Below are 72,089 nucleotides of genomic sequence, written 5' to 3'. Positions count from 1 at the left end.
AAGAGACCGATAGAAGCTGACTCACAGAGCATAGCCTGGTTGAATTGGAATAAATATTTATTAATTCCCGAGGCTCTGTTATCTGCAACTGTCTTGAATTCTAAAGAACATTTTGGGTCCAATCTCCATTAAAAAGATATGGCCTAGTTGTTCAGATTCTTGAAATTATGTGTGTATATGTGTGTGTATTTTATATAGAGATAGATAAAAAATACATGTATGCACACATATATTCCATAATAAACCCTCATTACATCAGGTGGCATGCAGACTCATTCTCTGCAACCAAATGAGCCTAACAAAATGATCACACTATAATTTGCCTTGAATTTTCCACATGTGTTTTTCCAACTTTTTAGTTCCAAATTGTGCTTTGCCTACACTGTGCTATGCTCTGGTGATAAATGAAACATGAAAGTTGCTCATGCAGAAGTAAAAAAATAAAAGTCGAGTCATAGTTGCTTTTCCTTCTAACTAATTTGAATAAGATCTTCATTGAAAAAACACATTTTAAAGTGCCAAATTGATTCAATTTATTAAACGGCTGTTTTAGAGAATTTCCGAACTACCGATATTTTATAGTGCTTTGTATTCTTTGAATACTGGTAATGATGATGGTATAATACTTTCAAAAAGTAGAATTCTCTATAGTGTGCCCTTTTTGGAGATACTTTTAAAAATTACACATCGGTGTGTCACTCTAAAGGTAAAAATAGATCCTAGAACTAAAATGGATATGAGAAAATTATTTAGTTTTTTAGCCTGGCTCTACTGGGAAATTAAAATACCTACAGTGGTGATTCTGTTTTGAAAATAATTATTATTAATAATTAATAATAATAATTTCTAAGCCTGGAAATCTTAGAAGCCAGGTTGGGCTCTGAGAGATTCCAACACCAGGGACTGGCTGTAGGCAAGGGCTCAATGTCATGAATAAACTATAATAAGGTCCAGAATGGACATGACTCTTGACATAAAATCTTCATCTTTAGCCTCAAGATCACAGTATTCCCAGGAGATTAATCAATATTTTTCTTCACTTAATCTCTGAGGTTCTTATCTTTTCTTTGGGAGAAATACCTTCTGAGGCTTCTGGTCATTGTCATTACCACAACTACCAAATTTTTCAAAGACTTTGAGAACTTAGATAGTCCATACCACATCAATCTCTTTCCAATCTTCTGTGGCACTGGAGATTGCTATTGAAGATGAAGGTTTCACTTCAGGGCCAGACTAGGGTGAGGCAAGTGAGCTACGTAGGGCACAAAATACTCGCAGGCTGTGGTCTCAGCTTTGTGCAAGTGCTGGCTCAGCATTAGACCTTATAATTTTAATTTTGTTATTTTACTCTTTGATCTTTATCATTTTATTTATATTTTATAATTTTCAACAATTTTCTGCTTTTAAAGAGAATGGACTATTTTTAGAGCAGTTTTACCTTCACGGAAAAATTGTGTGAAAACTACAGAATTTCCAAACACTCCCTGTTCCACACAGAGACAACCTCTCCTACCATCAGTATCCCTCAACAGAATGCTACAATTTTTCCAGTAGGTAAATCTACATTGACACATCATTATCACTTACAGTCCATAGTTTACATCAACGTTCATTCTTGATGTTTATTCAATGGATTTTGGCATAGGTATAATGACATATCCATCATTATATTACCATACAGAATAGTTTCACTGACCTAACAATTTTCTGTACCTAACAGTTCATACCTTTATCTTCTTTAACTCTTGGCAACCACTGATCTTTTTACTGTCTCCATAGTTTTGTCTTTTTCACAATATCATACAGCTGGAATCATATACCGTATAGCCTTTTCAAATTGGCTAAGTAATGTGTATTTAAGTTTCCTCTGTCTTTTCATAGCATGATAACTAATTGTTAGTGCCAAATAATATTACATTGTCTGCATGTGCCACAGTTTATCCATTCACCTACTGAGAGATATCTGTGTTGCTTCCAAGTTTTGGACATTATAGATAAAGCTGCTATGAATATCCATGTAGAGGTTTTCATGTGGACCTAAGTTTTCAACTCCTTTGGATAACTGTCAAGGAGCATGACTGCTTGATCATATGGTTCATATGGTAAGATTATGTTTAGTTTTGTAAGAAACTGCCAAACTCCCTTCCAAAGTAGCTGAACTGTTTTACATTCCCACCAGCAATAAATGAGAGTTCTTGTTACTTCCCGTCTTAGTGTGGGCTGCTATAACAGAATACCATAGACCAGGTGGCTTAAACAACAGTCATTCATTTCTTACAGTTTTGGAAGCTAGAAGTCTGAGATCAATGTGACAGCATGGTCAGGTTCTCGTCGCAAACCCTCTTCTTTGTTTACAGACAGCTGTCTTCTTTTTGTATCCTTACATAGTGAAGAGAGAAAGAGAAAGCAAGCTCTCTTTTGTTTCTTCTTTTAATGGCATTAATCCCAGCATTAGGGCACCATGCTCATCAGCTAATTATCTCCCAAAGACCCCATTTCCCAATACAATCAGTCCAGAGATTAGGATTACAACATAAGAATTTGGGAAGGAACACAAACATTCAGTCCATAGCAATCCACATCTTGCCAGCATTTGGTGTCAGTGTTTGGAATTTTGGCCTTCCTAAAAGGTATGTAGTGGTATCTCAATTGTTTTAATTTGCAGTTTCCTAATGATAAATGATGTTTGGCATCTTTTCATATGCTGCTTTCCCATTTTTGTGTCTTCTTTGATGAGGTGTTTTCGTTTTAGTTCAGGTTTAGTAGTGATTTAATGCAGGTCTTTTGCTCATTTTTAATTGGATTTTTTATTATTGAGTTTGAGGGGTTTTGTGTATATTTTGATCCCCCTGTTTTATGAAATATGCCTTTTAAAACTATTTTCTCCCAGTCTGTGGCTTCTTTTCTCATTTGGTTGATGGTATCTTCACAGATAAGTTTGTAATTTTAACAAAATCTATCATATTAATATTTTTTTCCATGAATTGTGTCTTTGGTAGTGTATCCAAAAAGTCATTGCCATACCCAAGGTTATCTAGATTTTCTATTTTAATATCTTCTAGGAAACTTACAGTTTTTCATTTGATTTGCTTTTTTAAAAGATTGTTCTAGGCTCTATGTAAAGTACGGATATTTAAAAAGCAAAAATGGAAGAAAGGTGACTAGTAAGAGGTTATTACATTAGTCTGCAACAGGAATGACAACTTTCACAAGGAAAGTGCAAGTAGAAATAGAGAAAAGTAGATGAACTCAAAATCTCAGTCTATCTTGGAGGTATAATATTGATAGATACTTTATTGGAGAGGTGAGGAGGGAATGTAAAATCCAAATAACTCCTAACTGATTCCCATCTGGTTTTCATGTCAGGCTGCTTCAGAGTCAATGGCCACTTAATTCTTAGGAATCTTTGAATTGTTTCAGTCAATCAGGACCTTAATAGGAATATTTCTGCTCCATCTAGGAACAAAAAGGGGCTTAAATTTGAAGACCTGAAAGGAGGCCAATTTATTTTGAAAGCTTCAAAAATACAAATGATTCCTTGCAGGACCAGTTAACTGTGCACATCACGCAGAGGATATTTCTAGTACCCAATATAACTCATATGTTTTAGGAGCAATGTAATATATTTCACTAGGAATAAAGTTGGTTTTCTCAAACCCATGTGTTGCCAAAAGTCAAATGCTTATCTATAAAATATAGTAGTTGTACTCTCTTTTTGGATGTATGGGAGCAGATGTATTTTACCTTAGATACTTTGCCTTGGGTGTGTTAAAGTTTTTCCTATAGAGTTTTGTAAAATTGGGAGTCTAATTGACATAGTTTTATTTCCATACAGATTGTTGTACCTTCACATAGAAGACTTACATTATAGATTATTATTGAAAATGTCTAAACCTGAGTATTAAAATTAAAACAGTAAAACTGATAATAACTATTAATATGCAAAAACAAACATTTCTTAGTCTCCTTGATTTTAATAGAGAATTCACCAAAATGTGAATATTCTGCTTTTTCATTTTTCCCTTTACCCAATAGTAATTTTTTTGGTGATTTTTTTTTCCTTTGGTTTGGTTTTAGTTCACGTATGTGTGGTAGATGGAATGATTGCCCCCCAAAATATCTATGATATCCATGTTCTAATCCTCAGAGCCTGTAAAGATGTAACTAACATGACAAAAGGAACTTTGCAGATGTAACTAAATTAAGGATCTGGAGATGGAAAGGCTATACTCTGTTATTTGGGTGGGACTAATGTAATCACAAAAGCTTTTATAAAAGGGAGAAGATAATGTGACAACCAAAGCAGAATCAGTGATTTGAAGATGCCTCACTTCTGGCTTTGATAGAGGAGAAAAGAGCCATAAATCAAGGAATGCAAGCAGCCCATAGAAGCTGGAAAATGTGAAAGAACAGATTATCTCCTGGAGCCTCCAGAAAGAACGCAGCTCTGTGATTACCTTGATTTTAGACCACTAAGACCCATTATCACCTTCTGACCTCAAACATGTAAGATACTAAAATTGTGTTGTTTTAAGCCCCCAGATTTGTGATAATTTGTTATAGTTGCAATAGGAAGCTAATGCAACCTGCTATTCTGAAAATAGGACTTTCCTTGAGAGCTTATGATAATAGAATATTGATATTGCTACTCTCTTTTCGAGCTAGATGGATTATCAATCTTTTATTTTTTAATGTCTCAGAGAAGCATGTTGGTTCTTCCACTTAATAAAGAAAGGGAAAGAATAATGCTTATAATTTTTGTGTTAATTTTCAACTGGGTATACAGTGATACTATTTACACAATAGGAAAGATGAGCATTAGAGTTACTGTGGTTCAGTAAATCAAGACTTCCTTTCTTTGCAGTATTGAGCTTGAGATGTGTATTACATCAGTACTACAAAACTGACCCATAAAAGCAAGAAAAGGCCAAGAGGGAGGGTTTTCATGCTTAAATGCCTCATAACAAAAACTGTCACAAAGGATTCAGCACAAAAACCACACTCTTGCACAAAGGTCAACACAACCTTACACAAACAATCCTTGTCTGAGGACATCTGCCCAGCAATTGCCTGTCCAAAACTGGACTGGTGCCACTAGAGATAATTATCTTGAGATAATTATATAATTCTCCTCTTTAAAAACCTTTGTCTTCTTTTACCTTCCTGACTAAACACAAAGTATACTATGGCATGAATATTCCCATTGCAATTCCCTATTTCTGAATAAATATCATTTCTTTAAGACATCCTCTTTATGTTTGTTATTTAGGCTAACGAAATGGTGTCAGAAGTAGGATCTTACATAAGGGCACTTTCAGAAGAAATTGACAATTCTTGGAACCAGTGTACAGTACTCCCTGGAGCCCTTTGAACTCTGTTTCCAGCTTGCCTTTCTGTCCTGGTGAATCTTCTGTCAGGCTCAACCTTCCATTTTTTGGTTGAAGCTCTTCCTTTATCCAGAATCTAATTTGTATAAGGCTGCCTTAATAAAGAATCTTACATCCCTCCTGGGGCGATAAAGGACTTCTTGCCTTTTCTGGCTTTTATACAAGTCTATTCTTGTATAAAGTTGAGTGTCCTTGTTTGAGAACCCTGGTTTCTACAGAAATTGTGTTATGTCTTTGAGGCATGTCTTTTCTGTCAAATTCACTTTTAATTCTGTGTGTCTAATTTAATATTTTGTTTGATCTGCATGCCTGGCTGAAAAATCTTTGTGAACAGTCATCTTGGTATCACTTTCATATTCGTGTTTCTGAAGGATTCAGCTCTTTTCTCTTGCTTATTTCTAAAAATCTCTCAAGAGCAAAAATAAACTTTCTAAATGGTAGATATAGGATGACTAATTAAAAGCCACTAGGGCAGTCACCACAATCTGCAACACCAGTCAAAACTCCTGATATACTCTGATAAGACTTACAGAATTTTCTTTGCCTTCAGGAGGTTAAGAAGAAATGGAATGAGATTCTCAAATATTAAGACATTTCAGGTTATTTGAGACTTCAGCTGGCTACATATTGTGACTATTTTCATTCTTTTTATAATTAATTGATTTATTTTTTCCATAAGTTATTGTGGTACAGTTGGCATTTGGTTACATGAGTAAGTTCTTTAGTGATTTGTGAGATTTTGGTGCACCCATCACCCGAGCAGTACACACTGTACCATATTTGTAGTCTCTTACCCCTCACCCCCTCCCACTCTTTCCCACGAGTCCCCGAAGTCCATTGTATCATTCTTATTCATTTGCATCCTCATAAGTTAGCTCCCACATATCAGTGAGAACATACGATGTTTGGTTTTCAATTCCTGAGTTACTTTACTTAGAATAATAGTCTCCAAACTCATCCAGGTCACTGCACATGCTGTTAATTCATTCCATCATATATATATATATGATATATATATATATATATATCACAGTTTCATTATCCACTCATTGATTGATGGGCATATGGGTTAGTTCTATGACTTTGCTATTGTGAATTATGCCACTATGCACATGTGTGTGCAAGTATCTTTTTCAAATAATGACTTCTTTTTTTCTGGGTAGATACCCAGTAGTGGAATTACTGAATCAAACGGTAATTCTACTTTTAGTTCTTTAAGGAAACTTTGCTTTCCATATTTCCACATTGTTTTCCATAGTGTCTGTACTAATTTACATTCCTAACAGCAGTGTAGAAGTGTTCCCTGTTCGCTGCATCCACACCAACATCTACAGTACAGTATTTTTATTTTTTGATTGTGGCCATTCTTGCAGGAGTAAGGTGGTATTGCGTTGTGGTTTTGATTTGCATTTCCTTAATCATTAGCGATGTTGAGCATTTTTTTCATGTGTTTGTTGGTTATTTGTACATCTTTTGAGAATTGTCTTTTCATGTCCTTAGCCCACTTTTTGATGGGATTGTTTATTCTTTTCTTACTGATTTGAGTTCTCTGTAGATTCTGGATATTAGTCCATTGTCAGATATACAGATTGTGAAGATTTTCTCCCGCTCTGTGGGTTGTCTGCTTACTCTGCTGACTGTTCCTTTTGCCATGCAAAAGCTCTTTAGTTTAATTAGGTCCCAGGTATTTATCTTTGTTTTTATTGCATTTGCTTTTGGGTTCTTGGTCATGAAATCCTTGCCTAAGCCAATGTGTAGAAGGGTTTTTCCATGTTATCTTCTAGAATTTTTATAGTTTAAGGTCTTAGGTTTAAGTACTTAATCCATCTTGGGTTGATTTTTGTATAAGTTGATAGATGAGGATCCAGTTTCATTCTCCTACATGTAGCTAGCCAATTATCCCAGCACCATTTGTTGAAAAGGGTATCCTTTCCCCACTTTATGTTTTTGTTTGCTTTGTCAAAGGTCAGTTGACTGTAGGTATTTGGGTTTATTTCTGTGTTCTCTATTCTGTTCCATTGGTCTATGTGCCTATTTCTATACCAGTACCATGTTGTTTTGGTGACTATGGCCTTATAGTATAGTTTGAAATCAAGTAGTGTGATGCCTCCAGATATGTTCTTTTGGCTTAGTCTTGCTTTGGCTATGTGGGCTCTTTTTTGGTTCCATATGAATTTTAGAATTGTTTTTTCTAATTCTGTGAAGAATGATGGAAGTATTTTGTTGGAGATTGCGTTGAATTTGTAGATTGCTTTTGGTAATAAGGTCATTTTCACAATATTGCTTCTAACTCATCCATGAGCATGCGATGTGTTTCCATTTGTTTGTGTCATCTATGAATTCCTTCAGCAGTGTTTTGTAGTTTTCCTTGTAGAGGTCTTTTGATTCCTTTGTTAGGTATGTTCCTAAGTATTTTATTTATTTATTTATTTATTTATTTATTTATTTATTTTGCAGCTATCGTAAAAGGATTGAGTTATTGATTTGATTGTCCACTTGGTAATAGTGTATAGAGGAGCTACTGATTTATGTACATTAATCTTGTATACGGAAACTTTGCTGAATTCTTTTATCAGTTCTAGGAGCTTTCTAGAGGAGTCCTTAGGGTTTTCAAGGTAAACAATCATATCATCAACAAACAGTGACAGTTTGACTTCCTCTTTACTGATTTGGATGCCTTTTATTTCTTTCTGTTGTCTGGTTGCTATGGCTAGGACTTCTAGTGCTGAGTTGAAGAGGAGTGGTGATAGTGGACATCCTTGGCTTGTTCCAGTTCTCAGAAAGAAGGCTTTCAACTTTTCCCCATTCAGTATTATGTTGGCTGTGAGTTTGTCATAGATGGCTTTTATGACATTAAGGTATATCCCTTGTATGCCGATTTTGCTAGGAGTTTTAATTGTAAAGCGACGCTGGATTTTGTTGAATGATTTTTCTGCATCTATTGAGATGATCATGTGGTTTTTGTTTTTAATTCTGTTTATGCAGTGTATCACATTTATTGACTTGCTTATGTGAAACCATTCCTCTGCATCCCTGGTATGAAATGCATTTGATCATGGTGGATTATCTTTTTGATATGTTGTTAGATTTGGTTACGTAGTATTTTGTTAAGGATTTTAGCATCAATGTTCATCAAGGATATCGGTCTGTAGTTTTATTTTTTGGTTATTTTCTTTCCTCGTTTTGATATTAGAGTGATGCTGGTTTCATAAAATGAATTGGGGAGGGTTCCTTCTTTCTTTATCATGTGGAATAGTGTCAAAAAGATTGGTACCAATGCTTCTTTGAATGTCTGGTAGAATTCTGCTGTGAATCCGTCTGTGGTCATAAACATTTTTATGTTGGTAATTTTTTAATTACCATTTCAATCTCGTTGCTTGTTATTGGTCTGTTCAGGATATCTAATCTTCCTGATATAAGCTAAGAAGGTTGCATTTTTCCAGGAATGTATCCATCTCTTCTAGGTTTTCTAGTATATGTACATAAAGGTATTCATAGTAACTGTGAATGATCTGTTGTATTTCACTGGTGTCAGTTGTAATATTTCCTGTTTTGTTTCTTAGTGAGATTATTTGGATTTTCTCTCTTCTTTTCTTGGTTAATCTTGCTAATGGTCTTTCAATGTTATTTATCTTTTCAAAGAACCAGCTTTTTGTTTCATTTCTCTTTTGTATTATTTTCTGTTTGTTTGTTTGTTTCCATTTCATTTAGCTCTGCTCTGATCTTGGTAATTTCCTTTCTTCTGTTGGGTTTGAGTTTGGTTTGTTCTTGTTTCTCTAGTTCCTTGAGGTGTGACCTTAGGATGTCAGTTTGTGCACTTTCAGACTTTTTGATGTAGGTGTTTAGGGCTATGAACTTTCCTCTTAGCACCACCTTTGCTGTATCCCAGAGGTCTTTATAGGTTGTGTCATTATTGTCATTCAGTTTGAATAATTATTAAATTTCTATCTTGATTTTGTTTTTGACCCATTGCTCATTCAGGAGCAGCTTATTTAATTTCCATGTTTTTGTATGCTTTTGAGGGTTTCTTTTGGAGTTGATTTCCAGTTTTATTCCACTATGGTCTGAGAGAGTGCTTGACATAATTTCAATTTTCTTAAATTTATTGATGCTCATTTTATGGCCTATCACATGGTCTATCTTGGAAAAAGTTCCACGTGCTGTTGAATAGAATGTGTATTCTGTGGTTATTGGATGAAATGTTCTGTGTATATCTGTTAAGTCCATTTGTTCCAAGGTATAGTTTAAATCCATTGTTTCTTTGTTGACTTTCTATCTTGATGGCCTGTCTTGTGCTGTCAGTGGAGTATTGAAACCCCCCACTATTATTGTGTTGCTGTCTATCTCATTTTTTAGGTCTATTAATAATTGCTTTATAAATTTGGGAGCTCCAGTGTTAGATGCACATATGTTTAGGATTGTGATATTTGCTTGTTGGACAATGCCTTTTACCACTATATAATGTGCCTCTTTGTCTCTTTTAACTGCTGTTGCTTTAAAATTTCTTTTGTCTGATAAAATAATAGCTACCCCTGCTTACTTTTGGTGTCTGTTTGCGTGAAATGCCCTTTTCCATCCCTTTATCTTAAGTTTATGTGAGTCCTTATGTGTAGGTAAGTCTCCTGAAGGCAGCAGATGGTTGGTGAGTTCTTATCCATTCTGCAGTTCTGTCTTTTAAGTGGAGCATTTTAGCCATTTACATTCAATGTTAGTATTGAAGTGTGAGGTACCGTTGCATTGATCATACTTTTTGTTGCCTGTGTCTTTTTTGTTTGTATATTTTTTGTTTTTGCTTTTGAACATGTATTTTAATTTTATAGGTCCTATGTGATTTATACTTTAAAGAGGTTTTGTTTTGATGCGTTTCCAGGATTTGTTTCAAGATATAGAGCTCCTTTTGGCAGTTCTTGTAGTGGTACTTGGTAATGGCAAATTCTCTCAGCATTTGTTTGTGTGAAAATGACTGTATATTTCCTTCATATATCATGCTAAGTTTCGCTGGATACAAAATTCTTGGCTGTTAATTGTTTTGTTTATGGAGGCTACAGATGGGGTTCCAATCCCTTCTAGCCTGTAGGGTTTCAGCTGAGAAATCTGCTGTTAATCTGATAGGTTTTCTTCTATAGGTTACCTGGTGCTTCTGTCTCACAGCTCTTAAGATTCTTTCCTTCATTTTAATTTTGGATAGCCTGATGGCAGTGTGCCTAGGCAACGATCTTTTTATGATGAATTTCCCAGGTGTTCTTTGTGCTTCTTGTATTTGGATGTTTAGGTATCTAGCAAGGCCATGGAAATTTTCCTCAACTGTTCCCCTGAATATGTTTTCCGAGCTTTTAGAATTCTCTTCTTCCTAGAAACACTAATTATTCTTAAGTTTGATCATTTAACACAATCCCAGACTTCTTGGGGACTTTGTTCATATTTTCTTATTCTTTTTTCTTTGTCTTTGTTGGATTGGGTTAATTTAAAGAAGTTGTCTTCGAGCTCTGAATTTGCTTTTTCTACTTATTCAATTCTGTTACTGAGACTTTCCAGAGCATTTCACATTTCTAAAAGTGTCCAAAGTTTCCTGAATTTTTGACCGTTTTTTCTTTAAGCTATCTATTTCTTTGAATATTTCTCCCCTCACTTCTTGTATCATTTTTTTGGATTTCCTTGCATTGGGCTTTGCCTTTCTCTCATCCCTCCCTAATTAGCTTAATAACTAACCTCCTGAATTCTTTTTTTCAGGTAAATCAGGGATTTCTTCTTGGTTTCGATCCATTTCTGGTAAACTAGTGTGATTTTTGGGTGGTGTTGAAGAGCCTTGTTTTGTCATATTACCAGAGTTGGTTTTCTGGTCCCTTCTCATTTGAGTAGGCTCTGTCAGAGAGAAGGTCTAGGGCTGAAGGCTGTTGTTCAGATTCTTTTGTCCCATGGGGTGTTTGCTTGATGTAGTACTCCTCCCCTTTTCCTATGGATGTGGTTCCCTGTAAGTCAAACTGTAGTGACCGTTGTCTCTTTTCTGGGTCTAGCCACCCAGCAAGTCTACCTGGCTCCAGGCTGGTACTGGGGGTTGTCTGCACAGAGTCCTGTGATGTCAACGGTCTATGGGTCTGTCAGCCATGGATACTAGTGCCTGATTCAGTGGAGGTGGCAGGGGATTGCAATGGACTTTGTGAAGGTTCTTAGCTTTCATGTTTTAATGCTCTGTTTTTGTGTTGGTTGACCTCCTCCCAGGAGACAATTTCCAGAAAGCATCAGCTATAGTAGTATAGAGAGGCACCAGCGGCAGCCATGGTCCTAGAACTCTCAAGATTATATGCCCTTTGTTTTCTGCTACCAGGGTGGATAGGGAAGGACCATCAGGTGGGGGTGGGACTAGACGTGTTTGAGCTCAGACTCTCCTTGGGCAGGTCTTGCTACAGCTGCTGTGGGGTATGGGGGTGAAATTCTAAGTCACTGGAGCTGTGTACCTCATAGGATTATGGCTGCCTCTGCTGAGTCATGCAGGTTGTCTTGGAAGTGGGGGAAAGGCAGCTGTCACAGACCGCACCCAGCTCCCATGCAAAACGAAGGGCTGGTCTCACTCCAACCATGCTCTGCCCAATAGCCCTGAGTCTATTCCCAGATGGAGGGCGTGATGAGACTGAAAACTTGCCATGGGTTACCCACCTCCCTTGCCATGGGTTACCCCTCCCAGGGAAAGGGCTTGGTCCTTCCCCTGCCTGTGGAGTCTGCACACCAGATTTTACACCCTCCCCTGAGTTCTAGCTAAGAGGCTTCTTGCCTTGTTCAAATTGTTACAAAATTCAGCTAGAGATTTCCTTCTCCCTGTGGAGTTATACCCTCTGAATCTCTGATCACCCCCCTGATGGATCCCTGTGGTGCCAGGCAGGAATGGCCTGCCAGGGGATGCAGCGAGCTCCCAGGGCCTTTCTGCTGCTTCCTCTACCTCTGTATTTCACTTGGCTCTCTAAACTGGCTCAGCTCGAAGTCAGGTCAGAAACTTCTCCCACAAACAGACCTTCAGCTTCTCCAGTGGAGGTGTGTGTGCGCAGGAGAGGAGAGTCTCCCTTTTCCACTTCTGCAGTTGGGGCACTCACGTATTTGGAGTGTCTCCCAGTCCTGCAGGAGCAGTTCGCTTCCTTCAGAGGGTCATTAGGTCCTCTTGGGATTGCTGATTTGTTCTTGCAGTCGATCTGGAGCTAAAATTCACAATGCAAGTTTCCGCAAGCTGCTCTGTCTGGTGCCGCAATCTAGTGATGCCTCCTGTTAGCCATCTGATTCTCTTCCTCATGCACGTGAGGAAGAGATTTTAACGGATAAGGAAATTATGTCAAGAAAAATTGAGAGCTCAAATTGTCATTATTTGAACTCTCTTAAAAAAAAAAAAAAAAAAAATCCCTGCAACTATAGAGTTAACATGTAAAGCTTTCCAAGTTTTCTGTCTAGCTATCTCTATGTTTTTATACCTACTTTGAACCAGCTGACTCTTCTGCAGGTGTTGAGAAAACTCACTGCTTATGGCGTTCCAGCCAAGATTTTCTTTTAAATTCTTAAAGGACTTTGAAATTAATTGCTTTGCAAATTACAACAGCTCCATGGCAACCAACAACCTAAATACTTTTTGGAAATGTAAATTTAGGTTTGCCTGACTAATAATTGCTTAGAGTGATGGAACAGTTAATTAAAGGTTTAATAGTCTATAAGAAAAAGACCTAGTTAAATTTCATAAAAGTTAGGTTCTTAGATGAAATAGCTCAAAATCTTGAGCTCAATGCTGTAATATAAGATATCTTGATGGGTATAAAAAGTGCTTTGTCTTCTATGCAAGGGCCAGAAAAAGAAATGAAACAAAACAAAACAGCAAAAATAAAAACTGCTAATTTTTTTTCATCCACATTGACTAGTCAAATAAACCAGAGCAGCAAACAAAAGATAGGTTCATTACTAATTCAAGGCCATTTGAAGAATTTGTTTTTATTATACAATTCATTCAGTTCTAGCTAAAATGTAAACATTAAAATCTAAAACTCATTTGAAACTAGAAACAGGAAAAAATATGGCAGAAAAAAATTAAACCAAACTACTTTATCCAAAATGTTGGTCAACAGTCTTCATTAGATCACCTAAAAGGCAAGTAAGATTTAGCCCTATTAACATGCCCCGTTTTGTCAGAAGTACAATTTGAATTCAACCATCTTTTGTAAACCAGTGAGTCTGCATTACTCTCTCATGACTAAACTTCTAAAATGAAAGATATAAAATATTTATTTGTGTGTGTATATGTATGTGTTGAAGCATGTTTATGCATAAGTACATATATTAACTTATATGTTGTGTCTACATGATAAAATCTGACATAGTCAGCCAGAGGTCTCTTAAGGAATTTTATTCAGACTGGCTTAAATGGGCATGAATATAAAATATATGGTAACTAACCTAAATGCCTTTTAGTTTAAGTGATCTAAGTAATAATAAAGATAAGAATCACCAATAAATAAAGTTGAAATAAAAAAATACAAAAGATCAACAAAACAAAAAGTTGTTTTTTCAATTAGTTAAACAAAATTGACAAATCTTTAGCCAGACTAACTAGGAAAAAAAGAGAGAAGACCCAAATAAAATCAGAGATGAAGAAGGAGACATTGCAACTAAACCACAGAAGTTCAAAGGATCATTAGAGAATACAATGAGTAACTATATACCAATAAACTGGAAAAAATAGAAGAAATGGATAAATTCCTAGATATATAGAGCCTACCAAGTTGCATCCATGAATAAATTCAAAACCAGAATAGACAAATAACCAATAATACGATCAAAGCCATAACAACAATAACAACAAAAAACACACTAGCAAAGAAAAGTACAGAACCCAATGACTTTGCTGCTGAATTTCACCAATTTAAAGAAAACTATTACAATCTTACTCAAACTGTTCCAAAAAAATAAAGGAAGAAGAAACACTTCCAAACTCATTTTACAAGGTCAGTATAATTACCCTGAGACATTAACTGGAGTGGCTAATGGAATGCTTGCAACACCCCTCCCACAAACACAGGTAGCACAGCTAGCAGTTCCAAAAGTGACCCCTTCCTTTCCTATGAGGAGAGGAGAGGGAAGAGTAAAGAGGATTTTTGTCTTGCATCTTGGATACCAGCTCAGTCTCAATAGGATAGGGCACTGAGCAGAGAGATGAGCGCCCCCATTCCATGACCTAGCTCTGAATGACACTCTCTGGGACAGAAAGAAACCTGCTGTATTTAAGGGAAGGACCCAGTCATAGCAGAATTCATTACCTGCTGACAAAAGTGCCTTTGGGCCTTGAATAAAGAGCAAGAATAGCCAGGTGTATGGCATGGGACTTCGGTGAGACTCTGAGATGTACTGGCTTCAGGTGAGATCCAGCACATTCCCAGCTGTGGGAGCTAGAAAGAGAAACTCCTTATTCAGCTTGAGAGGAAAAAGTCAAGACTTTGTCTTGCACTTTAGATAACAGCTCAGATGCAGAAGGGAGGGGAGCGGGGGAAGGTTGAAGGTAAAGCACCAAGGAAAGTCTTGGAATTATGGATTCCTTGGTTCTTGGACAGCATTTCTTGACCTGCCCTGGACCAGAGAAGAGTCCACTATCCTGCCCACTTTCATCACTGTTATTCAATATAATACTGTAAGTTCTAGCTGGAGCAATCAGGCAATGGAAGAAAATAAAGGACATTCAAATTGGAAAGTAGGAGGTCAAAATATCCTTGTTTGGACATAATATAATCTTGTATTTGGAAAAGTCTAAAGATTCCACAAAAATCTATTAGAGCTGATACAAAAATTCAGGAAAGTTGCAGGAAATAAAATCAACAAACACAATTCAGTAGCATTTTTATATGCCAATAAGAAACAATATGAAGAAGAAATCAAGAAATAATGCCATTGGTATTAGCCACAAATAAAATAAAATACCTAAGAATAAACTTAAAGAAGTGAAAGAGCAATGAAAATGATAAAATATTGATGCAATAAATTGAAGAGGATACAAAAAAAATTGAAATATATTCCACATTTGATAAGAAGAATCAGGATTGTTAAAACATCTATACTACCCAAAGCAATCTACATATTCAATGCAATCCCTGTCAAAGTACCCATAATACCCTTCACAAAATTTTTAAAACATCAAAAATTTATATGGAACCACAGAAGGCCCAGAATAGCCACAGTAATCCTAAGCAAAAAGAATTAAACTGGAGGAATCACATTACCTGACTTCAAAGTATACTACAGTGCTATAGTAACCAAAAGAGCATGTACTGGCATAAAAAACAGAAACATAGAACAACGGATCAAAATAGAGAACCCAGAAATAAAATTATACATCTACAGTGAACTCATTTTTGACACAGGTGCCAAGAACATACAACAGGGAGAGAACAGTCTCTTCAATAAATAGTGTTGGAAAAACTGGATATTCACATGCAGAAGAAAGAAAGAACTCTATCTCTCACCATATGTGCAAATCAAATCAAAATGACTTAAAGACTTAAATTTAAGACCTTAAATTATGAAACTACTAGAAGAAAACTTTGGGGAAGCTCTGCAGAATGTTGGACTGGGCAAAGATTTTTTGAGTAATACCTTGGAAGCACAGGCAACCAAAGTAAAAATGAACTAATGGAAATGTATCAAGTTAAAAAGCTTGTGCACAGCAAAGAAAATATTCAATAAACTGAAGATACAACCTACATAATGCGAGAGAATATTTACTATCCATCTGACAAGGGATAAATAACCAGGATATAAAAGGAGCTCAAAAAACTCTATAGGGAAACTATTACAATACAATTAAAAAAATGAATAGACATTTCTCAAAAGAAGACATACAGATGGTAAATAGGTATATTAAAAATGCTCAACATCATTGATCATCAGAGAAATGCGAATCAAAACTACAATGAGCTATCATCTTACCACAGTTAAAATGGCTTTTATCCAAAAGACAGGTAATTACAAATGCTGGTAAGAATGTGGAGAAAGGGGAACTCTCGTTCACTGCTGGTGGGAATGTAAATTGGTACAGACACTGCAGAGAATAGTATGGAGATTTTTCAGAAACCTAAAAATAGAACTACCACATGATTCAACAATCTCACTGCTAGATGTATACCCAAAAGAAAAGAAATCAGTGTAGCAAAGACATGTCTGTGTTCCCATGTTTATTACAGCATAATTCGAACCAGCCCAGATTTAGAAGCAACCTAAGTGTCTATCAACAAACAAATGGATAAAAAAATGTGGTACATATACACAATAGAATACTATCCCATCATAAAAAAGAATAAGATATTGTCATTTTCAATAACATGGATGGAACTGGAGGACATTATATTTAGTAAAATAAACCAGACACAGAAATAAAAACTTCACATATTCTAACTTGTTTTGGGGAGCTAAATATTAAAATAATTGAACTCATGGAGATAGACAGTAGAATGATGGTTATCAAAGGCTAGGAAGGGTAGATGAGGGTGAAAGTGTGGATGATTAATGAGTATGAAATATAATTAGAATGAATAAGCTTTCATATCTGATAGCATAACATAGCAATTACAGTTAGCAGTAATTTATTGTACATTTAAAAATAAGTACAGAGTATAATTTAATTTCAATTGTTTGTAACACCAGGAAATGGTAAGTGCTTGAGGTGATGGACACCATATTTTCCCTGATGTGATTATTATGTATTGTTTGCCTGTATCAAAAGATCTCATGTAGCCCTTAAATATACATATCCACCATGTAGCCATAACAATTTAAAATAAAAAATAAATTAGTTAAGTCTTTATGACCTATAAATAACTTCAGGTTTTTTCATTTAGGCCCATTGGGAACCTCAAAAGATGTATGTCTTACTTTGTAGATATATTAAATAATTAGGTTTATTTGGTAAATTCTATAGATATCATTGTCAAATGATAAGTGATATTAGATCTTTCAATTACATTTATGCATATGTTATTAATATGAATGTTCCAAAATTATTTAGAAGTCTTAGAAATCTAATATGTCATCACTCACAGTTCTGGATATTATGCTGTATAACACAATAATAACTAAATTCCCTTGTAAATTTCTAATTATAATGAACCTCCATCAGATTTTTAACTATGACTTTTCTAAGTCTTTGTCATCCACAGTTACTGTTTTGAATTCTTCTATGAAAGTATCTGCAATCAGATTCATGGAAAGGCTCTAACTAAAATACTCTTAAGAACAGGTTTCTAATTTAAATGGGCTAAATCAAAAATTTCCAAAATTTTAATAAACAAACTGATGAGTTCATGAAATTCCTAATCAAGATCAAGCAAAAATAAAATTATTTACATTAGGCCAGGTGCAGTGGCTCACGCCTGTAATCCCAGTACTTTGGGAGGCCAAGGCAGGTGGATCACAGTTCGAGACCAGCCTGGCCAACATGGTGAAACCACGCCTCTACTAAAAATACAAAAATTATCCAGGCGTGGTGGCTGGCACCTGTAATCTCAGCCACTGGGGAGGCTGAGGCAAGATAATTGCTTGAACCCAGGAGGTGGAGGTGGCAGTGGGCCGAGACCGTGCCATTGCACTCTAGCCTGGGTGACAGAGCAAGACTGTGTCTCAAAAAAAAAAAAAAAAAATTATTTACATTATCTTAAATAACTGATGACCCAGTGCTTTGGGAGGTTAAGTAGGAGGATAACTTGAGGCCAGGAGTTTTATACCAACATGGGCAACATAGCAAGACCCCATCTCTACAAAAAATAAAAAAAGTTAGTGAGGTATGGTGTTGTATACCTCTGGTCCTACCTGCTCAAGAGGCTGAGGTGGGAGGAACCCTGGAGCCCAGGAGTTCAAAGCTGCTGCAGTAAGCTGTGACTGTGTCACTGCACTCCAGCCTAGGCAACAGGTGAGACCCTGTCTCAAAAATAACTGATGATAATGTTTTTATGTCTTTTATTTGAATAAGTATTGGTTCCTTTCTTAATTTTTTTTTCCAGGTTTAAGGAAACTTTTTCTCTTAAGCTATCCATAGTTTGCAGCAATTTAATAAAGTGTGTTTTTTGTGAACAAAGTTGAGGACAGTTGTACTTTCTATCTACTTCTTTTAAAATTCACAAATAATTCATGAATATTATTGTGGCATTATGGTTATTTACATTAGTTCAACTAAAAAAATTGCTCTCTTTACAACAGGACACAATTTAAACCATTGGTTATATTACCAAGGCTCTTACTGAAATATCATATTTGAGAATATGCATAGAATGCTTGGTTTTAACAATTCCCAGATTTACAGTGAATGAGTAAAAATTGTCACTTCCTGGCAGGTCCAGGAACCTTAAGAATGTAGGTAAAATCTAAAGTCAGCGTTGGTCCAGCTTCTTAGCCTTAAGAGGTGATATGGTTTGGCTCTGTGTCCCCACTCAGATCTCATCTCAAATTGTAATCCCCATGTGTAGAGGGAGGAACCTGGTGGGAGGTGACTGGATCATGGGGGTGCTTTCCCCATGCTGTTCTCATGATAGTGAGTTCTCATGAGATCTGATGGTTTGAAAGTGTTTCTCAGTTCCCCCCTTCTCACTCTGTTTCGTGCCACCATGTGAAATGTGCCTTATTTCCCCTTTGCCTTCTGCCATGACTGTAATTTTCCTGAGGTCTCCCCAGCCATGCAGAACTGTGAGTCAATTAAACCTCCTTTCTTTATAAAATTATCCAGTCTCAAGTATTCTTTATAGCAGTGTAAAAATGGACTGATAAAATAGTATTTTTTAATGAGATAGCTATGTAGACCACTATTCTCGCAAACAAAATTTGATAAAACTAAACTTATTTTACAAACAAATTTATCTTAATCTCATTTTGTTTCTTCTCTGTATTTTTCATTTATATCATAAACCTACAAGTATGCAAAAAAAAAAAAAAACTAAACTAAAATTTATCTACTCAGAGAAAAAAATACCTTGGGACATTGTCTTGAAGAAAACAAGTTAGAGTGAAGGTGGTGAAAAAATGGGATAATAGAATCAGTGAGCTTCAGGTGCTGCCCAGGAATCCTGTGTCATGCAAAGTGGTGGATAAATAGACAAATAGTGGTAAGATACTGAGACACTGATCTTCCCTACTTTCTCCTTTCTGTTTTGCATGCAGACCTCCCCTTGGATATAATTGAAGGTGACAATGAGATTCAGGTACAAGTAGTAAAACTGCAGCCAGTTGTGGAGGAAGTTGGGAGGAGGAGATATTTTCCGGCATTTTTGAAAATTACCTTAACTAAAGGGTTATATTAACCAAATGTCATTGGCCAAAACATATGTATCATAGTTGCAAAATAAGGAAGAGATAGTAAAAACTGTGTATTCTTAAACACTAGTTTTTTATGGTTTCTTTAAAATTGGTAAATCAAATATTTTATTATTAATATATTTGAATTGTACACTCATCAAGTAAATTTCTCATATTCCCAAATCACTGACAAGTTATTAGAAGATATAGACAAGGATAGGGACAGGTCTCCAAACCAAATATGTAAAATTCAACAATACATGACAGTCAGTTCAGCCATTTGGAATAAAACAAATCATGTTTTGGTTATAATGTGCAATAACAGGGAGTATGAAGAGACCTGTCTCTTTATGTGTAGATTATCCTGAAATTCCACAACAGGAAAAATAAGTATTTATTTTAGTATTATTTGTTTTTAAAAATGAAATGAAATGGTTATGTTGGTATATTTATTTAATTTAATAATAATTTTTGAAATATAATAAGGTAAACTACCCTTTTGTATTTTTCAGAATTGTATTAACTATTTTGGATATCTACTTTTCAGTATGAATTCCAACATAGTTTGTCATATTTTGTGAAAGAAAAATCTAATTGTGATATTGATTGTAAGCACATTGACCTCGTAGATTAATTTTGAGAGTATTGACATTGTTTTCCTTATCAATCTTTCCATTTACTTGCTCCATTTATGAAGGTATTTTTCTGTTAATTTTATTGACTCTTGGTAATTTTCTCCTTTTCAAAAAATGGACACTTTGAGTTTACATCATAAATGAAATATTCAATTACAACCAGATGTTTCTGACTAATACAAACTGAGATAGTTATTTAATACATTCTTCATTTGATTCTCATATTTATATTTTTTAAAAGTTTTCCTATCACATACACACATTTACTTTTGTGCTAGAAAGTTCTTGTTCAAATGAGATTTTTGGAATTGAAATACTTTAATGATGGGACTATCATTTATCAGACCTAGTCAATTCCTAGATATTCCAGGTAAACACTTACATGCTTTATTTAAAGAAAAGGTGCAGGGGATCATACTGTATCTATTCTTTTGAAACTTGCCTTTTCCCCTTAGCAATACACTATGAACCTTTTTTTTCTTTTAACACTCATTACATATTCTACATCATTTTAAAGGTTGCATAATATTCCATTAGGAGTCCCTTGATTCTTGAAAGATTTTTGATCTTCAAAATTCCTATTTTCAAATACAAAAGCCTGAAGGAGCAGGAAAGTCTTAAATCATTATCAGTATAAATTTTATCTGAGTTGTAATTAAGTTATCAGATTTTTTATAATTGTGAAGCTGGCTAGGAATAATTCTTGGAGAATGCTACTTAAGGTAGGTGCCTAGGCAAAGGCAGAGCAGGAATAGGGGACAGGCAAGGAGGTTAGAGAAGCAAGCCAAACCACAGAATCCACTTCACTATTTCAATAAGCAGCAGACTCACATAGGGAGAGCATAGGTAGGAGCATGGAGCTGACCCAGAAATGAAGCACTGCAGCTAAGTGATGTTACAGCAGAGTACACAGTCACCCCTGTTTCTGAATCTCTATTCAAGTATTTGTATACTTAGAAGCCATTGAGCATCTAAAGTGTTCTGAAACTCTTCTCCAATTCTCAGCTTAACAATGTAAGGTGAATTCCAGAGATACACAGATTTATCCAACTCATTCCCTTTCTCCTTGCATTCTTCTCTATGTGCCTTATATGTCTGGGGAAAGAAAAGTAGGAGGGTGTGAACAGAGTCATAGAAGACATTGCAAAGGTCATGGTTGCTAACCTTTATTGATCATTAATATGTGTACTTTATATGTATTAACTCACATAATTCATATGCCACTTACAATAATGCCATGAATTAGATGCAATAGTCATCATATGCCATTTTATAATTAAGTTCTTAAACAAAAAGCAGCCAAATAATTTATTCTAAAGCATATGCTCTCAAGTGGCAGAGCCAAGTTGTCATCTAATTTATTGCCAAGTTACCAATTAATTTATTCAACAAATAGTTGCATGTCACCTATGTTATAGGTGTTATACTAGGCATTGAGCTTAGAGTGGTGAACAACTCAAAGCTCCTGCTTTCATGCATCAAAAATTATGGTGGGAGAGGTCATCAATAAACAAAGAAAACTATAAATATGTCATCTAAAGTTAAGTCATGTTAGGTACCAAGAAGAAAATAAAATGTGGTGTCTCAAAAAGTAAAGAAAGAAAATGCTTGAAGATGTAGACTTCAAATGCTGAAAAATGCTGTGGTGTCTTATAGAGAGGGTAAAATGTAGCTTCCAAAGGGAACACTGTGAAAAAGTGCACAAGTGTGAGAGAATATGTCTTTTTCAAGCCACTAAAACTACGTGGGGAATATTCCTGAGGAAGAACTTGGTGAGGAATGAGACTGGATGGTAGCCAGGGCCAGATCAAGATGGCCTGTAGATGCTGGCTACAAATTTAGGGTTTACTCTTAAAGCCAGAGAAGAAACACTGAGTATTTTAATGAAATAATTGACATAAAAAGAATTGCATTTTAGAAACAGCCTTTTAAGGGTCAAGAGGAGACTTGATTAGAGAGCCCTGGGGATAGAACCAGTGATGACAAGTTACAGTAATCAGGGCCAGAAATAGTGAAGGTCCAAATCAATTCAGGGGCAGTGAAAACAGAGAGGAGATAAATCTCAGTGCTATTTAATGGTAAGAATAATAGGAGTTGGCAACTGATGTGATGCGGGTGATGAGGCAAAGAAGGAGCAAGAATGTCTTCCGGGTTTTGAAAACTACATAGATAACAATGCCATTCACTGAGGGAGGCCGCAGCATCAAGAGGAGATAATATTCAATTTCAAGGTCATGGAATTTGGAGTCATATATAGGATATTTGTATGAATGTGTGTAGTGTAAGTATGACTTATGGAGATTTGAGCTAAGGAAAAAGATAGAGATATTGGAAATTTAAATGATATAGAATTATATTATCAGCTAAATGTTGGTACCACCCCTAGCCACAATTTATACAATGGCCCCCATTGTGATAGTATTTGGAGGTAGGACCTTTGGGAGGTAATGAGGTTTAGATGAGGTCATGAGGGTGGGGTCTTGTGATAGGATTAATGCTCTTATAAGAAAAGACACCATAGAGCTTGCTCTTTCTGCATTCTTAAGGATACAAGAAGTTAACAGTCTACAAGCCAGGGAGAGTCCTCACCAGAACCCAACCCTGCTGATTTCTTGATCTTGGACTGCCCAGCCTCTATAACTGTGAAAAGTAAGTATCTGTTGTTTAAGCCACTCAATCTATGGTATTGTGTTATGGAAGCTGGAGCTGACCAATAGTGGGTAGTTAAAACCAAGGAAGTGAATGACATCATCTAACAAAATTGTGTTTAAGTAAAAAGACTTGCACAAGAAAGGACATCTAGGAACAATATTAAAAAGAAGAGAAGGCTGAAAAGTCCGTGAATAAAACCAAGTAAGAAAGATCAGAGGCACAATGACAAAGATTTGGAGACAGGGTCCTGGGAATCACTCCCTGTCACTCAAACATAATATGCTTTTCATGGTATCACATTCCCAAAACTGTAGCATTGTCATGATTTAATATCTAGAAGCCACAGAAAAAATACGGTCTGAAATTTGATAAAACGAAGACATGATAATTTAGGAAATTAGCTTTGTTAAATGTAATATATGTTTGATTTGATCTTTGATGTTATAAACATTCAAAGTTTTATATCAGGGTAAACCAAAAAGAGTGAAATGCTATGAGTGTATTCACTTGGAGACATTTAGCTCTAATTTTTCATATTGTATCCCATCCTACATTATTTGTTTTGCTTGATGCCTCTGCAGATTGTAAGGTGAAAAGTCAGCAGCAAACTATTTTGGAAACTAGAGAAAAAAGCACTTCTGAAGGAAAATACAATCAATATTTTCAAATGCTGTAAAAAAGTTTTATGGAAAGTATTGAAAAGTAGCCATTAGCTGTAATACTGAAAGGGCATTAGTAGCCTTATAAAGAACTATTTCAATAATGTGCTGGGAGGAAGAAATGATCTGTAGAGCAGTGAATTAAAATAGATTCAGTAATAATTTAGTTGTGAAATACTGTAGACACTGATACAGAGAATGTAGACAAAAATATCCAAATATCAACTAAAAAGAGTGAAAAGAAGCAAAAGATAAAGATGAAGGAATAAAAATTTTTTTCATCTTTTTTTAATATTAGAGAAACTAGTGTATATTTATATGCTGAAAGGAAATGAAGAAAAACGTGCTGAAGGTGGCAGGCCCTGCCAGGTGAGGAATAGTGAAGACAGGACCACAGTCTGTCTACTCCAAAAGAAACTATCAATAGACTAAACAGCCTACAGAATGGGAGAAAATATCTTCAAACTATACATCTAATGAAGGTCTAATATCCCGAATCTATAAAAAAAACTTAAGCAATTCAACAAGCATAAAACAACCCCATTAGAAGGTAGGCAAAGGACATGAACAGACGCTTCTCAAAAGATGACATACCTGTGGCCAACAAACATGAAAAAATGCTCAGCATTACTAATCAAATAAATGCAAATCAAAACCACAATGAGGTGCCATCTCACAGCAGACTGGTTATTATTAAAAAGTCAAAAAATAACAGATGTTGGTGAAGCTACACTGAAAAAGAGATGCTTATACACTCTCGGCAGAAATGGAAATTAATTCAGTCACTTTGGCAGGCAGTTTGGAGATTTCTCAAAGAACTCAAAACACAACTACCATTTTGCCTAGCAATCCCATTACTGGGTATATACCCATAGGAAAATAAATCTTTCTACCAAAAAGGTATATGCACTTGTATGCTCATTGCAGAATTATCCACAGTAGCAAATACATGGAATCAACTAGATGTCCATTGATGGTAGATTGGATTAAGAAAGTATTGTACATATACACCATGCAATACTATACAGCCATTAAAAAAGAATGAAATTGTGTTATTTTCAGCAACATGTATGCAGCCAGAGGCCTTTATCCAAAGCAAATTAACACAGGATGAGAAAACCAAACACCACATATTCTCATTAATAAATGAGAGCTAAATATTGAGTACGCATGGACATAAATATAAGAAAAATAGATAATGGAGACTCCTAGAGTGGGGAGAAAGGGAGGGGAGCAATGGCTGAACAACTGTTGAGTACTATGTTTTACTATATGGTTGACAGAATTAATTGTACCCCAAAACTCAGTATCATACAATATACCCAAGTAATGAACCTATAAATTTACCCTTTGCATTTAAAATAAAAGTTGAAATTATTTAAAAAATGGAAAAACAAAAAAACGAGTGGAAGGAACAGCATGAGAAAGAGGATAGTTATCTGAGAGATGGCTTAGGAGATAGGGTGTTAGAACGCATTGAGAAAGTAAAAGGTTAAAACTTTGGTTGCTACAGGGCCCGGATATATTGATTGCTGGGGAAATAATTCATGAATTTTTTTCCAGGACCAGATATAGACCCAGAATTTTAACGGATACTTTCTCACCTAATGGTTTTTATCTTCCTCCTTGCAGAAAAAGAATAGGTGAAGAGTTAGTTTAACAATGAGTAAGGGCATGTGTGGAATAGGGGTATTGAGAAGGTTGAAAAAGCTGTCTGGGCACATGAGTGATGGAGCTAACTAGAGCCATTGTGGCAAGCGGAATTCCAAATACAAGTTCCTTATGATTTCTTTGCTCTGGTTATTCAATCAAATATGAATCTTGGTACCACTATGAAGGGATTTTGCAGATATAATTAAAGTCCAAGTCAGTTAACCTTAAGATACGGAGATTATTTGAATGAGCCTGATTTAATCATATGAGCCTTTGAAAACTAGGGAGTTCTCTGAGCTGATGGCAGAAGTGGAAGTCACAGTTATCTGAAAGCATGAGAAAGTTTCAGCATGTCATTACTGACTGTGCAGATGAGAGGGGCCACATGAAGAGAAATGCAGGTGATCTCTAAAAGCTGAGTCACTTCAAGCAAATAGTCAGCAAGAAAGTGAGGTTTCAGTCCTACAATTGCCACCAGCAGGCTTCTTCTAACAATTTGAATTAACCTGGAAACACTTTTTTTTCTCAAAGCCTTTAGTTCAGAGACCAGGTTGGACTTTATGAGACTCTAAGCAGAGAACTCAACCAAGCCAGCCTGAACTTCTAATGACCAGAACTGTGAGATAATACGTGGGTATTGTTTTAAGTGATTAAGTTTGTAGTAATTCATTACACAGCAATAAATAACAAATGCAGCCATATTATGGTGATTCTAAGATGAAGTTGAGGTCCATAGATCTATATTTATCTCAGACAAATGGTTTTATCTGGGATCCCTCATCCGCAAATCAGTAACAGTGGGGAGCTGGATTGATTCAGACTTTAAGAAGTGGAGTAAGTGGAAAGAAAGCAGGACAAGGTGAAGAGGTCAAGAAACACTACAATGATGGAGTTTGATTTGATGCTGGCTAGAGAAAAAATATGAGTTAAAAGTGAAATGGTATAGAGTAAAGGAGAATGATATTTTAAAGGACTTTTGCTCCATAAATCAGTCTATGTTCAGAGCAGGATAATGAGAGTGAGAATTCTGGGGAAAAGAAAGAATAGGGTGCTTACTACTCTTCAAGATTTCAGAAATGAAACAATTTTTTGTGTGGCTATAGATTTAAAAAACTGTTGCAGAGTAGAGGGGAGGTAGCCTAGGCTTATGAAGTTAAAACATCACAAGGCTTACATGCCGTAAGACAAGGATCCTAAAGTCTCCTGGTGGTTAGGGAAGAAGACAATGGTACAAGTGATAAAGTGGTGAAGAATATTTCTGGCTTCAGGAAAGAAAGTGGCATAGCCTAATAACATGACTTTAAAAGAAAAAGATTTATTAGAAAAGTGAAAGAGTAGTGATTTATACGTGTTATAGGAAACTGGAAAGGTGGTGTTTCTAACTTTGGGCTTTTAGATGAGTGAGACAGAGAAGAAGGAGTAGCCTCTACTCAAGAGTATTACCGGAAAAGAATGTTGTCCTCAAAAGAGACTTGGGTTTCATTTAACACAAGAAATGAAGAAAAGTATTCTATGAAGTATGTGAGGGTACAGTTAAATACAGAAAAAGGTTTCAGAGGGCTAGAAGGAAATAAAATGTAAAATTAAATGGTATTCAAAATGCTTTTCCTTCTATAAGCAAATTTATGTAAATTCTCATTTCAAAGGAAACAAGGATGGAAAGCAAGAGAGAGAGAGAAGGAAGAAAAGAAAGAAAGAAAATATCCAAACTTTTGACTTGGAATTAGTAATAATCCAAATGGAAAATAATTTTGCAGTAGATCCCTTCAGATATAGACAAATACAAACTGGCTGTGGTAGTTTTAAACTATGTCCATAAATTATTTGATACTCCTTTCTTGAAAAGATAGAAACTCAGTCTCACTCCACTTGAGCACAAGCTACACTTAATGACTTATTCCTAAGAAACAATCTATGGCGGACATAATGGTGCATGACTTCTGAGACTATGTCACAATACAAGGCATTGTGGCTTCTTTTATTGTTTTTCTTCTTCTGAAAGAAGCAAGGCACATCTTACATGGCAGCAGGAGAGAAAAGAGAGGGAAGAGGGACCTACCAAACACTTTTCTCTTGTTCTGGAAGAACACTTCTCATTTGTTTTCACTCATTCTGGAAGAAGACGGCTGCCATGTCATGAGGACACTCAAGAAACCCTGTGAAGAAGTTCCTGTGTTGAGAAACTGAGGCCTCCAACCAGCAGCCATGTGAGCGAGCCATCTTTTAATCCAATCCTCTAGCCCAAATTAAGTTGCCAGATGGGTGCAGTCACAGCCAACAGCTTGAATCCAATGCCAGGAGAGAAACCAAGGGACAAACACCCAGCTAAACTGCTTTCAAATTCTTAACACAAAAATTTGATTGTGACTATAGATATCAAAAAGAGAGTGAGATAATTACATTTGTTCTAATCTTTAAGTTTGAGGGTTGTTACATAGCAATAGATAACTAATGCAGTCAAAAAAGGTAAATGGTGATACTTTCTGGTGTCCAAAGTCAGTGTACCCTTGGGAGGAAAAAACATCCACAGGCCAATTAGTCTGTGTATCCAACAAAATCATTAAGAAGGGCATTCCTCATCAAATCTCATCTTTGAATGATGACTTCTAAAGCTCTCCTCTCACCACAATCTGCCAATCAAGTCTGTAGCACTGGCACACTATACAGAACTCCTCTGCTAAATTTATCTTCTCATAGGTCAGTCTTGTAAATGTACTTATAAATTTATAATGACTCATTGTAACCTCTTGTATTGAGTTTCAGCACTTCTTTCTGGATTGAAAGGCTCTCAATTCTAATGCCCCCTCAACCTATGTTGGCCTGTTTAATTTTCTATTATTTATAATACTAATCCTATAAACCAACACAGGCCACCAGATTGACATATCAAGGCTTTTGTCAATTCTGTCTCACCCATAGGTCCTGTTCTAGCTCATTCAACCAACCCCACTAACATCTATGACTCAGCTATTCCTCAAGGCTCACCGCAAGTTCTTGCTTCTTTAGAAGACTTTTCCAACAACATCTATCCAGAAAAAATCTCCCAAGCCAAATTTCTATTTCATTTACTAATGGTGTACTACAAAACAATAATAACACATAATGGATACTATCCTGCCTCTAGTGGTTTGTACTATACAACTTGACATTTAACTATGTCAGTCAGTGCAGTGATGCACTGGCATATACTATATTGCTTTGTTCACACATTGTTTCACAGGTGTCTGTTCTCTAATTATATTATAAATTCTTTTATTGAGAGTGATAAAACACACTTTTCTTCTCTACATTTTCCACATCATCTTGGTTAGGTATATATAAGTCAAGCAATTGCTATGCTGTTACTCCATATTGGGTATTTCAGAGACTATTATTTTCCTCTGCTGTGCCAAGGCACAGAACTAAACAACATTTTCCAAACTCCTTGCATTTAGATGGGGCTCTGTAACTAACTTCTGGCCAGTAGAAGCAATATATGCCACTTCCAGATATGGTTTATGAAAATCTCACACACAAAACTTTTTACTCTGTCTTCTATTTTTTGCAGCAATTTGAAAGGTCATTTAAAGGTGATATGGCATCAAGAACTGCATCTCTGAGTCACCACTTAGAGGAAACACACCCTGCAATGTCACCCAAGCATCTGCCTTCCCAGTAAGATCTGCCCTGGATTAATTTATGGTCAAGAAGAGAACTTTTGTTCTGTTAGGCTCCTGAGATTTTGTAGTTGTTTGTTACAGCTGCTAGCATCAGTTATTTCATTCAGAGATGGAACATGAAAATCAATAAGGCCCTGCACTTGAGGAACTCAAAATGTAGTTAGGTAATTGGGTTCAAAGAAAAAAAAAATATGTTTTAAGGTTTCCTGTTTCTAAATTCTAATCTACCGTTCTAGTAAACTGAGTAATTCTCAAAATTGAAAAAGCCACAATCAATTTTTTTATATTTGTTTTATGGCAAATGTGGTTCTATATATCAATCAGAACTACACATGTATCCCAAAAATTGATACAGGTAGTCATTAAGCTTTATTAAAATTTATCAGTAGAAATATTTGTTTTTATTTGGTAAATGTGACTTGATTTCACCATAAAAAATTGAATAATCTTTTCATGTTTATTAACATTTATATAAATGCCTATCTGTGTTAATGTGCTCTTGCATTGCTATAAAGAAATACTTGAGACTGGGTAATTTATAAAAAAAGGGTGAATTGGCTCACAGTTCTGCAGACTGTACTAGCATGCTTCCAACATCTGCTTCTGGTGAGGGCCTTAGGAGGCTTACAATCATGGTGGAAGTGAAGGGAAGAGAAGCCAGCGTATCACATGGTGCGTGGGAACAAGAGAGAGAAGGGAGAGGTCCCAAACTCTTAAACAACCAAATCTAATGAGTGAAAACTCAGTTATTACCAAGGGAATGGTGCTTAGTTATTCATGAGGAATCCACACCCCATGATCCAATCACCTCCCACCAGACCTCACCTCCAATATTGGGAATCATATTGCAACATGAGGTTTGGAGGGGACACACATCCAAACCACACTATCCGTGTATACATAGTATGTTGTGAAAATAAAGTAAATGATACTACAGGGCACAGATTTTCTTGGTGATTTTCCTATTCTGTTAACTATTTATATTAAATGATTACACAGAAAATGATTTGACTTTTAAAAATATTAAGTGTTGTATTAGTCCATTTTCACACTGCTATAAATAAGTGCCTGAAACTGGGTAATTTGTAAAGGAAAGAGGCTTAATTGATTCACAGTTCTGCATGGCTGGGGAGGCCTCAGGAAACTTACAACCATGGTGGGAGGTGAAGGGAAAGCAAGGTGCAACTTACATGGGAGCAGGAGAGAAAGAGAGGGAGGAGGGACCTGCCAAACACTTTTAAACCATCAGTTTTCATGAGAAGTCACTCTCTATCATGAGAATAGCATGGGGGAAACCCAACCCCATGATCCAATCACCTCCACCAGGTCTGTCACTCAACATGTAGGGATTACAATTTGAGATGAGATTCAGGTTGGGACACAGAACCAGACCATACTAAGTATTGTTAGTGTGAAGCAGTGTTCTGAAGTCAAACTTTTTGGAGTATATTCTATATGCTTTCATTTTTTGAAAACTTAAAATCAATTTGAAATGGGTCTTATTTATGTCAGCTTAATGGTGATGAGGGCAGAGCCCACACATTAAATTTGTCCTTGATCAGTAGGAAGAAGGTGAAACAGGACTATTTGAGATGCAGCACGTACCTGTCACACAGCTGTCATGAGTCTTTCACTGGGGAAAAAAAAGACCAAGATTTTTATTGTAACCTTGAATTATCATCGCCTGTGGTATTGGTGGCTTATCTACCTGTAAGAACACTTATTAATTTTAGGTAGAAATAATTATTATATTTATTAAGTGTCAGGAAAGCATAATTTTACTCTCTTCTGTCAGAGAAAACTAACATATTCTTTAAAAGGTGATCTTCAAGCATGCAACGCATTTAGTCTTTGTGTCACAATGATATTTCCATGTCACAGATTTAGCTTTGACAGTGCAATTTAATAAGCTATAAGAATGTATCAGATTTTGTGTAAATTGTAGGCTATATGATCAATGTAAGCAATTTAAAATAATTTTTTACCATGATCCTGGTTTTAATTGCTGTGTTTTTCTTTTGACTCAATTCTCATTCTTTTGGCTTTTCAATCTCTTTTCTGAAATACCTACCATCTTTTATAGTCTAGTGTCTCATTTTCATGTTCTAACATTCTTTGATGTGTTCTATAGTCATCTAATTGTAAAAGTACTATATATGTGCGTATGTGTGTGTTTATGTACATGCACACATATGTGGTGCTTTTCAATGCTGTAATTTTATTTGTCCTAAATATCCTTATATTTCATAAATATTTAATGTGTCCTCTATTTGCTGGTCAATGTGTCAGGTAATTCAATATCCAAGATCAACAATACTGACTTTCTCTGATTCCACAGAACTTACCATCTAGAGGAAGAATAGTCACTAAAAAGATTACATTAATAAATATAACTGAGCTTTATGATGCTATGATTGTATCTCAAGGAGGCATTTTATTTGACCTAACTAGAGAGATCAGAGAAGAGTTTTCCTGAGGATAAGTGTAAGTTATCTGAAGAACGGGCAAGAGCATTTTGGAAAACTGTAGCAACACGTATAAAATCCTGTGGCAGCACCCAGAAAGGTACCCCGGAGTATCTGAAAGAAAGCAACTCTGAGAGAAGAACAAAGAATAGAGTAAATTTCAATATGAGTTGGTATCAGAGCTGTCAGCTGGGGTCAGGCCAGGCAGGAGACTATAGACCATGTCAAGAAACTTAAGTCTCTATCCTTAATGCAATAGTAAGACATTGAATAGTTTCAATAGTGAGGTGGTATAGTCAAGATTCCATTAGGAAGAAAATATATCTGGGGAGGCAGGGGAGGGAGCAAATACAAAGGTACCATCTCCCTGTCCAAATTGCTAGTCACCCCTTTCTGAAGCAGGCTATAATCATCTCAACAGATATGAATAAAAATCTTTACTTGACTCTGGCCTCTATTATCATCCAAGGCACCTCACAAATGAAAACCTAACTGGATATCAGGCTCCCAGCTGGTATCCGAGTAACAGGTAGCCATCTTAAGTGGGTAGGGAGCAGCACGTCCCAGTGAAGTGAAGAATGATAAGTTTCCTCAAGAGAGCTATGGATCATTGACTGAAAGTTAATGTTAAGCTGCCCTCATGCCTGGAAGCAGGTGCATTAGCAAGGCCTCATTCCTGAGCTTTCTCTGGATGCTTCAAACCCTGCTGAGCTGATGAAAATGAAGTCCTTAATTTCAACTATGGTCATTAACCCCCTGCTTTGTGTTTTTACAAATCATTAGTATGTCATTTGTGTTCACTTTCAAGATAGGCTTTGTGTTCAGGGAGCTGGGGCTTCAGGGCAATGGAGATCAAGTATAGAAGGGGAAAATGCATGACTAATCACAAGGACAAGGCTGTGCTGGTCACCTGGTACAAATATATATATATATATAAAATCTCTGTCTGAATAATGCAGATGGTACTGGGATTACCTCTTGAATTGAAAAGAAGAGAAGCAAGAACATTACTAGGAGGAAGCATAGTTGTAATAGCTGAAAATCACCACTATATCCCGTAGCCATGGCATAGCGCAGCCCCAGTAAGGAGGAAAAACAACAACAAAAATGTCTGGGAGATCTCTAGCTTTATGTTTTACTTGAGTGCAAAATGCAAGTTTAGGGTAAAATAATAAAATCAGTTCAATTCATCAAGCATTGATCAGGCACTGTACTAATCAATCTCATTCCTGCCCAAATGATCTTTTCAACTGTATGTGCCTCATTACTTTTTAATTACTGTAATCAAATGACTACCATCAATGCTCCTTCATATTGCTCCCTTTGCCCAATCTGTTCCCTTTGTACTTTTCTAACCTTTCTTCCAGCCTTATAGTTCAAGTTCCTGGCTAAGTTCCACCTCCGAAAAGACTCCTCAGGAGGTGATTGCTGAAGGAGAATAGCTTCTTCCTTGAACTCACCAATCGGTATTTAGCAGTTGTTCATGTACTTTGTTGCAACATTTTTATTATTACTTCAATACTTTTATTATTGCAATACTTTTTATTATTATTACTGCAATACTTTTATTATTCCTGTATATTATTTAGGAGTAAATCTCAATTCCCTAACTCACTGTAAACTCCTTTATGTCAGAGACTTAATGGAATAATATATTAAATGTGGTTTAATGAACAGTGTTTAAGCTATTGGAGTCAAATGCGAATCAAAGCAAGCTTTTTCCTCTCACTGGTTTCAGGGAAAATTTCATAAGAAAGTCTTTAAATGTTAATTTTTATCTTATTTTTCTTGAGTAATATATTTTGACATTAAATTTTGTTTCCTAAAATAATGTTGCTAGAAGATTAAATCTGCTATGCCTGTATTCTAGCATTTGTGCAATTTAGGTATGCTCTTAGTTTATATACAGCTTCATATATTTTTAAAATTTTAGAATATTTGTATTTCTTAATTTTAATAATTGTACAGGAAGAAAGTGGATAAAAGATCTCACATATGACCCTGCTAATTGGGCTTTAATGCCTGAGTACAGACTTTTGAAAATAATTTATTAATTGTGCATCATATAAACATCTAAAATGATTAGGCATAATTACATATGCACAAGAGGATGAGAAAGGAATAAAAAGGAGAAAAAAGGAAGATGTGGGATGATATCTTAATAGTTGTTAATACTTTGAACAATTTTTATCTTGACCATGTATGTGGTTTTTCGTATAACACATAAAATAAGCTCTATCTTATAGTCTTTCATATGAAGAGTTTATTATTATAAATATTATTTAATTTCACTTTAAAAATGTAATAAAGAACAACACAAGCATCATTCATTCCTGATTTAGCAATAAAGACTTTTCCGTAGGCATGAAGTAAAATCCTAGTCATAATGTTTTTCCTCCACTGCAAAAAAAAAGCTCTTGGATGCACTTTTATATCAGAAGATACATTTGATGAATGATCAGCCTCTTTTGTGAATTATATTTATTTTTCTTCAGTATGCTAAAAATAACTTTAAAGCTTAAAAGCATAACAAATCACATCTATTTCTTATTGGGAAAAAGGCTTTTGCATTATTGCCTTTTTACACAATTGTCACCATTCAAAACTACTTTTCCTCCCAGTGACTTACGCTTGTCTTTATCCATGTGTTGGCCACTGGCAGAGCTGACATTTTATATGTTGGCTGATTTCCCATATGCAGTGCCTTCATGTATTGTTCCTTCTTTGACTGTTTAATAATCCACTGTATGTTTTATTTGTGACCATACTAACAACAGGTCTTTGTAGTACATTGTAATATAAAAAAAATTTCATGGAAAGCAACATAAGATAACTCTGTAAAAGCTATTTTCACCCATGAAATTTAAGACACTTGATATAATAATAATCGTGTTAGACTGAAATAAGGAAAATGTTAAAATATAAGCTTGCTTTCTTTTTTTATATTAAATATGTACATTGTACATAAAACAGACACTTAAAACGACATAACTCTGAGGACATAGGAATTGAAGCAATTTGATTAGTTTTTTAAGGATTAGAGTTAAGACTGAGGGATAAACATAATTATGATTAAAGATAATGGCCGGGTGCAGTGGCTCACGCCTGTAATCCCAGCACTTCAGGAGGCTCAGGCGGGCGGATCACGAGGTCAGGAGATCGAGACCATCCTGGCTAACAAGGTGAAACCCTGTCTCTATTAAAAATAGAAAAAATTAGCCAGGTGTGGTGGCGGGCACCTGTAATCCCAGCTACTCGGAAGGCTGAGGCAGGAGAATGGCGGGAACCCGGGAGGTGGGGTTTGCGGTGAGCCGAGATCGCGCCACTGCACTCCAGCCTGGGCAATAAATAAATAAAAATAAATAGATAGATTAAAGATTATGCCTCAGAATACTAATATATCAGATTGTTCTTGGTGCCTTCCAATGTTTTATCAGTCTGATAATAAACATTAGAAGAATGAATATTCAACGGCCTGTTGACTACTCTCTTTGCAAAGCTGGCATTGGATATGAGAGTTTACTTTGCATGGAAGGCTTGTTTTAAAATTAGCATCTTATGAAGTGAAAGCTGATCTGCATTATGCATGAGTAGATCAAGGTGGTATTCTTCCATAATCTCTAACTTTTGGGGGCAAAATAATATTTCTTGGCCTTAATTTGCTTTTATGTAAAATGAAAGGCTATACTATTCTAGTTTCTTAAATCATAGGTCTTTCCTTTGAGTCTATGATTGATTTTATTTAGATTCAGTGATATGTACCATCTGTGATTACATATTTGCCAAAAGTTTCTATCAACGTGTGGCAGATTTCTTGAATATTTATATTGAGCTATTTTTGCTGAATCCTAGGATATCTGTAAAAAACAGATCTGGGTTATCTCAAAAAGAAGTCAGCTGTCTAGGACTTTAGGATTAAGCTCTCCAAAAACTCAACACAGATAGCAGAACACTTTCACCCTTTTGCTGCTGACCACACCCAGCTGGAACTTTGACCCAAGCCCTCTATTAACCATTTTTTGGGCATGTTTGATGAGTGGGAAAGAAAGAACAAATGAACTTTAGGACCAATATACTCATAGATACATATCTAATATATGATATACTTTTATTTTAAAAAGTACAAATAATCATCTTTGATTTTCTAATATAAAAAAACTCAAAAAATAATTTCAAATCTCTAGATCTCAATGTTTTCATCTGTAAAACATTGACTTAGATGTGTTGAAAAGATACACTAAAATCCTTTCCAACTTTAATACTTTTCATTGACTGGAACACAAATTCTTCTCAGCCTTTTAAAGATTAATGGCTATTGGACCTAGCTTCCACAGAGTATGCATTACATAGCATAGAAGAAGAAAAACAGATTTTGAAGAAAGAATTGAGGTATAATGGTAATAAAGGTTTCAACAACCACAGCAACATGCATTTGTCTGGCACTTCTAAGTTTGAAAGTGTTTTTTATATATGATTGCTTCTTCGGTCATCCCCTAAACTATATAGGTCATTCCCTAAATGATATAGTTATTGCAGATAAAATTTTCCTTATTTTGCAGAATAGGAGATTGAAAATTCAAGGAGTCTAAATGACTCAGAAAATAACAACATGTTAGAATCAATATATTCACTTGATTTCTGCAGTAGTCTGAGACATGTAAGCTTCGGAAAAAAACAAAAAACCAAAACACCTGAATAGCTTGTTTGCAGTTCTAGGCTCCATCTCCAAATAATCTCATTTAATAAGACTAAGCCCAATATTCTCTCTATCTTTAACCTCTCGTGGTTATGAAGAATACTCCCCTATATTTTTCTGTGAATGCCAAATACTATTTTCATTTACTTTTCTCTCAGCTTTGAAAAATAGGCTACATTTCATTTTCTGGCATCTTATATATGAAAATAATGTTTTGGAAAGACAGCTTATCAGTCATGGTATTGTCACCTTTTGTTATAATGATTTTTCAGGTTTTTTGCTATTAGGATACCAATCCAATTGTTCTTCATCTAGTGGTCATTTCATAGAAATACATTGTAACATCTTACTACATGGCAAAAAAATTCTCAGCTTGGCATTCCAGAGAGTTCATCAGTGCTTATTCTGTTTCTGTAAATAGGCCCCTCTGATATAAATATTTCTATTTCAATGTTCCTCCCCTCCATATTGACTATAGCATGATGTTACACTTGCTCAAACTGAGATTATGCACAAAAAGATTTTAATATACGAGTTACTAAATGAATCACAGAATGAGATAAGCCTCATTGGGTTGTCCAAAACCATTAAAATTGTCTGAACTGATCCAGAAGACATTGTATTTCACCTTAACCATGCGTGTTGACCCTTCATGGAAAAGGACTTGGGCATTGTGAGTGAGCAGATTCTTCTGTTTTTCATCAGTATTTGGAAGAAGGAATGCTTATAATTTACAAATTTATTTATTTATTTATTTATTATTTTTATCATTATTATTATTTTTGAGACAGAGTTTCACTCTCTCACCCAGGTTGGAGTGTAGTGACCTGATCTCGGCTCACTGTAACCTCTGCCTCCTGGTTCAAGCAATTCTCCTGCCTCAGCCTCCCAAGTAGCTGGGACTACAGGTGTGCACCACAATGTCCAGCTAATTTTGGTATTTTTTAGTAGAGACAGAGTTTTGCCATTTTGGCCAGGCTGGTCTCAAACTCCTGACCTCAGGTGATCTGCCTGCCTTGGCCTCCCAAAGTGCTGGGATTACAGACATGAGCCACCATACCCGGTCTGGAATGCTTATAATTTTAGAATAATTAAAATCACCAAAGGAGCTAGTCTTCCTTTTGAGCTTAGGTTGTAAGGTGGCCGACAGTCCCATTCATTCAACACAAATTAAACTTTCCAGGTTGGAGAGGATAAGTGAAAGAAAGAACAACCAAAACAGAAAGCAACTATGCACATGGACATATATGTACACATGCATGTATATATGCAGCAAGGAGGATCTACATATGTGTGTGTGTGTATATATATACACACACATACATATATATACAGGTGTATATATAGTATGTTTATATAATAAAATTCCATTCACAAATGCTTTTATGTTGCTAATGTTTCTATTATTTACACATAAACATTTTAGAACAGAGTTGAATATACAAAGTAATGGATACTGTGCTCTATTGGAAATTAAGTAGACTTTCAAGGATAATTTTATTTGATTTCTAGCACATGCATTGTTAGAAATTATCCCCAGCCAAAATATGGAACGCTACTGTATGCTGAGTATCCCTGCTTCATGTCTTTCTCCCCACCAGTTTCTCCCAGATGTGCTGATTTGAAATAAAATAAAATGGTGAAGTTCTCTCTCCTATGCTATTGCCTCAAAAAAGATTTGAAAAGGAAAGTAAAAATGGTTTGAAGGTTGTACCATTTTTCTTTCTCACTGTAGCCCTGAGAGCTAGAGGAAGTTATGATATAAGGGGAAGGGGCAAGACCACACACGTGCATGGCACCATCCCAGGAAGGTTTTGAGACCCGGGGGGGAGTGTCTTCACACACCTAAGGAAGCTGGAGACCAGGCCCCAAGGTCTCAAAACACTCAGAGTGTCTGGGCACACCTGTATGGCAATGGAAATAAAGCTGGTAGATATTAATATTAATTGACTAATTAGAAGACTTAGAACATAAACACTTCAGATGAACTAGCAAGAAGGTCAGACCAGAGAGGCCTTCTCAACTGTGCTTTGTGAAAACCTGAGACCTGCACCTGCCAGTAGTGGAGATGAGCAGAAGATGAAGTAATGACTAATGTTAAATTTCCCACTGATCCAGCAAGATTAGTCATGGGATCCATTTAAGTTGACTACAAAAACAGAAAGGAATAATGTGATGATTCTTTCTCATCAGAGTTTCACATGTCAGCTAAGATTCACTTGTTTTTCACATTGAGCTCTTTATGCTTTCTGCCTTTACAAGGTCTATTTTACATTTCTATTACTATCTATTTGTGAACAAGAATAAAAGCAAGTTGAGGCTTTGTAACAGTCAAAATCATCACAGCAACCAAAATGTTCAACTGAAGAATACACCACTGAGTGAATGAGTTGTAATCATGCTTATCTAATCTTGAATAACGATTGTAGGTACTCATTCAATATTCAGTAGAAGGTTTTCTAATTGATTAATTAAAAAACTAATTTAGTAGAGATCTATATATTTTTAATTGTAGAAATTAAAATTATAATCATTTCCAAGAACTCCCGAACTTTCCAGTCTATGCTGAATTCTTAATTTCAGGGTCCATGTCCCTTAACGTGGCATTGGACCTTGGGCTGTTATTGTTCCTTTACACTTTTTTAAGTATGTATTTCCTTTTTCTGCAACAAATGTGCTAATACCTTCGGGGAAAATATAATATCCCCTACTACAGAGCCCTTTGCAACATCTCACCCTATAACATTTGTTAAATATTTTATAACTTAATCTTTGGACTGTATCTATGTTTGGAATTAAAACCTCTAAAATTAACAGAGATAATTAACATATTACTTTATCTTTTTGGAAAGGCTATTTCATGTCAGTAGAATGATTTCTAAAATTAAGATAAATTAAGGTAGAGGAGAGTTTAGTTTTCTGAACTGAAACTTTTTACACTTTATGCTCCGTCTTTCCCAGATATTAAGCAAGAGTAAAGTTACTGACTACTAAATATTTATTGTATTTATTCACCGATCTTGTTGTTCTCTAAAAGGTTATCATCCTTTAATGAAAAAGTTACTCTCATTTTTAAAACCTATGTTGTGGAAGTGTTCTGACAATTATGTATTGTCCTTCATTTTACCCACTGTACACTTGCCCAGATGTTCATTTTTTTTCTAGTTCTCCAGGAAATCTATCTGTAAATCATAACTCAGAGAAAAAAACTATGCCTTCCTATAGTTTCAAGTAGCAAAAATAGCTATTGGTGTAGAAGTTAAGCTAGATTCTTTTGATGTGTTGACTTCCTAACCGGGCTATGCACACTTGTACAACTTTAAGTGGTAGCAAGTTTTATTTTGTGTTCCTTTCTCATTACCAGTAATGCACATGTTGGATGCTTGACCTGACTTTGATACATACAGAGAACACTGACAGAAAGCTTATTATATGGTGCTACTCTCTTGGCTTTGATGTTCTGTAAACCACACACATGATTGCTTTTCGGGGAAAAATTCAAGCTCCCAGCACTTTGGATGTAGTGAACTCTCTCTGAGACTCAGATTTTAGTTCTAAATCATGACATGGATAAGGGGTATATAACAACTGAAGATTATTTCCAGATGCTGAAGATGTAGGCTATGTTTATAACTCATATTTACCAGTACATTTTGAAAATTGATGCTCCTAGGATTTCAGTGAGAGTGTGTCATTGCTCTACCTTGGTTCCTTTCTTTCTCTCTCTCTCTTTCAGTTTATTTCAATATATAGACAGAAATAGTTTCATTGGTAAATACCATACGCCCATTCTGATGTCATCCACTTCAGAACCCACAGTTCCCAGGTTATAGTAGAATTACTGTGGGGTCAAAGAAAGTACGAGTTAATTCTTTTAAAAAGCAAGTATAAGCAATAAGATAATGTTCTTAATAATTCATTTTAAAATCAGCAGTCTGTAATGAAAAATGAATTTTTATATATAGAAACAATGCCAAGCCTAATATTAACATTTTTAATCTAGTCTTCAAAAGTCAACTTCAATCGTGTATAGTGCACCAAAAGTAAGTTTATATAACACATTTATTGAATGAAAATACATCTTTGTTTTAGTCTGTTTTATCCTGTTGTAACAGAATACCTGAGAGTGGATAATTTATACAAAATAGAGATTTATTTTCTACAGTTCTGGAGGCTGGAAAGTCCAAAGTCAAGGAGCACGCATCTAGCAGAGGGCCTTCTTGTGGCATCACTCCATTACGGAAGGTGAAAGGACAAGGGAGTCGATGCAGAGAGAAGAGGGTTGAATTCACCCTTTATGAGGGTGCCACTCTGGTGATAAGGAACCCACTCCTCCAATAATGACATTAACTCATTCACAATGACAGAACTTCTTAAAGGTCCTACCTGTCAACACAGTTGCATTAAGGATTACGTTTCCAACATTGGGAACACATTCAAACCATAGCATTTTGCTCCTGACCCTCCAAATTTATGTCCTTCCTACATACAGCATATATTCATTCCACGCCAATAGCCTCTAAAGTCCTTTTTATTAAACTTTTATTTTAGGTTACAAATACATGCGTAGGTTTGTTATATAGGTAAATTCATGTCACAGGGGTTTGTTGTACAGATGATTTCTCACCCTGGTACTAAGTCTAGCACTCAATAGTTATTTTTTTCTGATCCTCTCCTGCCTTCTACCATCTAGCCTCAGTAGGCCCTGGTGTCTGTTGTTGCCCTCTTTGTGTCCATGTTCTCATTACGTAGTTCCTACTTATTAGTGAGAACATACAGTATTTGGTTTTCTGTGCCTGCATGAGTTTGCTAAAGATAATAGCCTCCAGCTCCATCCATATTCCTGCAAAAGACACAATCTTCTTCTTTTTATGACTGCATAGTATGGCTCCATGGTATATATGCACCACAATTTCTTTATCCAGTATATCATTGATGGGCATTTATGTTGATTCTATGTCTTTGCTGCTATGAATAGTGCTGCAATGAACATATACATGCATATGTCTTTATAATACAACAATTTATATTCCTTTTGATGTATACCCAGCAGTGAGATTGCTGGGTTGAATGGTAGTTCTTTTTTTCGCTCTTTGAAGAATTGCCACACTGCTTTCCACGATGGTTGAACTAATTTATACTTCCACCAATGGTGTACAAGCATTGTCTTGTCTCTGTAACCTTACCAGCATCTGTTATATTTTGTCTTTTTAATAATAGCCAGCCTGACTGGTGCAAGATGGTGTCTCGTTGTGGTTTTGATTTGCATTTCTCTGACAATCGGTAATACTGAGCTTTTTTCTTATGCTTGCTGGCCACATGTATGTCTTCTTTTGAAAAGTGTCTGTCCATGCCCTTTGCCCACTTTTTAATGGGATTGTTTGCTTTTTCTTACAAATTTGTATCAGTTCCTTTTAGATGCTGGATATTAGACGTTTGTCAGATGCATAGTTTGTGAATATTTTCCCCAGTTCTGTAGATTGTCTGTCTACTCTGTTGATAGTTTCTTTTGGTGTGCAGAAGCTCTTTAGTTTAATTAGGTCCCATTTGTCAATTTTTGCTTTTGTTTCAATTGCTTTTGGCATCCTCATCATGAAATATTTGCCCATTCCTATGTCTAGAATGGTATTGCCTAGGCTGTCTTCTAGGGTTTTTATAGATGTTGGATTTTACAGTTAAGTCTCTAATCCATCTTGAGTTTATTTTGTATAATGTGTAAGAAAGTGTTCCAGTTTTAATTTTCTGCATATGTCTAGCCACTTACCCCAGCACCATTTATTGAATCCAGAGTCTTTTCCCCATTGCTTGATTTTGTCAGTTTTGTCAAAGATCAGATGGTTATAGGTGTATGGCCCTGTGTATGAGTTCTCTATTCTGTTCCATTTGTCTATGTGTTCTGCTTACTACAACCTTGTTGTATAGTTTCAAGTCAGGTAGCATGATGCTTCCTGCTTTGTTTTTACAGCTTAAGATTGCCTTAACTATTCAGGCTCTTTTATGGTTCCATACAAATTTTAAAATACTTTTTCCTGGTTCTGTGAAGAATGTCATTGGTAGTTTAATAGGAATAGCATTGAATCTATAAATTGCTTTGGGTAGTATGGCCATTTTAATAATATTGATTCTTCCTATCATGAGCATAGAATGTTTTTCCATTTGTTTGTGTCATCTCTGATTTCTTTGAGCAGTATCTTGTAATTATCATTGTGGAGAGCTCTTTCACCTCCTTGGTTAGCTGTATTGCTAGGTATTTGATTCTTTTTGTGGTAATTGTGAACGAGATTGTGTTCCTGATTTGACTGTCCACCTGGCTGTCGGTATATTGGAATGCTAGTGAAATTTGTACATTGATTTTGTATCCCAAAATTTTGCTGAAGTTGTTTACCAGCTAAAAGAGCTTTTAGGCAAAGACTATGGGGTTTTCTAGATATGGAATCATGTCATCTGCAAACAGGGATAATTGAACTTCATTTCTGACTATTTGGATGCCCTTTATTTCTTTCTCTTGCCTCAGTGCTCTGGCCAGGACTTCTAATACTATGTTGAATAGGAGTGGCGACATCCTTGTCTTTGCCAGTTTTCAAGGAGAATGCTTCCAGGTTTTCCCTTTCCATTATGATGTTGGCTGCTAGTTTGTCATAAATGGATCTTATTATCTTGAGGTATATTCCTTTAGTACCTAGTTTATTGAGAGTTTTTAACAAGAAAGGATGTTAAATTTTGTTGAAATACTTTCATGCATTTATTGAGAAAATAATGTGTTTTTTGTCTTTAGTACTATTTCTGCAATAAATCACATTTATTGATTTGCTTATGTTGAACCAACCCTGCATCCTGGGGATGAAGCCTACTTAATTGTGGTGAATTATCTTTTTGATGTGCGGCTGGATTCAATTTGCAAGTGTTTTGTTGAGGATTTTTGGATCAATGTTCATCAAGGATGTTGGCATGAAGTTTTTTTGTTGTTGTTGTGTCTCCGCCAGATTTTGGTATCAGGATGATGCTGGTCTCATAGAATGAGTTAAGGAGGAGTCTCTTCTCTTCAATTTTTTGGAAAAGTTTCAGTAGGAATGGTACCAGCTCTTCTTTATACATCTGGTAGAATTCAGCTGTGAATCCATCTGGTCCTGGGCTTTTGTTGTTTGGTAAGCTATTTATTACTGATTCAATTTTAGCACTCTTTATTGGTCTATTCAGGGATTCAATTTCTTCCTGGTCCAATCTTGGGAGGGTGCGTATGTCTAGAAATTTACCCATTTCTTCTAGATTTTCTAGTTTGTTTGCATAGAGGTATTCATAGTGTTCTCTGATTGTTATTTGTATTTCTGTGGGGTCAGTGGTAATATCCCCTTTGTTGACTTTAATTGTGTTTATTTGGATCTTCTTTCTTTTCTATTAGTCTAGCTAGCAGTCTGTCTACCTTATTTTTATTTCTATTTTTTAAAACAAAACAGCTTCTGGCTTCGTTGATCTTTTGAATGCTTTTTCATGTCTCATTCTCCTTCATTTTAGCTTTGATATTGATTATTTTTTTACTTCTACTGGCTTTGGGATTGGTTTGCAGCAGACTCATGGGTGGTCGGTTCAGACACGCCCTGTCTCATGGGCGAGACTACCCTGCAGAGTTCAGGTCTTACAGTTACCCTAGAGCTAATGCCTCCCTTGTGAACAAGTAGAGCCTAGGGGGATGGGTGTCCCTGGCTGTGCTCCATTATAGATGCTTCTGCACCAAACCCTCTGGGCTCCACACTGGCTAGAACTCTGCCCCTACCACTTCTCTAAGCAGATCTCCCTGCCAATTCAAGTGTCTCTGGTGGCTAAGGGGTCTCCTCTTGCTGGGATTCCAGAGGCCCATGGTGAGAGTGGGTTGATCCTTGACTGCTTATCTCATCCTTTCCCCAGGACCTACTGGGGGGCAGGAATGGGTCCCAGTGTGTGGCAGCCCCATGCAGCGTTCCCAATCTTCTACTCCTTCAGCCCAACATGTATATCTTCCCTCTTCTGTCTTCTCTCAATGCCTTTCCTCTGAAGAACTGCTGGGAGTGTGCCAGTCTTCCCAATGTCCTGGTCCCTTAGTGGCAAATATTCCTCCTGGCTGCCTCTAGTCAGCTGTCTTGTCTCCGTCAAAATCCAAAGTCCACAGTCTCTTCTGAATCAGATATGGGGGAGGAGATTCAAGGCACAATTCATCTGAAGGCAAATTATTCTCAATCTGTGAACCTGTGAAGTTAATAAGTTATCTACTTTCAAAATTCAATGATGAGATAGGCATAGTATAGACAGTCCCATTCTAAAATGGAGAAATAGGCCAGAAGAAAGACATAGGTGATCTCAAGGAAGTTCAAAACCCAACAAGGTGAATAAGATTAAATTTAAATCTCTATAATAATTTTTCTTGACTTTATTTCCTGCATCCTGGGCAAACTGGAGTGGGTGTTGGACCCCCAAAACTTAAGCAGCCTCACTCCTATGATTTTGCTGGGCTCAGCCCACCAAGCAGCTCTCATGGGTTGGACTCATATCTGTAGCTTTCCCAGGCTGGAGGTAGGATGTTCCTGATTCCTCAGTTTTTATGGACATTGCCCTAGTGGTGTGGGGCTCTCTGTGGTGGTTCTATACCCACAGTTCCTCTGTGCATTGCTCTAGTGGAAACTCTCTGCGGCAACTACTCCCCTGTGACAAGTTTTTGCCTGAACCCTGAAGCTGTCTCCTACATTCTTTAAAATCCAGATGGAGAAAGCCATGCTAACATAGCTCTTGCACTCTGTGAGCATACAGAGTTAGTGCCACATGGATGTCCCCAAGGTTTACCACTTTTACCCTGTAGAGCAGTGGCTAGAGCTGCACCAGAGCTGGCTTAAGCCCTAGCTGGAGTGGCTGAGGAGCACTAGCCTGGAGTTTGGGAAGCAGACAGTTGATAGTGAATGGTAAAGTCTTCAGCCTTTCTGGAACCTTTCCCTTAACATTCTAACTTGCCTTGAAGATCTCTGAAATGACTTTAGGGACATTTTCTCATTGTCTTGAATGAATAGAACTTAGCCTCCTTCTATCCACATTGATCTCTTTAATAAACAGTTGCTTGGTCACACCTTTAGTATTCTCTTGAATGTGTGTTTTTTTTTTTTCTTTACATGGCCAGTGTGTTTTTCAAATCTTCTCATTCTACTTGCATTTTGATTATAAATTTCATCTTTAAAACATTTCTCTGTTCTCTCATTTCACTGTAAGCAGCCAAAAGAACCCATGCAGCACCTTGAACACTTTGCTGCTTGGATGTTTCTTCTGCCAGAGATCCTTGTTTACAGCTCGTAAGTTTTGCCTTTCATAATACTGTAGGACATGAACACAATTCAGCCAAGCATTTTACAACCGTATAACAGGAATGGTCTTTACTCCAGTTTTCAGTACCTTATCCTTCAGTTCCACATGAAACCTCATTATAATAACCTTCACTGTCCACATTTCTACCAACATTTCTATCTTGATCACTTAAGTAATCTCTAAGAAGTGCTTTGCTTTCCCTACCTTCATTCTCTTCTTCTGACCCATCATCAGAATCACCGTTAACTCTATATTCATTCATGGCAATCAAGGCTTTTTCTAGTCTGATCCTCCAAATTCATTCAGCCTCTACCCATTACCCAGCTTCAGAGCCACTTCCACATTTTAAGGTGTTTATTATAGCAATTGCTCATAGCCCACTTCTTGCTACCAACTTTCTGCCCTAGTCCATTTTATGTTGCTGTAAGAGAATACATAATACTGGGTGATTTTTAAAGAACGTAGATTCATTTTTCACACTTCTGGAGGCTGGGAAATCCAAGGCTGAAGGAACTGCATCTTGTGAGGGCCTTCTTTCTGTGGCTTCCAGTGGTGGAAGGCAGAAGAACAAGAGAACATACATGAGAGATGGGAAAGAAGTGAAGGGGGCTGAACCCACTCTTTCATTAAAAACTCATTCTGGTCATAAGAAACCCACTCCCAAAATAATAGCATTAATCAATTCATGAGGGCAAAGCTATCATAACCAAATTGTCTCTTAAAAATCTCATCTCTCAACATTGTCACATTGAGGATTAAGCTTTCAATACACAAACTTTGGAGGACATATTCAAACCATACCAGTTTTTCTTCAAGAGGAAAGTAAAGAAGAGAATAATATATGTATTTTTATTGGGTGCCAGGCTGCCTTCAGAACAAATCTTAAAATAGCCCAAGATTGATTTTATACAATTGTCTCTCACCTAGATTGTAGGTACCTAACATACATGACATGAATCCCCAATCTTATTTAAGTGACAAAACACTGAATCAGTCCAAAAATTTTTTTAATGATGAATTCATATTTGCCTTCAGAATTCTCAATATAGTGGTACTGGTAACACTTTCATTTGGCAGACTATTAAACTGAATCTCAGAAAGGAGTAATATGACCAAACAGTAATAATGTTTGTATTGAAAATACATCACAAGGAATAAGAAAATGTGAACCGAGTAGAAGACCACCAAACATCAATGATGATATTGAATAAACAGATCCAAATGGGTTAACCCTTTGGGGGTAGACCATTAGTCTTATATATGAGAGATAACACAATGTGATTCATTAGTTGTTCTCTTCAAGGAAGAGTTAAATCCATCAGTAACAACAATATTATCTAGTTTTTAAATATTATCTCTAGAATTATGGGCTATATACAAGGGAAATAGTTCATTTGAATTAATATGGCTAAAATATAATGAATCGATATGTTATTGTCTAAATAGTAAGATTTTCTTGCTACAAAGCATGTGAAATGTCTTCCATGGTGCCCATTCTCAACAGAGAATATGTGTTCAATATATGTTTGTTGCTTTTTACGCTTGCCTTTCATTCAAAGAATCTAATTCAAGATATGATTTTTTTTTTCTGTAGAGCTTGAATATGAAAATATTGCATAGGATGTTTCTGAAAACTTTCTGTCCAAGAAAAATTTTATGGCAGCTAAAGTAATAATAAAATATATGTGCATTTATTAAGTATCCATTTATAAAAGAGATGGGCTTCCTGACCATCTGGTGTCTACAGCAGAAGCCAAACCATACTGAAGTTACTTGAGAGGGTCACAGAGAGTTCAGGTATTCGGAGAGTCAACATTCAAGCCATATGCACAGGGTTGGTTATTTTCAGCCAAGTCTTTATAGAAGATCTTAGCTTATAGCTGCAGATAAGAAGGAACTTTATTTTAAGAGGATTAAGTTTAGAGTTATTTGTTCATGATGATTGCCAGGATAGCAAAAACTTTCTCCCAGAGCCTGGTAGATAAATCAGGAAACTTAGATCAAAAGAGCTTACAGCCAGGCTGGCAACTTCAGAGACTGCCATTATAAATCCAATGATTGTTGGGGAAAAAATAAATGGTTCAAACGATTGGGAGGAGCCATTTGAAATGGCAGTCAGTTTAGCACTGTTACTAATAAGCGGATATTAATACATGACAACTCTATTCTGTGAATAGATGCAAATTTCATTACTCTACTATGACAAGCCTTAAATGATATAGGCAGTCTCCTTGGGACCCTTCCAGGAGCCAAAAGTGACACCAACAGATCTGGATCAAGCTAACAGAAGACTCTGGGGATGACTCTATGTGCACTCCAGGGATGCAGGCAGGGTATTTAGGACCCAGGCTGCCTCTTCTAAATCCAAGAGTTCTTCTCTCTACAGGAGGAAGAAGGTTTTTTTCAATCATTGATTTGTTAATTCATTCATTTCATATGAATACTTTTTGGGTACTTGCTTTGTGACTGGCATGGTTTTTGTACTGTGGAAACTAATAAGTAATACAAGTATATTATTTGCCCTTATGACTGTAATAATAACTGTGATAACTGATGTGAAGGGAAAATACAATGAACTCTGGTTTCATAACTGTTCAAAAGTTTTCAGTCTCAGATGAAGAACCTTACTTAAAATACTCAAGGTTCATGTTCTTTATTGTGAATCAGAAGATATAGAATGTTAGATTTCAAGATGTTAGAGCTCATCTAACCAAACCTAATTTTGTCAATCTTAAATCTTAGGCTAAAGAATTTAAATAAATAGCCAAGAACTTTTCTTTTTATTTTAGTCGGTATTTTTATTTCATTGATGGAATAAGTTTGGCAATTATAATATACAACTCTAAGAAGCAAATATTTCAAATGTTGGCAATCAGCTTCTACACATTTTTTAAACGACATAACATAGATTCATGCATGTATATTTTTATGCAATATTCAAGCAAATAACTATACAGAAAACTTCACCTCAAAATCTCTATAAGTTATTGAATATGTGAATTAAAATTAAATCAACAAAATTGTATAATTTTCTGTGGTTATTGAAACATTTTGAAAACTATTAAGGTCTATGTATATTGTTCAAATGTCATGAATACTCAGTTGTTCTATTTAAAATATACTATTAGGATAACTCGTAAATAGAGATGTCTTTGAATAAGTTTGCTCAATTAGAGTGAAAAGAAAAGAGAGAGGGGGTCAAAGTATGAAAAACTTTGAAAATACTTTGCCATGCTATTTATTTAGTTAATTAGTTATTTTAAAATCTAATCGGAAATTCATTCATTCAGTATTGAGCAAATGTTTATGAAGTGCTAAGTGTTCCAAGATGTAAGAAATTTTTTTATTAACTTTATTTTTGAAAATGTTTTAATTAATATGTAATAATTGTATACATGTATGGGATACATAGTTTTGATACATATAACATATAATTATCAGATCAGGTTAATTAGTATATCCATCTTCTCAAACATTTATCATTTCTTTGTGCTGAGGACATTTAATGTACTTTAAGCAATTTGAAACTATAGCCTATATTATTGTTAACTGCAGTCATTCTAGATTGCTGTAGAACATTAGACCTTCCATGAGATCAATTTTTTTAGCTTTGACATACGAGTGAGAACATGTGGTGTTCAAACTTTCTATTTCTTGCTTATTTCACTTAACTTAATGTCCTTCAATTCCATCCATATTGCTATGAATGACAGGACTTTGTTCTTTTTTTATTTGCCAGGCTGTTTATAAATGTATCATCATTGTTAGTGTTAACCTATTGTTGGCAAATATTCTTGTCAAATTAAGTAAAACCAATAAATATAATTAGAAAATTCTTTTTGGATAGTGTTATTTTACCCCTATTCTGATAATGTTTTAATCTTTGCCTAAATAATTCAAAACCTTTGCATTTAATGAAGATATATTAGGTTCCAAATATTGATGGTTGGTTTGTCTGAATGAGGAACTATAAATATATGTAAATATCTCTGGGAACAGCAAGTTGATTGGAGAAAGCAAGACAACCTATTGAAACGTAGTGTCAGGGGACAGCTCACCTCTTTTTCTAAATTGCTTAAGGCTCATCTATTCAGTTTCCAAGCAGGGGATGCGTTCTCTAACTACTGGATGCTTTAAAACAAACAACAAAGTAGACAAAGATCTGCTCGAAGGGAGAAAAATTGATATTTTTCTTTTTTTAAGTCTTTAGTAACCTTAGGTTCTATGATATTTTTGTTTGTTTTTAGAATTAATCATAGAGTAGATAGAAATTTGAGTTGAAATATCTAACAAATACATATTGAAATTAAGGTAATTATACTTTATTTTTCATAAGAGAGTACACATACTATTGAAAATATTAAATAGCCCTAGCTCTGCTCTGTACTCCTCTATAGCCTTTTCAAGAAAACCAATTCTATCAGGTCAATCTGATGGATGATCTCCCCCATGATTATTTCCCTCCCTCTATTCTCTACCTAGAGAACGTAAACAGGGAGCTTCACATGATCCTTCCCAGTTACAGTAATTTTGCATAGGGGAAGATTACTGGCTTCCAAACAAAGCAATATCCTTTAACCTGTTTAAGGATTTATCTAGTGATGTCGTAAATGTTTATCAAAGTTCTTGATCTCCTGACCATCTTGGCATTTGTTGTAATGTCTTCCCAACTTCTACAGAATACAACAGGCTGTGACACATATGCCCCTAATTTCTGGCTAGGTCCTTAATTACTGGATCCTCCTATCCTTTGCAATTGCTCCAATGTTGCCTAAATTTCCTGCCACTGCTGTTGCTATTGTTCACATAATTATGCCCTCACTTTACCCCTCAGGCCTACATTTATTGTCTTTTCCTCAGTAACTAATTTGGCTAGTCTCTTAGAGCCATATGTCTTTGTTTTGGCAGCAAGACCACCGATGGATTTGAGCAGTAACGGACCAGCTTCCACTGCTTCTTGCTAGTGTGTTTTTATGACGGTTGTTTTTCCACTCCTGCTTCCATCCATTTTTGCAACCCTCCCCTCATTCCCCACTGGCATACTGCTATACCCTTCGCATTATCCAGGCCCTCATGACTTCTGGATTCTGATTAGAGTTGACCAATAGGAGGCACTCATAAGAAATTGGTAAATGTCCTCAAAAGTTCAATAAGTGAGAGGTTGAAAAACGTTTTTCTCTGATTCTTCTGCCTCATCTCTTTGGTTCTGCCTGAAGCTACAATGCTTTAACACTGTAATTCCTCCTAGGATGCTTATCTCCCATGGCTCGGACTCTCAGTAAGTCCTGTTAATTATTTTCTTCACCTTTCCTCCTCGGGTGATAATAGTTTCCTTTTGTTTTGTTAGTTCCTGGGTACTTCATATCTCTTTTTGTTTTCCTTAATCCTGCCCACACCTCTGTAAACTGTCATTTTATTAAATTATCTTCAAGGGTACCTTCCGTTTCCTGTTGACAGTCTGACTAAAACTAGTCCACGAGACCCTTATTGCCATAAACTTCTTTATTATTCTCACAAAACAAATACGTTAGCTTCTAGTACTTAGAATAGAAAGCAAACACTAATATACTAATAGAACATGCTCATAAAAAATGAAAGATAATTGTCTATATTTCAGAAATTAAAAACCTGATGACATTTCTATGAAAGTGGCAATAAAAGCAGGAAGGCATCGAAATGGAGAAGTACAAAGGCAGTAAGCTGAAAACATCCCTTCTGTATTCTATGGCTCTGTGAGCATCATTTATTTTCCTGTTATGGGAGTAACAAATGGTATTGAAATGTGTTGACTTTCATGGCCATTCCCACCACTAGACAGTGAGTTTCTAAACCACAGAAAGCATGTCTTATTCTTCATCTTATTCCTTGGGTGTAAAATAGAATTCAACTCATAATTAGTCTTATAAGTATGTATTGTGTGAGTGAATGAATGAGCAATAGTGATTAAGAACCTAAAAAGGACATGAAAATGCATGTTCAAAGCAGCATGCTTCAGGATAACCAAAAAGTGGAAACAGCCCAACTGTTCATCAACAGATGAATAGACAAACAAATTGTGGTATATGCTTGCAATAGAATAGTATTCAGCCATAAAAAGTAATAAAATACTCATACAGGCTACAACATAGATGAACTTCAAAAACATTACGCTGAGTGAAAAAAAAAAAAAATGCCAGACACAAAGGTCAACATATTGTATGATTCTATTTATCAGAAATATCCAGAATATGTAAATGTATAGAGATGGAACAGAAATCAGTGGTTGCCAAGGACTCAAGGAAGGAAAGCCTAGGGGAACTTCCTAAAGGGCGTGCAGTTTCCTTTTCTGGGTAATATAAATATTTTGGCTTTAAGTAAGGCTTATGGAACATTGTGAATGTACTAAATAACACTAGATTGTTCACTTTAAAATGGGTAATTTTATATTATGTGAGTTTCATTTCAATTAAGGAAAACACAAACTAAGAAAGAATTTTTATTATGAGTAGAATCTGGAGTCTCTTCCTGGCCATGAAAAAAAATGAAAGGCAATGCTTGCTTCAACCCTAACTCTCTGGAGCACCCGTGGGCTCCCCATAATACAGAGACCATAGTCCTATAATCCTTTAACGCTAACACTACTGTATGTATCTGTGTTCCCCTTCCTTTATTCTATCTACTAAGGAATCTTAGTTTTTGACTTGCAAATTCTGAAATGTCACTAAAGTTGATTTTCTAATATATCTTTCTTCTATTTGTATTCAATGAATCTTCAGAGTACAATGGATGTGCTCCCTTTCCCCTCTTAAGGTCCACTGTAAATCTAGTCCTTCCCGAATAGTTATTATTTGGCTTACTAAGAGCAGACCCATAACTGCTTATGGAAAATTGATTATGGAGGTTAGCCTGCCAAACCTAGACCTCTTGACAAAAGCATGCAAATGTTCATACTTCAAAACAAGCCACATCTTTTATGTTTCTGATTATTCAAGAATAAACTGAAATCCTTTGACTACTTTATGGAAAATGAGGTTAAAAACCTTATATGCATTATTCCACAGGAGCTTTCTGTAATTTGATTCAAGCGTTCATAAAAAGGCAATGTCTATAATTTTCTTTTTTCATAACTATTTATTCTTTTGTTAGATTTTCCCTTTTTATAAATTAAGACTCATCGGTAAGCATTGTGCTCTTTTTCTCATCTTGGGCCCTCAACTTTTTTGAGTGGAAATCATTGTCTTCCTTGGCATAACCATACAAGAGAAGGTGATATAGTTTGGCTGTGTCCCCACCCAAATCTCACCTTGAATTGTAATAATCCACATGTATCAAGGGCAGGACAATGTAGAGGTAATTAAATCATGGGGGTGGTTTTCCCCCATGCTGTTCTCGTGGTAGGGGGCGAGTTCTCTGAAGATCCGATGGTTTTATAACTGCCTGACAATTGCCTTGCTGGCACTCATTCTCTTTCCTTCCACCCTGTAAAGAGGTGGCTTCGGCCATGATTGTAATCTCCCTAGGCCTCGCCAGCCAGGTGGAATTATGAGTCAATTAAACCTCTTTTGTTTATAACTTACCCAGTCTCAGGTATTTCTTCATAGCTACATGAGAATGGACTATTACAAAAGGTATAGTTTACTCAGCACTTTTAACCATCTTCTATCTGTAAAGTCCTTGCCATTTTGGGGACCAAAATGAATAAGTCTTGACCGTACCCCTCAAGAAACTCACAGATTAGTAAAGGAAGCAGACAAGTAAATGAATGTAAATTATAGTGGGCTTTATATAGAGGCTCCAGTAGAGGCAAGAACAGGATACTGCACAAATGTCTAACTGTGGCGGCCTAGAGAGAGGAAAGTGGTTACAAAGTTTATGAATAGGAGAAAGAAAGGCCGGTCCAAGAGAGAGAAAGTGGTTACAAAGTTTATGACTAGGAGAGAGAGTACAAAAATGTTTCAAAATGGTGATGATGTTTAATTGACCCCTGAATTCTGAATAGTTTTGGGAGAACCTAAGAAGGAAAAAAAGAATTCTAAACTTAAGGAACAGCATGCACAATGGCATGATGGAGCATGTCATGTTCTAGGAACTAGACATAGAGTTATATTAAAGCATAAAGTGAGTGGAAGACTCGTAAATAATAAAGTGGAAAAAATGATGAAGGATTGGTCAAAAAGTTCAGATACCACAACAAAGGGTTTGGATCATGTCACTAGGTAAAGGAGAGCCAGCAGACGATTTTAAGCCCGGGAGTAAATGATTAGGTTTGTTTAGAAAAGAAACAGTCTTGCAGAAATGTGAAGAACAGATGGAGGGAAATGAATGCAGGCCTTTTGACAAACAAGGAGGCTTTTACAGTGGTGCAGGTGAGTCATGATGAAGGCTGAATGGAAGGCAGTAGTTGTGGGAACAGATAAGAGAAAATCAAATAATGAATATACAGATATTGACAAATGTTAAGTGACTGGAAATGAAAAGCAAGTCTGGACCACCAACTTGAGACTAGAGAACTGAGAGCTATTGAAGAGACTATGCCTAGAAATTAAAAAAAAAAAAAAAAAAAAAAAAAAAAAAAAAAAAAAAAAAAAAAAACCAACAGGAAAAAAACCCAAAATCTAAGCATGTAGTCCAACCTAGACATCATTCCAAAAGGGCACAACAGAGAGGATGAATCCAGGTACAAGGATGCTGTGTCAATGCTGTGGGATCCAGAATAGAGTCACAATTCAGAGAGCTCCCCCGAGCTACTGAAGTATTACCGCAGGTTCTTCTTAAATCTAGTTAACAGGTGAAGACAGAGACAGAATTTGCTCCCAAAGATCTTATGCGGTAGGTTTGGGTTTTTTTTTTTTCTAATGAAATAATGGTAAAGTAACAAAATAATAGGATGAGAAAAGAAGATAATGAAATATAAAATGCTGAGAATATGAACATTTAAGTGACTATTATATTGGAGCCTCTTGAGAAGCAGATAACAATTTGGGATTCAACATACAAGACATTTGTTAGGGGAAATGCCTTTGGAAGAGAAAGGGGGAAAGCAGGATTGAGCAAAAAGAGTTTCAGACTAGAGCTCTGTTTTAAGAAACTTTTGGCCAAATGGATAGGAATTCCCTGACACAAAGCATCTTGCTAGAAGAATGGGTTGCAGTCAGCACAAAGTTGGGGGTTAGGGTGAGGGTACGAGGCAGTCTGCCAAACGACGGCAGCTGAGGCTGTCAGCTAACTATACACCTCACAGTAAGAAATATGAACAGCCACAGTGACATACTAGGGAATCAAAGATTTGTAGTACAAGTACTTAGATCTTTTCCAAAAGTCTATCTGTAAAGGTATACCCCACTATTGTTTTTTTCTAAAGATTTTCTATACATAAGGCTCTCTTAAGAACTGAAATGCATAAACTGTTTAATTGTAAGCATAAACTGGGTAGTGATAAAAGTGAACCATCTGCTATTTTTTTAAGTGAGAAACGTAAGAGGAGATCCAAGAGAAAGTGACACATTTGAAAATTTAGGGAGTAAAAGAGATTTTTGGAGAAAGATGTATTCATCTAATATGGGATTTGAAATTCTGAAGTGTATTTGATAAGTAATTTTTTTTACCCTTTGAACACACAGTATGTCAGATGATATTGCTAATCCATAATATACATTTTTACTTTGGTGACATCATCTATTTTTATTTTATTCTGTTGCTAGTAAAAAATCTGACTAGTAAATTTTGTTATATGTTACTCTAAATAGAAATAAAACAACTTTATCTTCACACCAGATGTCCAAGTCACAGAGCACTCCTTTATTAGGGCTATGTTGCCAAAAATAATTTTGGAAAGAGCTTTCTGTATCGCTCTCCTTTAAATTCATAACGTATTAACATATTACCATATGTAGTGGTCGTGAAACTGTGGCCAGTCAGATCTCCTTTTAAGAGAAACTGTGGCAACCAAGGCAGTAGACAGACTCCAGCTACTACAACTTCAGATCCATCAAGGCCTTGATACTAAAGCCACACTTCCTCCAGGGCTATGCTCAGTCAGTGACTGGACAGAGCAAGAGTACTAGAGCCAGACTATTGCCCCCCATGCAGGACTCCTCTGACTGACAACTTTGTTCCAGGGTCTCCACATTGTCTGGATGAGACTTCCTCTGAAGCTCTTCCACGCAGTCCTCCTTCCTTCCACCTTACATTTCATGGGTGTCATAACTCCATCATGATAGAAAGGCTCTTCCTGCATTTTCCTGCTACCATCCCATTTAGCCTTCGTCTTTTTTTCTTTTTTTTTCTTAACACAAAAATTATCTCTTGTACATCTAATCCCATCTTGACATTTGCTTCTTAAAACCCTTGTGCTAACAGAGAATGTTAAAATATTCGAATCTGACAAGTACTTATAGTTCAGAAAATCTGTCCTTATAGTTAAGTAAAATTAAGTATTGCTATTAAGTACTAAGTAAGTAGCAATAGTTATTTACTTCATAGTAATAATTTTACTTAACTATAAGAGTGAATCCTTCAGTCTTGAAATTTAAATTTGCCCTTATAGTTAATGGTAATAATTAATTTTACTTAACTCAGTGACATGTAAATTTTCCTGACTACAGAACACTTTTCTCATAGTACAATTGACATATCATAGAACTAGTAGAACGTATTAAGCTTATCATTCTAATTTACTTAACCCCCTCTTGGGCTCAATTTTCTGGACTATAATCAATGTCTGTTTCCTGGCTTATGTCTTCTTTATCTCTTAATAGATCTCTCCAATTAAATTTTAGGCAACCTCTACACGCTGCTGTTTGCTGCACTTAGTGATAATAGAATTATGAAGAAGTTTCTAGGTGCTAGAAAAACTCAAATTCGATTTAACTGAACTGATTCCTGTTATCTAAGAATAGTATACCTTATTGCCACAAAATAGATACTAATTCTACAGTTCAGTCTTTCAGGGGTTTTTTGGACACAGTAAGTGTGCAGTCTCTCAAAATCTTAGAAATTTGCTTTGGCCAAATTGAACACATTGTGTTTCTATACATAGATACTATCCTCAAGCTATGCACTAGTTGCAAGTTTTCATTTTTATATTGGATATATTGATCTGTCTTGGACCAGCATACTGACTGGATATAACCAAATATTGAATTCCTAAAAGCATATATATGAGTTATTCACTTATTCAACAGCAAGTCATTGAGCAAATAAAATATGACAATGATATCAGCCAGTATTGTTTGGACAATATCTGTTCATCCTATCTATTTCATAGCAACTTACATGGAAGGTGTTTGCAGTGGACACTCAGATGTGCCATTTAGATTTCTCTTCAAGACTCAAGGATTCATAAGAATTCATTCCTTCATTGCTTGGAGTGCAGTCAACAAACAGCTCCCAGCGGCCAGTCTTATTTACAATTGTCTTGGCTAAAGAGTCACCTGAGGTTGGCCAGGCGCGGTGGCTCATGCCTGTAATCCCAGCACTTTGGGAGGCCGAGGCAGGCAGATCCCAAGGTCAGGAGATCGAGACCATCCTGGCTAACATGGTGAAAGCCCCGTCTCTACTAAAAATACAAAAAAAAAAAAAAATTAGTCAGTCGTGGTGGCGGGCGCCTGTAGGCCCAGCTACTTGGGAGGCTGAGGCAGGAGAATGACGTGAACCTGGATGGCAGAGCTTGCGTGAGCCGAGATCGTGCCACTGCACTCAAGCCTGGGGGACAGAGCAAGACTTCATCTCAAAAAAAAAAAGAGTCACCTAAGGTCATGTCCCCTTCATTGAGTAACCCATTTCTAATGAGTGACTAACAAAGGGGTATAAATTCCTGGCTCCCTCACCCAACTTGTGATATTCACAAGTGTTATTCTAAATTTAAAACTCAGTGAGATTGACTACGGTTTTGAGACTGCATGCAGCCTAATTTCTCCCTCAGTCTGACAGTCTGATACTACTTCTTCCCTTGTCTTCCTCTTCCCTTCCCTTTCTTTTTCTTCTCTCCCTTCCCCTGTGACTCTGAATGCACTTGCTAATAAAACAGCATGTTAATTTTCATCTCAGCCTGGTTGCAAGGGTCTCTCCAACCCTCATTCTATAATAGTTGACACTGGATGTGGTTAAAGAAAACAGAAATAATGGTGAATTTTGAAGCTGAATTATGTACCACCCTACTAGCAGTGAGGATCCCATGAGTATAGCAGGTGAAGCTCAGATAGTCCTTGGCACAGGTCGACAAGATAGCCATATGATTATTAAAATTTTCATCAGGGGTAAACTGAGATGGTAAACCAGTGGACATAAATTCACTAACTTGTGTAATATGTCAATTATTTGATCAAAGACAGGGTAAATATTATCATAAAGATTGTCAAATTGGATGTCCATTGTCAAGCTTAATTAACCTTTGGAAAATAAAACAAAGGACTAAATGTGTGAAAGCTTCAATTCTTTCTTTGCAGCATATAAAGAAGCTCTCATCTCCTATAACTGGTGGGTAGAGAAAACTGAGGATGAGACCCAAAACTGAAACATAAAAATAGCAGAACTCAAAAACTGTCAAACTTGTGAGCCAGGCTGGCCTGTGGTAAAGGCTGTAAAAGAAGGGAACTTGAAGGCCGAGCGTGGTGGCTCACGCCTGTAATCCCAGCACTTTGGGAGGCTGAGGCAGGCAGATCACGAGGTCAGGAGATCGAGACTATCCTGGCTAACACAGTGAAACCCCGTCTCTACTAAAAATACAAAAAAATTAGCCAGGTGTGGTGGTGGGTGCCTGTAGCTACTCGGGAGGCTGAGGCAGGAGAATGGTGTGAACCTGGGAGGCACAGCTTGCAGTGAGTCGAGATTGTGCCATTGCACTCCAGCCTGGGAGACAGAGCAAGACTCCGTCTCAAAAAAAAAAAAGAAAAAAAAAGGGAACTTGACACGCAGGATGGATTTATCTGGGCTACTGAACCTGAAAATCTGGTAAACCCAGATTCCCTTGAAAGACAACAAAACACCCCTCCAGCCTCCATAGAATCTTCCTCAAGTCTCTGCCCCCAGGCCAATATAAATAGGCTGTCATCTGTCAGTTTGACTGGATTACTGAGTGTCCAGATATTTAGCTAAACGTTATTTCTGGGTGTGTCTGTGCAGGTGTTTTGGATGAGATTAGTATTTGAGTAGGCAGACTGAGTAAAGCAGACTGCTCTCCCCAGTGTGATGGCATCGTCCAATACACCGAGGACCTGAATAGAATAAAAATGTGGAGGAAGAGATAATTTGCTCTCTCTGTGCCTGATTGCTTCTGCTGGGACATTGGTCTTCTCCTACCTTCACATTGGAACTGATGAATCAGTACTCCTGACTCTCAGGCCTTTGGACTCAGACTGGAATTACACCATTGGTTCACCGGTTCTCAGGTCTTTGGACCTGGACAAAAAGCTACGCAGTTTCTTTTCCTGATCCTCAGACCTTAGGACTTGGACTGGAACTACGCCATTGGTCACTGGCATTTGTGGATTTCCAGCTTGTAGACAGCTGATTGTGGGACTTCTCAGCCATCATAATCATATTAATCAATTCCTTATAATATATCTCCATCGGTTCTGTTTCTCTGGAGGATCCTGACAAATAAAGTCTGATTTTGGAGGGAAGAAACCACAACTCCCAATGAGCTACAGAACTCAGCTTATCTGCACCAACAGGAGCTGGGAAAGCATGCAAAGCGCTGGATTCTGTCCCTCATGGAGCTTACATTCTAATGGAAGGAGGCAGAAATGAGAAAGGGAACATAAAAAATAGACAAATTTATAGTAAGCTAGATGATAATTAGTATTATGGAACAAAAAGCAGAAGAGGGAAGTGAATTGAAAAAGCAACAGAAGGGATTTCAATTTAAAATCACGTAGTCAATTTCATTGAGGTGAAATTGAAACTAGGACTCCAAGGACCTGAAAGCATTAGCACTACATGAATATGTGGGTGGAGACACTCCTGTTATGGGAAAAGACATTGCAAAACCCCTAAGATGAGAGAGTGCTGGCATGTTAGAGAAAAGTAAGGAAGACTGGGAAAGAATGGCCAATGAGACAGAAGAAAAGGCACTATCTTTAAAATATTCTATCACAAGCAATATTATTTCTATTCATCTGTACTGTTTCACAGTTTTCATGTTCTTAGTTGTTTAATAATAAGAAGAAGGATCACTAAATCCATAACTCAGGTAGGAAAATATTATTTATATTAATTTTTATATAATAAGGCGTGAAATTTATTTCCAACTTGACCTCTTTAAGAAATCAGTGAGGAATTCCTCAAATATACATGGTAAGAGAAATTTTGTGTACAGTATGGTATGACCTGCAACAACTTTATTCTTTCTTTTCTTTTTTTTTTTTTAGACAGAGTCTGGCTCTGTCACCCAGGCTGGAGTGCAGTGGCGCGATATCCACTCACTGCAAGCTCCGCCTCCCGAGTTCACGCCATTCTCCTGCCTCAGCCTCCCAAGTAGCTGGGACTACAGGCGCCCGCCACCACGACTGGCTAATTTTTTTTGTATTTTTAGTAGAGATGGGGTTTCACCCTGTAGCCAGGATGGTCTGGATCTCCTGACGTCGTGATCCACCCGCCCCGGCCTCCCAAAGTGCTGGGATTACAGGCATGAGCCACCGCGCCCGGCCAACAACTTTATTCTTGAAATACCAGGTTCTGATCCTCTCTCATGCATTTCATGTTATTATTAATCTTTTAATAGAGTGATGGCCATATTTTTCTAACTGTCTCTAGTGTAGTCACAAAAATTTTTCGCTCTGTGATTACTAATTTTCACCCCATTAATAAATTTTACATTAAGCACAGGCCCTGTATAAATGATATTTAAACAGTTTGCTTCCATTCAGTGACTTCTCCAATCTTTTCCTTCCTGCATGGATCTATCTATCTCATTCTGTTCTTCAGTATGTGATCTGCCCCACTGCGGCTAGTTCAATGAACTAATATTAAAATTGAAGACAGTCTCAGTCCTCAAACTCAGTCGTGCAAGAAATAATCTAAAAATACTTTATTTGCATTTAATATATTCAAATTCAACTTTCAGCTTCCATCTCACTGAACTTAGAGGGCATTTAATTTCAGTCCTAAAAAAGATCTTTCTCTCCCTGGTGGTTTGAGATTTACATGTTATACCATTTTCCCTTCTGTTCTCTTCCTTATCTCCTCCTCCATCCCCGGAAAAAGACCAGAATGTGAATTCCAATTTTCATCTACTAATACTGATATTGTTATGCTAATTGTCCAATTGCATAGGGATTTCTTCCAGTCCAACTTCTCTTTGGACATGGATCTTTGTTGAGGCAGGAATTCCTCAGCACGAACTCATGAGTTAGGATTCTCCAGAGAAAGAAAAATAGTCGAATATATTTAGAAAGACATTTACTTAAAATTTTATTAAAAAGAGATTTAGAAAGAGATTTACTGTAAAGGATTGGCCACATGAGGTTGAAAAGTCCCCTGATCTTCTGTCTGCAAGCTGGAGGGCCAGGAAAACCAGTAACACAGTTCAATCTAAGCCTGAAAGTCCAAGAACCAGGAGTACCATGTCCAAAGGCAGAAGATGGATGTCTCAGCTCAAGTTGAGCGCCTACTAGCCCTTCCTCTGCCTTTTTGTTCTATTTAAGTCTTCAACTGTGTAGGTGATGCTAGCAAAATTGATGAGGGCAATCTTCATGAGTCACTTTATCAATGCAAATGCTAGTCTTTCTGATACTCCTTTACAAACACACACAGAAATAATGTGTAACCAGCTCTCTGTGCATCTCAAAACAATCAAGTTGGTACATAAAATTAACCATCGCAATGAGGTACCTCTATGCATTTCACACAGCAATTTTCTCAGAGATCTTGTTACCTTCCTGGGATGTTGCTACAGAGTACCATCAACCAAAAATCCCAAAGAATTCAACTGTTTTCCAGTGTACAGGAATCTCCTTATCCTCTGGCACACACTTCCACTATCCTCTGATTTATTCTCTCTCTCCTCCTCAGTTCACGTAGGCTTTCACTTTTATAAAATGTAGAAAGTGTCTACCTTTTCTCAAGCAGTTTCTGCTTACTATCTGTAAACAATATCCGAGTGAAGAGATAAAATAGGTTCTAGTTTGCTTCTTTAAATGAGATACGGAAAACAAAAATAAAATGCAGCATAAAACAACATTTCAAAAAGTATCCTGCCACAACTGATGTTTTGTTTCATTGAAATATTGACTTTTATATTGAATCTGAACTAAAAATGAATTCACTCTCGTCAGAAAAAAACATAAAGAATATTGTACCATCCTAACTAACGATACTAAATCTCTTATGTCCTGAGGAGTTTTACAGTATAAGTCTTTTCATACTTGATTTTCTACCTGATAGGGGAGACAGGATTTGCTGGAATTATCCTTTATTCAGTCTTTGCACTACTTAATGGAAAATACTTCTCCAAAACAGGCCCATCTACTCTTCTTAAGAGTTTTTCCTAAACATATATTTCCTCAATTAATAAGGTCTAAGCAATAGGAGCCTGCTGCATTGCTTTATGTGTTTATTTAAGCATTTATTTCTTTATTTTAATTTCCATAATAGATAAATAATAAATAAATATGTCACAGCCGATAAAAACCTTTCAAGATCTACATCATGAGCAACATGCTTTTTCATTAATTTAATAAGAATTTTTTATCCTCTCTTCCATGTTTTCAGTTTTATTATTGACTGCAATAAAATAGGACTTACATTGAGCTACTGATGATTATTTGAGCATAGTGTTTCATCAAAAAATTATAAATGCATTGTCAGTCATATTTGCATAGCAAAAATGTAACTGAATACATATAAAATAACACCATTTGCTTCTTACTTTCCTAACCAGTTCTTAACTTCATTCCAGAAGGAAAATATACTTGTCTAAATATATTTGACTCAATAAAACTATACTGGTTTTCAGGACGATATGGAATTTAAGAAGTAAAAATATTTATAACATTAAAAATAAATAAGCATTCAAATAACTTACTTTGTTATTAGGGAATCTTTTGGTATGTGATAATTAGGTTTTTTTAACAAATGAAAGTACACCAACAGTGTTTATCTAAAAATACAGTATTTCAATTCAGTTCTCTAAAGTGAATAGATTTTTAAATACATGTTACTGAATCAATTTAAGGATCTAAACATACATCTATACTTTCTTTGAAATTTAATTCTCATATACTGATTCTTCATAGTTAAATAATCTGATTCTATGACTGATTTTCTACTCTGAAAAATAAGTGAATAAATAACCATCTGGATATTTTTTAATGTGACTTAAGTACATTGTATTTAAAATTTTTATTTAAAAAGTGGGTTGCTCTATATTCATGTAATTTGAAGAAAGAAGTAGCCAGAAAATAAATGTATAGGTGGAGAGAAAAAGTATTTAAAAGCACAATACGCATACATAAAAATCTACAGATGATGTGAACAGCTTGATGAATTTTCACACGATGAATGCACCAGTATAACAAAAAACTAGGTTAAGCTACAGGACTTTTCTATTACCAGTGCCCCAGAAGTCCCCTGTGTACGCTCTCCCAGGGCCTCCTTGGGAGCATTTCTTTAAAGAATCTTCATCTCACAGTCTGCTTCTGGGAAATTCAACTTAAGACACTGAGGATTAAGTTGGATTTCTTTTTTGCTTTACTCTTCCATTCCCCATTACCTCCAAAAGCCATCTTTGAGAGAGGAGGAAAAGAGGAAGTCAAAGAGGTTAAGCTTTACTCTAAGTAATTGTAATCAGAAGTTGTTTTATGAATATACTGAATGATTAAACTGAAAAGAGATGACTAGAACTGGAAAATATTTTTTTTCTAGTTCCATATATATATATAATTATTATTATACTTTAAGTTCTAGGGTACATGTGCATAACGTGCAGGTTTGTTACATATGTATACTTGTGCCATGTTGGTGTGCTGCACCCATCAACTCGTCATTTACATCAGGTATAACTCCCATTGCAATCCCTCCCCCCTCCCCCCTCCCCATGATAGGCCCCGGTGTGTGATGTTCCCCTTCCCGAGTCCAAGTGATCTCATTGTTCAGTTCCCACCTATGAGTGAGAACATGCTGTGTTTGGTTTTCTGTTCTTGTGATAGTTTGCTGAGAATGATGGTTTCCAGCTGCATCCATGTCCCTACAAAGGACACAAACTCATCCTTTTTTATGGCTGCATAGTATTCCATGGTGTATATGTGCCACATTTTCTTAATCCAGTCTGTCACTGATGGAAATTTGGGTTGATTCCAAGTCTTTGCTATTGTGAATAGTGCTGCAATTGAAAGAACAAAGGGCAAGTGTACATTGTCACAGCTATCCAAGGTGTTGAGAGACTATCAGAAAAGTCAAAGCACGTATAGAGAAATAAAGCTTCTACCAATTTCCTGCATATCTGATGCCATTAGTGTTCATAAGATAACCCCTCTAGAGAGACACTCTATAATAAAGTGTGGATCTCAGTGACTGCCACGTAGCCATGCCCATTGAAGGGCAGTTATTCAATGCTGCCTAGGACTGTGACCCCCATAGATGTAATTTAACTTCTATTGGCCTTTGAGTCTCCACCAATATAAATAAAGGGAGAAAATGCTGAAAAAAATACTGAATTACTGTAGTTTTCATATCAACAGCAACCTAATTGTAACTGGTTCCAAGAATTTCCACTTTCACATCAGAAAAGGCAAATGGTTATTCTTATTAATAACCAGCACAACATAGGTTCTGGCCCTAGAGAGCTGTGATAAAGTCCCTGTGACTGGCTTCCAGAAGGCAGAGAAAGGGCTCAAGTTCCCCTGTGGCCATCAGCTGCCTAGGACTGCCAGGGTAATCTTTGAGGAGGTAAATCAGTCCCTTGCTGGAAGAGCATGCCCAGATGTCCCTTTACTCATAAGCTAAACTTCCTATCCTTTGAAAAAAGATCTGCATGTGGTCAGCTGTAGACTAAGAGTTGGAAAGCACTGCTTTAAAAATCTGATAATCTAAGATGCTGCAGTGAAAGGGGTTAGGTAAAAAGAGACTAGAGCTAATGAATCATGCTAGTGAGATTGTTCTACAGTCTAGTATTCAATCTCAACATTGTCAAAAATTATGGGATGGTAAAACCCACTTCAACAGAAATGAGTTCAAAGCTCCTTTGTTTAATATTCATCATTCATGATCTGGCTTGTCATTCTCCTACAAAGGCATTTCCCACCAATTCCATTGGCTATTGGATCATAAAATACTGCTCTGCAATTCCCTCAAGAGAACTTCCATAATTTTCACCTGCTAGTCTTTATTCTGAACTTTTTATCTGTTTCATATTCCAAACTTCCCATGTTTTCTTTCAAGAGTCAGACTCAATAATCAAGTAGATTGGATCATGAGTTTTGTTTTTTTTTTTTTAATGGAGCTATAAAAGACAGTTTGTGTAGTAAGTGGGGAATTTGAGTATGGTCTGGATATTAGATGAAATAGGGAAGTACTGCTGATGATATTATGGTTATGTGAGAGAATGTTCTTACTTTTGGTAAATGCACATGAATTGTTTAAGACAGAATGGTTGATGTCTGTAACTTACAGATCAGAAAAAAGTATAAAGGGAAGATAAAGCAAATATAGAAAAATGTTAAAAATTGTTGACTCTAAATGGTAACTACTCAGGTATTCATCGAATTAATTTTTTTTCAACTTTTCCTTATGTTTTAAAACTTTTGTAATGAAAGTTTGGGGCAGGGGCAGACAATGTAAGTTCCTCATATTACACCAAATATGAGTAATTTGTTGATTTCTTTAGATTTACCTCAAATGTCATCACCTCAGTGAAGCCCGTCTTGAACTCTGCATTTGGAGGACCACATCTTACCCAAGCCCTAGTACCTGTTGCAGGGTAGGGCATTTTTGTTGACACATATGCAACAGAATAATCTGTCAACTTTTTTTTTTGTTTGAGTCTCATTATTTTCTCCTCTCTCACTGCCTAGAGATAAGCAGGACTTAACAGCATTTTCGTCCAAAATGCCAAACTTTGGGAAAGTGCCTTGTACAGTCATATTATAAGTGTATTCAGTCAAATTACTGGTACAGAAAATAACTTCTGTTAGAGTTTGGAGCACCCCCATAGTGGAAACTTGGGTAACCACAGATGGTTTTGTGTCTGGAATTGGTGGGCTCTTGGTCTCGCTGACTTAAAGAATGAAACCGCTGACCCTCACGGTGAGAGTTACAGTTATTAAATATGGTGAGTCCGGTATTTGTTCCTTCAGACGTTCAGATGTGTCTGGAGCTTCTTACTTCTAGTGGGTTCATAGTCTCCCTGTCAAGAGTGAAGCTGCACACCTTCCCCGTGTTACAGCTCTTAAAGGCAGCATGGACCCAAACAGTGAGCAGTAGCAAGATTTATTGCAAAGAGGAAAGAACAAACTTTCCACCATTGTGGAAGGCGATCCCAGTGGGCTGCTGCTACGTGGCCGCTGGCAGACTGCTTTTATTCCCTTATCTGGCCCCACCCACATCGTGCTGATTGGTCCATTTTACAGAGAGCTGACTGGTTCATTTTACAGAGAGCTGATTGGACTGTTTTGACAGGGTGCTGATTGGTGTGTTTACAATCCCTGAGCTAGACACAGAGTGCTAGACAGAAAAGTTCTCCAAGTCCCCAGTAGGTTAGCTAGATACAGAGTAGTGACTGGTGTGTTTACAAACCCTGAGCTAGACACAGAGTGCTGGTTGGTGTGTTTAGGCTCTCTTAGCTAGACATAAAAGTTCTCCAAGTCCCCACTACACTCAGGATCCCAGCTGGCTTAACCTAGTGGATCCCGCACCAGGGCTGCATGTGGAGCTGCCCACCAGTGCCAAGTCACCCACCAGTACCAAGCTGCGCTTGCACTCCTCAGCCCTCCATTGGTCGATGGGACTGGGTGCCATGGAGCAGGGGGTGCACCCGTATGGGAGGCTCGGACTGTGCAGGAGCCCACCATGGAGGGGGGCTCAGACATGGTGCGCTGCACGTCCCCAGCCCTGCCCCGCGGAGAGCCGGCTGAGGCCCCGTGAGAATTCAAGCCCGGTGCATGCGGGCAGGCAGTGCTGGGGAACCCGTACAACCTCTGCAGCTGCTGGCCCAGGTGCTAAGTCCTTCACTGCCCTGGGCCGGTGGCGTTGACAGGCCGCTCTGAGTGCGGGCCCACCAAGCCCGTGCCCGCTGGAACTAGTGCTGGCCTGTGAGCACCACACGCAGCACCGATTCCCTCCTGCCCCTCTCCCTCCACACCTCCCCACAAGCAGAGGGAGCCAGCTCCGGCCTCTGCCAGCCCAGAGAGGGGCTACCACAGTGCAGTGGCGGGCTGAAGGGCTCCTCAAGTGCCGCCAGAGTGGACGCTGAGAGTGAGGACTGCTAGCACGTTCTCACCTCTCAGTTTTATGAGAAAAGTGGTAAACAAGAAGAGTGTTGAGAAGTGACATACAATTTGGATTGGGAGAAGGTATTCCTGATAGTGTAAATGGTTTGAATACTGTGGAAGACAGAATGGCCAAAGTCTGTTTGTATGGAAATAAATAGAATTTATTCATTCATTCAGCAACTGTATATTGGTACTCATTCGTTCATTGGTACTCATTTATTCATTCAGCAACTACATATTGGTATATATTGTACAAAGCAATGTGCTAGGAACTGAAGACATAATGGTAAGCAAAATAAACAGTGCCTGATATTCCAGATTAGAGGTTGGCAAACTTCAAAGCTGTGGGCTAAATACAGCCTACTACCTATTTTTACAAATAAAGTTTTGATAAAAGACAACCACACTCATTCATTTACATTTTGTGTATGGCTGCTTTTGGACTACAACAACAAGGTTGAGTAGTTACAACAGAGTCTAAAGTACTGACTTCTTATCTTCTGAAGAAAAAAAAAAAATGCTGACTCTTGCCCTAGAGCACAAAGCATTAAGAAGAGACAGATATTAGTTAAATAACTACAAATGAATTAAAAGTGAAGTTTTGATAAGGGCCAGGAATGTGACATATGTGGCACCATGAAAGCACATAATAAAGACATTTGACTTAATAGGAGCAATAACAGAAGACTCCTTACATAATTTAAAATTAAGGTCAAAGCTAAAGTACAGCAGGAACTGATCCAATGAAACACCAAAAGAACAGTTCAGGCAGAGAGAATATCACATGCAGAGACCCTGCAGGAATACGGTAACTTTGAAGGAATGAAAAAACTGCACTGTGGCTGTAGTTCAAAGGATGAGGGAAACATGGTACAAGACGAGACTGAAGAGGAAGGAAAAGGCCAAACTACACAGGATTTAAAAGGCCAGGTTGGGGGGTTGTCTTTAAACTTAAAGGGAATTCCCTTATGTGTTTCAAACTGATGAATGATATGATCTGTTACACTCTGAAAACGTCACCCAAAGTTCATTGGGAGGAAAGATAGGAATGCTGCAATAGCATATATATATATAGACTAGTTATGCAAACTGTTGTACCTCTCTATGTGTCAATTAAGCCAGCCTGGAACTATATTTCCCATATGGTTCTTAGTAGCACTGGCCACAGAAGATATTTTCCGTGAGAAGACAGAAGTGCAGAAGCAGTCACATGTGTTCAGTTCTGAAGAGCAATAGCAGTATGGTAACTCATACTCACTGTAATTGATCTGTCAGTTCACCTTATTGGCCTGGGGCAGCACCAGGACCCACAGTGTCTTTAACTCCCATAAGATTTCCTCCTTTTGTTTCTCTCCTTTAGTAATTTCAAAATTGATTTTAGATTCGGGGGTACATGTGCAGGTTCATTACAAGAGTATATTGTGTGAGCTAAGGTTTGGGGTATGGATGATTCCACTACCCAGGTAATGAGCGTAGTACCCAATAGGTAGTTCTTCAACCCTCACAGCCTTCATCTCGCTCCTCTCTAGTAGTCTCCAGTGCTTAATATTCTTTCCATCTTTATAACCATGTGTACCCAAGGCTTAGCTCCCACTTATAAGTGAGAACATGCAGTCTTTGATTTTTTGTTCCTGTTAATTCACTTAAAATAATGGCCTCCAACTTCATCCGTGTTGCTGCAAAGGACATGATTTCTTTTTTTTTATGGTTGTGCAGTATTCCATGCTATATATGTACCACATTTTCATCAGTCCACCATTGATGGACATGTAGATTTAGTCCCTGTCTTTGCTGTTGTGAAGAGTGCTGCCATGAATATAAGAGAGCATGTGTCTCTTTGGTAGAATGATTTATTTTCCTTTGGATATTTACCCAGTAACAGCATTCCTAGGTCAAATGGTAGTTCTGTTTTTAGTTCTTTAAGAAATCTTCGGCCGGGCGCGGTGGCTCACGCCTGTAATCCCAGCACTTTGGGAGGCCCAGACGGGCGGATCACGAGGTCAGGAGATCGAGACCATCCTGGCTAACACAGTGAAACCCCGTCTCTACTAAGAAAATACAGAAAAATTAGCCGGGCGTAGTGGCAGGCGCCTGTAGTCCCAGCTACTCGGGAGGCTGAGGCAGGAGAATGGCGTGAACCCGGGGGGGCGGAGCTTGCAGTGAGCTGCGATCCGGCCACTGCACTCCAGCCTGGGCGACTGAGCAAGACTCTGTCTCAAAAAAACAAAAACAAAAACAAAAACAAAACAAAACAAAAAAAGAAATCTTCAAACTGCTTTCCACAGTGGTTGAACTAATTTATGTTCCTGCCAACAGTGTATAAACATTCGCTTTTCCCTGCAGCCTCATTAGCATCTATTATTTTTTGACTTTTTAGTAATAGCCATGATGACTGTTGTGAGATTGTATCTCAATTGTGGTTTTGATTTGCATTTCTCTGATGATTAGGGATGTTGCGAATTTTTTCATGTTTGTTGATCACGTACGTGTCATCTTTTAAGAAACGTCTGTTCATGTTCTTTGCTCACCTTTTAATGGAATGATTTTTGCTTTTTGAATTAAATTCCTTGCAGATTCTGAATATTAGACCTTTGACAGATGCATAGTTTGCAAATACTTTCTCACATTCTGTGGGTTGTCTGTAGTTTGTTGGAAGTACCTTTTGCAGTGCAAAAACTCTTTAGTTTAATTAGGTCCTGCTTGTCAATTTTTGGTTTGGTTGCAATTGTTTTAGAGGACTTAGTCATTAATTCTTTGACAAGGCCAGTATCAGAAGGGTATTTCCTAAGTTTTTAATATAATTATTATAGTTTGAGATCTTAAATTTAAATCTTTAATCCATCATGAGTTAATTAATGTGTGTGGTGAAAAGTGGTATCCAGTTTTATTTTGCATATGACTAGCCTGCTATCCCAGTGCCATTTATTGAATAGGAGAACCTTTCCCCATTGTTTATTTTTGTTGCCTTTATAGCAGATAATATGACTGTAGCTGTGCAGCTTTATTTCTGAATTTTCTAGTCTGTTGCATTAGTCTGTGTGTTTTTGTACCAGTATCATGCTATTTTGGTTACTATAGCCTTACAGCACAGTTTGAAGTCAGGTAATGTGATACCTCCAGCTTTACCTTTTGCTTTGGATTGCTTTGGTAATTTGGGCTCTTTTTTGGGTCCATGTGAATTTTAGAATAGTTATTTTCCAATTCTGTGAAAACTGACATTGGTGGTTTGATAGGAATAGTGTTGAATCTGTAGATTGCTCTGAGCAATATGGCCATTTTAAGAATATTAATTCTTCCAATCCATTGGCATGGAATGTTTTTCCATTTGTATTATGTATGATATCTTTCAGTGATGTTTTGTAGATTTCCTTGTAGAAATCTTTCACCTACTTGGTTAGATGTATTGTAATCCTAGATATTTTATTTTTTATTGCTTTCTCTTAACCCAATCCTAAGCCAACCAGTTTAAGGTTTGGGAAATTAACTCTTTCTAGTTTGGAGGATGCATCTGCAGGGAGTGAGTGCCTCATAGTACAGAGACACAATTACCTATTAGTGAAGAGAAATCCAAGGAGAAAAAAGGAAAAAAGAAGGTGCCTTTTAAAGGAGTCCCAGAGGTTCCAGATGCATTTGAATGGGGTACAGACTGAAGATGAATGGCTACCGATCTAGTAAGAGAGAAGTAGGCATTCCTGGTTCCCTTCTTTTCCTAGCAGATACTTGAGGTATGTGAGGAAGAGAAGAAAGAGCATCCTCTTTCGGTCTTCTGTCCTTGCATCCCCAAGTTCCGGTGACCTTGGCAGGTGCCACCATAAGTAGCAAAGCAGCTTGCACCCATGAAGCAGGGGGCCTGGAGAACAGGAATTATCTGCTCTCACCTATGTCTCTTTCCCACCTACTGTCTTGGAGTTCCCTAGATCTCATTTATGCTGTGGATATTAATGTGGCCTTTATCCATGAAACAGGAAGCTTGTGGTTGGCTTAATCAACAGGAATCAGCCACACTTACCTGCACTGGGCATTTCAGCTTTCATTATTGTCTGCCTCGGGATCCCTCAGATCCAGTTTTCCCTCCTAGGACTTTGACCGAAAGCTTGGAATTGAGTCCGGGACAAAATTGTGTCAGAGGGCATTGCATGGACTCCTTATCATAAGCCAAATGCTAACGTGAAACTGTGGAATTGAGTCTTCTCTCCAAGGGAGAGAAGAGGAAGTCTTGTGATGCACTCAGATAACTGGTGGCTATAGTTATGCTTGCTAAGATTTGGGTGCATGGTGCTTGGCTTTGGTTACTTCCCTTGGTCTTACTTTTCCAAAAAGAAACCTCTGAGTGATGGGCACCTATTTATTCCAATCACCTGGTAGGATTTGCAGGATAATTGTTCAGAACTAGAATACTGATCCAGATTCCTACATTCCCCATCCCTCTTGTTCTCTCTGAGCTGCAGTCAGGAATTGCTGGTTGGTTCACAGGAGCAAGCAGGGTTAGTCTGAAATGTAGGCAAAACCTTAAAAACAGCTAATGAATTTAGAATTTAATGACATGTGTACATTTTGAAACATGATTTCTCTCTCTAGTCCTCAGTTTTTTTAAAAGAAAATCATCATAGAACTAAATGGTTTGCAAAATAGACTTTATTCTTATACTTGACCTGATTATTTGCATAAAGTACAAAAAGAATAATTTCTACATAGGCCTTTTGGATTGGTTTTGATGAAAGTTTGTTCCACAAGCAATTTCAGATAAGATCATTGAAAGCCGAGCCCAGCCATGGATTTCATCCTTAAATACCTGTGAGTTTGGTAATTCTTTCATCTTGAAGTCCCAAATTAAACTTGGGGCTCTTGGACCTGTTAGAAAGTGACATTCTTTACTGACCACCAGTATAGGAACCTGTATAGGAACTGTGTAGGTGAGGGTATGAGGCCAGTTTTCCCACTGGGCTTTTATTGGCTCTGCAAGTCGAGACTGACTCCTTAAAGGGAAGCATACCCTTCCAGTCAAAGCCTAGGTAAAACAACCACTTTCTCCAATTATGTTCTGTTGGAAAAGAAAACTGGATTCTTATTGCACTAATGCAAACAACTATATTGCCATAAGAATACTCACAGTTTCCAAATTCTAGAGGAATCTGGCAGAAAGAAACAAACATGCTCCAAATCTTGATTACAGGAGTGTATACCTTACTTAATTATTAAAGGCTGTAAATAGTTCAAAATGAGTTTCACTGACTCTGCAAAACAAGGATCAGCAATATTCCAA

This window comes from Chlorocebus sabaeus, chromosome 22, assembly GCF_047675955.1.
Source record: "Chlorocebus sabaeus isolate Y175 chromosome 22, mChlSab1.0.hap1, whole genome shotgun sequence".
Classification (NCBI taxonomy): domain Eukaryota; kingdom Metazoa; phylum Chordata; class Mammalia; order Primates; family Cercopithecidae; genus Chlorocebus; species Chlorocebus sabaeus.
Note: the sequence above shows the minus strand (reverse complement) of the source record.